This window comes from Heterodontus francisci, chromosome 17, assembly GCF_036365525.1.
Source record: "Heterodontus francisci isolate sHetFra1 chromosome 17, sHetFra1.hap1, whole genome shotgun sequence".
NCBI lineage: Eukaryota > Metazoa > Chordata > Chondrichthyes > Heterodontiformes > Heterodontidae > Heterodontus > Heterodontus francisci.
The window spans coordinates 67,642,482-67,709,968 of NC_090387.1; the positions used below are offsets into that span (position 1 = coordinate 67,642,482).

The window sequence follows — 67,487 nt, forward strand, 5'->3', positions numbered from 1 at the left end:
GCATGGTCCTCCTGCTCTGAAGAGCTGCCTCCAGAATGCACAATCATCATCGTTGGATTGGTTACCAGATTCAGTGACAAAATCTGTTATGTTCCAGCTGTCAGAACAGGACAGGCACACACAACCCCCTTCCTTCCACTCACTTCTGATTGAGAACAGATATGTCCCGAGCTGCAGTGAATCAGACTCACTTGGAGCCCTATACAAAGCTACAAATGTGTACAAATTATACAAAACACAAACTTTCACAGCTAAGCAACACCAAAAGCTTTACCTGCAACACCCACACTGATTGCCTGCCTTACGCCCTTTTAAAGCTGCCAGGTCCCCGACACGATCACTGACCCGATTTATGGCCACAAAATCAAACAGCCACATAAATTTCCAGACAATTGCTTTAAGTGCCTTTAAATTATTTGTGGTAATCGCAACGTCATCGTACGCCATTTTACCACCCGGACGCCTCCGAACTGACCTGATTCAGGTAGGTTAAATTCCAGCCCGGGTGGGGGTCAGGACCTGGAAATCATCCGGGCTTTGGGTTCCCAACCCCATTTGAAAATCTAGCCCTTTATTCCTGCTTTGCAGCACAAGTACCAGTAGCAGGGACCACGGTGCCCACTTGACGCTGGAAACAATATGATTTAATTTAAGTCTTTTGTATGATTCAGGTTTTTATTAATTGTGCCCCTTTAAAAAGAGCGTGCATTTTTAGGTTATTTTGGGAGACAGGGTTGATGATACTGGGGCAACCCAGCGTCACCTTACAATAAGAAATAGGACTGGGCTATACGTCCCCTGGAGTCTGCTCCTCTATTCAGTAGGATTGTGGCAAAACTTCTACATCAATGCCACATTCCTGCCCTATTCCTAAATCTTTTCATTCCCTAAGCGGCCAAAAATCTCTCTCACTCTTTAATATACTCCATGATTAAATATCCACAATTCTCTCCGGTGAGAGAATTCCAAAGATTCACAAACATCTGAGTGAAGAAATTCCTACACTTCTCAGTCCTAAATCAATCAGATTATGCCCCCGATGTTCTAGATTTCCCCAGCTAGGGGAAACAACCCCTCAATGTCTAGCATGTCAAGTCCTTTCAGAATCTTATAGGTTTCAATGAGATCACCTCTAATTCTTCTAAACTCCAGGGTATAGGCCCAATTTACTCAGCCTTGAATCATATGACAACCCTCATCCCAGGAACCATCTAGGTGAACCTTTGCTTTGCTGCTTCCAAGGCCAGGCAGTATATCCTTCCTTGGATATGGAGACCAAAATTGTGCACAGTACTCCCAAGTGTAGTAATTAATGGGATGCCCAAAAGATAGAGACAGGAAAATCATACCACCAAATGGGAACTGGAATAACTCACTTTGTGTGTGGTTCATTGGAATATATTGTTCTGAGTGGTGGGACGAGTGGTCTTTTCTAGTTCCACTTCTCCACAGGTCACAACATTTAAAAAAATGTTTACCCAGTTACCGATATGGTCAATTATACACTCTTCATCCCAGAATAAAATATGTCAACCAGGTTTCTTTAATAATCTGATAATTTTGTTTATTAAAACAAGATTTAACCAGTAATGAATCAAAGCATTAAACACAGATTGAAATATGAAAGTTCCCCTTTTACCTTAGCCCCTCACACACATGTTAACTGAAAAATAAAGATTCCCTTTAGAACTCTGTTACAAAAAAAGACAAAGAAATACTTTGTCCAAATGCTGGCTAATTCTTGAAAAAAAAAATGTGGAAAGATGTCAGTTGTCCCTTTATTCTGGCATCCCAAATATGCATAGATAGCTGTCACTGGGATCTTTCTAGAACAGTTCTTTTCAGACTACATTGAAGATCAGTTTGGCAAGCTTTCCAGGAGAAATGCAGCGACAAGGGTTTCTAGCAGGCCTTTCAGGAGGAATGCAGCATCAATTTCCCTATTTCATACATTCACTTGTAAGAGCTTCTCAAAAAGATGGAAAAGGCCGAGCTCAGGTTTTGTCCTTGGCAGGTGATTTTTAAAAAGAAAAACTCTTTTTAAAATTGTCCACACCCCAACTGTCTGTCCGAAGCAAAACCAAAAACAATATCTGAAGAGTCAAGCCTCTTGACCCGTCACTTCTCTGTATACATCTTTCCAAGGTCAAAAGTCCCCATTGGGTACTCATCTGAAGACAGGTGACTTCCAGTAAAGTTGTTTTCAAGCAACCTCTCAGTTACCTTGGGAAAAAAAAAATCCATGGAATCCTTTTCAGTTTTAAAACACAAATCCTCAAAATTTAACAAAAAATGGAAGCACTTTGGCAACAGTATTAATCTGGTATCCCTGTACACTCCAGTGAAAGTCAAGAAAGTGTAGATGAGACTTGTACATCGATAGCTTTCTCTTCGAGAGGTTTGTGTCTTTACCCATGAACCTTTTAAGAAAACTGGATTTGATAATCTGGCCACAACCAGAGATATCGGGACTATGCAGGGGGCAGATAAGCAAAGGTTTTCAGACAGAAAGCCCCCTTCCCCACCCCCCCCCCCCCCCCCGCAATTTGTGGATAAGATCACCTGAAAGTCCAAGAATGGCTTTTATCGGATGGAACATGTGGCATGATATTTGGATACTGATGTGAGTGTGCAGATGTGATTTGTTGTGTGTGAAATAACATGCAGGAATGCATGGTGAACCTGCACTGAAGAACGTGTCTCAAACATGCTCAGCTACTTGGACAACAGAATAATGAGATGGTTAATGTGGCCGGTAGAGCGAGACAACATTTTAAAACATCAAGGCATTGGCACATACTCAATAGAGAAACTGGCTTTAATATAATCAGGATAGAATGGTACCTGTCAGAGGGAGTAAAATTTTTGGGCACCTAATCTAAAGAAGAACGTATAAATTAGGAGCAGGAGTAGGCCACTCAGCCTCTCGAGCCTGCTCCGCCATTCAAGATCATGGCTGATCAGATTGTAATCTCAACTCCACATTCCCTCCAACCCCCATGCTTATCAAGAATCTATCTACCTCTGCTTTAAGATTCTGTTTCCACCACCTTTTGAGGAAGAGAGTTCCAAAGAATCACGATCCTCGGAGAAATAAATTCTCCTCAACTCGGTCTTAAATGGGCAACCACTTATTTTTAAACAGTGACTCCTAGTTCTAGATTTCCCCACAAGAGGAAACCATTTCCACATCCACCCTGTCAAGACCCCTCAGGGTCTTATATGTTTCAATCAAGCCACCTCTTACTCTTCTCAACCCCAGCAGATACAAGCCTAGCCTGTCCAACCTTTCCTCATAAGACAACCCGCCCATCCCAGGTATTAGTCCAGTGAATCTACTTAGGGCAGCACAGTGGCGCAGTGGTTAGCACCGCAGCCTCACAGCTCCAGCGACCCGGGTTCAATTCTGGGTACTGCCTGTGCGCAGTTTGCTAGTTCTCCCTGGGACTGCGTGGGTTTTCGCCGGGTGCTCCGGTTTCCTCCCACAGCCAAAGACTTGCAGGTTGATAGGTAAATTGACCAATTGTAAATTGCTCCTAGTGTAGGTAGGTGGTAGGGGAATTGTGGGTTATATGGGGTTAATATGGGAATATGGGGTTAATGTAGGATTAGTATAAATGGGTGGTTGTTGGTCAGCAGAGACTCGGTGGGCTGAAGGGCCTGTTTCAGTGCTGTATCTCTAAATAAGTAAAATAAATAAATAAACCTCTGAACTGTTTCCAATGCATTTACATCCTTCCTTAAATAAGGAGACCAATACTGTACACAGTACTCCAGATGTGGTCTCACCAATGCCTTGTACAACTGAAGCATAACCTCCTTATTTTTGTATTTAATTCCCCTCGCAATAAACGATAATATTCTATTAGCTTTCCTAATTACTTGATGTACCTACCTAATAACCTTTTGCGATTCCATGCACTTGGACATCCAGATCCCTCTGCAATCTCTTACCATTCAGATAATATACTTTTATTCTTCCTGCCAAAATGAACAATTTCACATTTTCCCACATTATACTCCATTTGATAGATCTTTGCCCACTCACTTTACCTATCTATATCCCTTTGTAACCTCCTTATGTCTTCTTCACAACTTACTTTCTTACCTATCTTTGTGTCAAAGATATGGAATCTGGATTAAGACAATTGAGGGTTAGGTCGAGTATTTAGTAAGAATTATCCACAAGATGGATACAGGTCAAAGGAGAGCTTGGAGAATCTTTTAAGTCCAAGCATGATCTTCTGTTTGAACCACAAGTATTTATGACATGCCAATCATTTAGAATTGACAGACGATCTACAGGTGGAGAGCGCCAATCTAAGTCAGTAGTGATCACATTTCACTGGAAAAGTTTTTATATTTATTCTTGGTGGCAGCTTAGAAATATCTAGGTTAGCTAAAAGTCAGTTTGAGAGAAGTCAAGGATATTTCCTTGTCGAGGGACCGGGGGGGGGGGGGAGATGGTGGAGGTGCAGGGGAACTATAAGAAATGGGACCTTTTAATAAAATGATACTTGAGTAATATAGAATTCTTATAGAAAAAACAGTAGGCATAGTATGAAACTGATACACACAAAAGATGTTTTCCTCACTCAAAAAGGGACAGAGAAGCAGTTCCTAATGTCAGGGTCATTACTGGTACAAACAAGATAGGGGAAGAGGAGTATGACATTCCCAAGGGGGGTCATATGGAAGCCACAAGACACCACATCCATTGCTAAGCTGATGGGACGGGATCATCTGGCACCTTGTGTCCCCTTTATCTGTGCACGTGCCTGGAAAAGGCTGACAAACGGCCTCCAGTATTAAGTAAACTGAAAGATGACCTTGAGCTAAAGTGATGAACAAGGGGGAGGTGACCACCCTGATTCTTCAGGTATCTGTGCTATAGTCATTGGTTAGAAGGGTTCGAACAGCTGATTGACACAAGGCAAACAACCAGCCCCCAAATACAAAAGGTAAAGCAATGGATGCTCAGAGGAGCAGAGAGAGCTGCAGCCTCCATCTGGCAGAAGATAGCTTCCCGACACTGATAACTGGAGGAGGCGAAAAGACGACTGCCCTTCCAGCAGCAGAGATTGGCTGCAAAAGACTGTCGCCTCCAGCTACATTTGTTCGCTAGTTCTCCAGGATCAGTAAACTATTCTCCTCGGTCACAGGTCGTATACTTCTGTCTATTTAACTTATTCTTTGGCCTCCTTGTCTCAAGAGCTTATTTATTTATTTAGCTTATGCATCATATCTAAACTGTTGCTTCTTAATAAACTACTTTAAAATTACTTGAGTTCTCGACCACCTTTTTGGTGTCATCCGTGATCCCAAATCTAAATCTTACAAGAGTATAGGCCCAATTTACTCAGCCAGTCATCATAGGACAACCCTCTCACCCCAGGAACAAATCTAGTGAACCTTTGATGTACCACCTCCAAGGCAAGACATTATATCCTTCCTTGGATATGGAGACCAAAACTGTGCACAGTACTCCAGGTGTTGTTTCATCAAAGCCTTGACAATTGTAGCAAGACTTAGTTATTCTTCTCCTTCAAACAGATTGAAAAGTTTTGGGCAAAAGATGCAGGGGAAATATGAGGAAGAACTTATTTACATAGCAAGTGGTAATGACTTGGAATTCACTGCCCACATGGGTGGTGGAGGCAGAGACAAAGATTTCAAAAGGAAATTGGATGGGCACTTGAAGGAAATAAACTTGCAGGACTACAGAGATCATGCGGGGGAGTAGGACTGACTGGATTGCTCCATGAAGAGCTGGCATGGACTTGATGAGCTGAATGGCCTCCTTCTATGCCATAAATGACTATGACCAGGATTTTACAAAGCTCCCGACGTCGGGCTCCATGACAGGGAGGGCAGGAAGATAGTTCTGGCAGTGGCCCGCCATAGGGCCTGACACCAGGAGTGCTGGGTCCGATCTTCCAGTCAGCAGCGAGGCTCCATGGCAGCCCCCCTGCCCTGGGCAACAAGACCCGGATTAAAATATTCAAATTAGCAGTAAATAAAATTGACTCCAATCTGAGTGGCAGCCAGCACTCACATGCCTTCACTTTCCAGGCTTGGGAAAGCAGGTGCAGCAGTGGTGGGGAAGGGGCGGGGGAAAAAAGAGAAAGAAAGAGTCAAATTTACATTAGTGTAAGGGATGGTGGGAAGGAGTGACCTGTGCACTTTGTTCAATTTGGTTGTGGTTGGGGTGGGGGGGTGGGGAGGTGGGGGTGGAAATGGTCAAGCGTAGAAGGTAAGTGCTTTGGGAGGATTGAGAGGACAAATAATGAATTTTGTTATTGGAGGGGTGGGAAAGGGGCGGCAGATTTTTAATCAGTACAGTTGGTGGGGCGTATACATTTAAATTCACCAGCAGTGCTTTAGAAATGGCGCCAGTGCCTGCACACAGGCAGCTGACACCATTGCCGGAGAGCTTGCCCCCTCCACGTGATTGGTGGGGTGGGGGGGGGGGGGGGTGGGAGAGAAAGAACCTGACTGGCATATTATTGTGGGCCACTGCGAGGAAGATCGTGGCAGTGCACGGGTGCATTAAATCCAACCCTATGACTCTAATCACTTGCAATAAAGGCCAATATACACCATTTGTGTTCCTAATTGCTTGCTGTACCTGAATGCTAACTTTGTGTTCCTTATACAGATACACCCAAGTTTCTCTGATCAACATTTGAAAGTTTCACGCCTTTTAAAAAAAAATTCTGCTTTTTTATTCTTACTACCAAAGTGAATAATCTTACATTTCCCCCACATTATACTCCATCTGCCATATTGTTCCCCACTCACCACTTGTCTAATATCTTTTTGCAGTCTCTTTACGTGCTCACAGCTAATATTCCCACCCAGCTTTGTATCGTCAGCAAACTTGGATACATTACACTCTGTTTCTTCGTCCAAGTCATTAATATAGATTGTAAATAGTTGAGGCCCTAGCACTGATCCTTGCGGCACTCCACTAGTTACAGTTTGCCAACTTAAAAATGCCTAGTTTATCACTACTCTCTGCTTCCCATCTGTTAACCAATCCTCCATCCATGCTAATTATGACCCTTTACTCCATGAGCCCTTATCTCACATATTAACCTTTTGTGTAGCACCTTATTGAATGCCTTTTGGAAACCTAAATATACTACATCTACTGGCTCCCCTTTATCTAGCCTACCAGTTACATCCTCAAAAAACTCTAATTTGTCGTACATGATTTCCCTTACGTAAAACTATCATATTCTGATTTTCTAAGTGTGTTGTAAAGACTTCCTTTGTCAGGCTAACTGGCTGGTAGATCCATTTTCTCTCTCCCTCCTTTCTTAAATAGCGGGGTTACATTTTTTAAACTTCCAAGCAGCTGGGACCAGTCTAGACTATAGCGAATTTTAGAAAAGCATGACCGATGCATCCACTTTTTCTGCAGCTACCTCTTTTAGAACCCTAGGATGTAGAGGACACCTCATTCTTCTAAACTCCAAAGAGTATAGACCCATTCTACTGAATCCCTCCTCATAGAATCTCCCCTCTCATCCCAGAAATCAATCCCGTGAGCCCTCATTGCACCCCTTTAAGAAAAAGTATATCCTTTCTTAGGTAGGAGTCCAAAGCTGTACAGTACTCTGGGTGTGGTCTCATCAAAGCCCTATATAATTGCAGCAAGACTTACTCTGATACTCCAAGCCCCCTAATACAAAGGTCAGCATACCATTTGCCTTCCTAATTGCTTGTTGTACCTGCATGTTAACTGTGTGTTTCATGTAAAAGAATACACAAATCCCTCTGAATACCAACATTAGTTAATTAGTCTCTCACCTTTTAAAAAATGTTCTGCTTTTCCATTCTTCTTGCCAAAGTGGATAATGCAACACTTCCCCACATCTTCCACCTTCTTGCCCAATCATTTTACTGGTCAATATCCCTTTGCAGTTTCTTTATGACCTACTCACAGCTTACTTTCCTAATTAGCTTTGTAATATATCCAAGTTGCTGCTGATACACTCAGTCCCATTGCCGAAGTCATTGATCCTCATGGCACTCCAATAGTGACATCCTGCCATCCTGAAAATGACCTATTATTCTGACTGTTTTCTGTCCATTGACTAATGCTTAATCTATGCTAACCCTTAATCCCTCATGAGCCCCAATATTGTTTCACAACCTCCCTGTGGCACCTTATTGAATGCCCCCTGAAAATCCAAATATACTGCACCCACTGGTTCCCCCTTATCTATTCTGCTAGTTATGCATTCAAAAAACTAATAGATTTGTCAAACATGATTTCCCTTTCATAAAACTGTGTTGACACTGCTTTATCATACTGATTTTCCAAGTGCCTTGTTCCACTTAATAATAGATTCTAGCATTTTCCCCACTACTGATGTTAGGCTAACTAGCCTATCGTTCCTCGTTTTCTCTCTCTCCCTCCTTTCTTGAAGAGCAGGGTTACATTTGCTACCTTGCAATCCACTGGGACAGTTCTAGAATCTAGGGAATTCTGGAAGATCAAAACCAATGCATTCACCATCTCTGCAGCCACCTCTTAAAAATCCTCATATGTCAACCATCAGATAAAAGATATTTGTCAGCTTTTAGTCCCATTAATCTCTCCAGCATTTTTTAAAAACTATTTTAAGTTCCTCAATCTCATTAGACCCTTCAATCCCCACAATTTCCGTTATATACTTTGTGTTTTCTACTGTAAAGCCAAACTCAATATTTGTTTAACATCTCTACCATTTCCTATTGTCCATTATAATTTCTCCTATCCCTGGGATCCACATTTACTTTCACTAATCTCTTCCTTTTTACATTCTTGTAAAAGCTCTTTTAAACTACCCATGTAAGAAGATTGTAAGAGGCAACAAGTATTAACATTTCCTTGCTACAAGACAGCCTTCCCTGTGTAAATATGCTGTTAAAGATTGCGGTTTATGATTCATCACTTGTTAAAGTTATTCCTATATTTTAAAAGGGAGATAGAAGTAGTTTGGGGAACTATAGTCTAATTAGCTTAACATTGGTGGTAGTAACTAAAGCCTGGTTCAGGTATAAAATTAAAACCTGACCCGGGCCAGAGTCCTTGAATTTTTTTTCACGCCCAACCAGACATGAATACTGTTCATCCATTCTGGCAGCAGGCTATTCCTGCAGATGGAGTTGTGGGGAATCATGAGTAAGCCTGATCCTGTGACTTCCCAGAAGCAGCACTGTCCAGCCCGACCAGAGACCAAACGCTGGACTCGGAATGCTGAACCCAACACATGTAGTCAGGTCTTGTTGGGTTCAGGTTGGGTAGCCAGGCTTTAGTAGGAACAATACACTTTTCAGACTGGCAAAAAGTGGTTAATGGTGTTCCACAGGGATCAGTGCTAGTGCCACTGTTGTTCACAATAACATTAATAATTTGGACTCTGGACTTCTAAATTTGCAGCAACACCAAATTGAGTGTAGTTAATACAAAGGAAGACTGCAAAAAAAAAAAAGCAAGAATACATTAATAAATATGCAGAATGGGCATTTAACTGGTGAATAAATTTCAATATAGATCACTGTGCTTTTTGGTAGGAAGAATAAGGAAGCCACATATTGCTTCGATAAGAACAACCTAAATTGGGTAGAGGAGCAAAGAGATCTAGGGGTTATAAATACACAAATCATGAAAAGTAGCAATGTAGATTAATAAGGCCATAAAAAAGCAAACAAAGCACTGAGGTTTATTTCTAGAGAGATAGATTTGAAAAGTAGGAAAGTTGTGTTAAACCTGTAAAGAACCTTGGTTAGACCACACTTGGAATACTCTGCATAGTTCTGGTCTCAATATTATAAAAAGGCATTGAAGAAGAAGTTGCAAAAAAGAAGATTTTCAAGAATGATACCAGAACTAAGAGATTATAACTATCAGGAAAGACTGAACAGGCTGGGGCTCTTTAGAAAAGAGAAGGCCGAGGTGACCCGATAAGAGGTCTAAAATGATGAGATTCAATAGGGTAAACAGAGAAGATGTTTCCACTTGCAGGGGATTCAAAAACTGGGACCGTAAATAAGATAGGTCATTAATAAATCCAATGGGGAATTCAGGAGAAACTTCTTAACCCAAAGAGTGGCAAGAATGTGTAATGTGCTATCACAAGGAACAGTTAAGGCATAGAGAGAGTGTAGATGCACTTTAGGGTAAGCTAGATAAACACATGAGAGATAAAGAATAGAAGGGTATGCTGTTTGGGTTACATGAGGGATGGAAGGAGGCTCATGTGGAGCATAAATGCTGGCATAGACCATTTGGGCCAAATGGCCTGTTTCTGTGCTGTAGACTTGATGCAAGGTGTCTGCTCCCAAGCTTTTCGCCATCTATTATTAAAGAAGACTTGTAACTATTTGAGTACCTTCCATATCCTTGGAAGTGCAAAATACTTCACAGTCGACATCAATTATTATTTTGAAGGGAGTGACATTTGTGCTGAGAAAGGTTGAACAAATGAGACAATCAATTTTGGTTTGGTGGTATTGGTTAAGGGATGAATATTAGCCAGGACACCAGGGGATCTCCCTGCTTTTCTTTGAATAGTATAACAGAATTACTTACATCCACCTGAGCAGGTAGGTTTAGCAGAACTCAATTTCATCTCTCATTTGAAGAAGAGCATTCCATTGATTTTGCACTCCTTTAGTACTGCATTGAATTATAAGCCTGAATTTTATTTTCAAGTTCTGGAGTGGAGTTTGATCCCACAACTGGTTCAGAAGCAGGAGTATGACCAAGTGAACTAAAGGAACACCTGTGCATTTTTGCTCAAGTTTTATTTGGTCTGCAGGCCAAATAACTTTCTAGTGGGTTTCTTCTTGTGTACAGCTAAATCAATTGTCCACAAGTCTAGAATGTGTGTGATCACTAGGTAAGGTATGTATCTCCTTTGTTATCTCTTGCCCCACCCCCACCTCACTTGCTTATAACCTGTGACTTTTCTAATATTTGTCAGTTCCGAAGAAGGGTCACTGACCTGAAACGTTAACTCTGCTTCTCTTTTCAGAGATGCTGCCAGACCTGCTGAGTGGTTCCAGCATTTCTTGTTTCTATTTCAGATTTCCAGCATCCGCAGTATTTTGCTTTTATATTAAGGTATGTCTAACCGTTTTCCTCTAGAGCTTTAGTAGATGCCCTGGTGTTCCTGGATTGCCTGCATGCCAGTTCTCAGTGATTGGTGGGGACAGCAGTTTGAATTGAAGCACTCAAGCTTGGAAAAACCAATGCTGAGCCAGTTGTGTTTTTCTCGTAGTTGGCAACATGACTGGTTTACAGTTAAAATCAGTGTAGCTACCTCATGACATATAGAGGCTCTCTCTCTCTAATTATTGTCACTGGATTGCTTCAGTTGAAAATTCTACATTTTGACTTTAGGCTTGTAAGTGATTTGCTATTGACATAATAATGACATCCACACTTACAGTAAAATATCCCAAGGTGCTTTACATGTGGTGTGTCAGAAATGGAGTTGAAAATCAGGAAGAGGGTCAGTGCAAGTGACTGGAGATGTGGTCAAAGAGGGAGATTCTGAGGAGGTTTCTGAAAGTAGGAAAAATGTAGCAAGGTAGAGGTGTTTAATAAGAGTTGCAGAATACAGGGTTGTGACAGCTGATCGTTCTGGCACCAATGGTGGAGTGGAGGGAGGTGTTGATTATGGGAGAGTTCATAGGCAATCCATCCAGAAACGGATGAATGTGTGAACTGAAACATGGGGCTGAAGGTTATGCAATATCAACTAATAGAGCATTTTCTTTATAGCCTGCTTCTTGATGATTCAATATGTATAGGAAGATAATACAACACTGTATTGCTAGCATCACTAACATGCTAAATTACTTGGCAAAATAGGGACCATGATGCAAGAAAATAAAATGTGTTGTGTCAGGGGGAAAAAAATGCCTCTCCATTTTTATATACATATTACTAGCTGATCTCCTTTGGTATTGCAGAGGGAGTCAAAACTAAGTGCAGTATTCAGCCCAAGCAGAACAAAGCAGTAGGCTGTAAACATTTTTATTTTTAAAAAGTGCCAGGCTAACCTGCAACTGATCTGAGCATTAATTTCAGGAATACTGATCAATTATACCTTGTAGCCTTAAAGGGTCACACTCCAGCACTGTTGAGTACATGGTATAATACTTCTGTCATTATTGGATTTTTAAAAGTTTATCCCTGTCATTTACCATGAGAGGTACCATTGGAGATTTGCTAATACATTGAAATTATAATTTAAAAAACTAAATTTATACATCGTAATAGAACTAATGAAAACAGGACAGCTGAAGTAGGATTATTTGCTGCTGAGCAACGCCTTCATGGTGTATTTTTCATGAATCCGTTGCTTTGTGTATCTTTCGTAAATAGATACAATAGAAATTTAGAATCTTACACAACAGAAAGGGGCCAAATGTCCCACCCAAAGTGCACCAGTGTTTCTCTACACATTAATCACTTAGTCAAATTCTCACTTCACACACCCGTTAATATCTAACTATCTAAATTTCCTTTTTTTTTTTAAAAAAAACTCATGGACTCTAATTCAACAACAGTTTGAGAAAGAATTCCATAGTCTAACCACCCTTTGTGTGAAATAATTCATTCCTGACCCCACTTTTAATTCCCCGTGTGATTATAAATGTGTGCCTCCTAGTTTCTATCTCATCGGCCAATGGAAACAATTTGTCACTATTTACCAGATCTCAACTCTTCACAATCTTGAAGACCTCAACAGGTTACCCCTTAATCATCATCTCTCATGAAAAAAGCCCAATTTCTCAAGTCTAAATAATGGTAACCCTTTATCCTTGGTAACATCTAAGTGAATTGAGGCTGTACCTTCCCCACGGTTTCATGTCCTTTGTGTAACAGTTGCTTAAAATTTTGACAATACTCCAACTGAGACTTAGAACTTTCCAATGATACAACACAGGAGGAAGCCTCTCAGCCCATCATGCCCGTCTCTTTGAAAGAGTTATCCAATTAGTCCCATTACCCTGTCCATTCCCCATATCCCAGCAAATCTTTCACATTCAAGTATTTATCCAATTTCATTTTGAAAGATATTACTGAATCTGCTTCCATCACCCTCTCAGGCAGTGCATTCCAGATCACAACAACTCACTGAGTAAAATCAAAATTCTCCTCATCTCACCTCTGGTTCTTTTGCCTATTACTTAACTAATGTCATGGACAAGTTCAACATTAGCACCTTGTTTTTGATTTTTTTCCCCAGATAGAGAACCAAGGATTCAATTTGCTTTTTAATACAATACAGACTAATAAAATTTTCCCTGAAGTTTTAAGAAATCAGCTATTACCTCTGCTAAATTGAAAGGATCTCTACACAAAATGCTGATTTTATAGTTATTTTGAATGTTATTTATACAAACAACCATTCTACTGTAATATACATATACTCTTAATTTGCTCACCATTTTGTTCAAAGACGGCAAAATACTTCAAGCACTGCCAGCAAAGAAGTCAGAATCAACACAACATTTACCCCTCTACACACCAATAAAAATTTGAGATACTTGTATAAAAGTATTGCACCAGGCATGTACTTTCTCCTCGTCATACCCACTTCCTGTTATCACAGGTGTAGTCATGATGAAATGGACTTGTGATTAGACTGAGCTGTGATTCCCCCCCAGTTAAATAGTCTGTCAATATTCATTATTCAATCTTACATATAAAAAATAGCCACTTGTGAGGTCAGGTTATCAACAGTTGAGGAACTACACTTCATCGTGAGTTAGCATCTTCAGGAGAAGGGGAACTATTAGAAAAAAGGTAAACAGAAACTTTCCTTTAATTCTCACATTTTACAGCACACTTGTGGTGAAGGAGAACACTTGGTATAAGCTGTAGCCTATCATAGTTGTGAATGATAACCTTCACAACTCACATGCCCAAGGAGATATTGGATATTTACAGCCATGGAAGAAGATCTGTATTCACTGGCTTGTCATTGACCAAAGTGGTCCACCCTCACGTTGATTTTTGTGTGCACTCCTGGGGATTATACCACAAGGAACACATCCTTGACTTGGAGGGACAAAAAGAAAAAGGCAGCTTAGAGCTCACCCAATTGAGATATTTAAGGGAATAGATAAACTAGTTTCCAAAGTGATGTTCAATATTAACCAAGGCTCTACGACAGGCTTACACAAGAAACAGTAAGTACAGAGTTGAGGTCATTTCTTCACACTGAGGAGTGAATGTGGAATAGTTGATTTGGGGAGGCAGTGAAACTGGAGGAATTTACAAATTTCAAGAGGGTGATATGAATATTTGGTAGTGTATTGAAGGGTAGGAGTAATAAAATGTTAGTAAATCTGTGACCTTTGAGATTGCCCCTATGGATAATGATCTTTCCTGTTCTCATACAATATAATATTCTTAGGATATTGGGCAAATTAGGAGGGAGTGGGATAGCTAATTGTGCCCAGTGATGTGTTACAGGAAATCAAGGTCTCTTGGGACTGTCCTGATTGGGAAATTCTACTCCATCTCCCGAAGTCAGAGTTTTTCTTACAATTGGCTATGGTGTGTTTTTACACTTTTCTGCATTTCCCAGGAGTTAGTATGGGGAGAATGGCACACAATTATATTGCCTGATGGATATGGATGGACATTTGGGCCTTAACTTTCCCTTTTTGTATTTGTTACAGCCACATGGTGAGGGGTGTGGGTGGTTCCCACTGTTTCAACTCCCACCTGACCACAGCAAGTGTTTTTGTTATTAGGGTTTTAACCTTGGTGTTTTGTCAAATAAACAGACAGCAACAGGTTTTCTTGTAGGTTTAAAACAGGAGATTAATTATTTATTGAGCAATATGCTTTATCTTGAAATTGTCACAACTACACCCACTCATACATTCACTTGCGCACACACGAGGATATAGAGGAAAAGGGGCAAGCGGTTTTAAGTGAGGTAGGGTTTCAGGGTTTACAGTAAACTTGTTGAATTCTCTCAGAGGTCAAGTTCTTTTCAGTTGCAGGCCTCAGGTGTTTGTAGATTTCTCTGTTGCTTGAAAGTTCAGTTTGAAGACAGAGGATCACTTCCAATTCACTGCTGCACGAGTTGATAATGTAGAATTCACAGCAGGGCACCTTCCTTCTTGGCTTGTTGTATTTTCTCCCAGCTGGGCAAGCTTTGGTAATGCTTCTTCCTGGGTGTCTCTCTTTCTCTCTCTCTTTTCAGGGAACTTTTTATGTGGCACCTTGTCAAATGCCTTCTGGAAATCCAGGTACAGTATGTCAACAGGCTCCCCTTTATCCACAGCGCATGTTACTCCTTCAAAGAACTCTAAAATTAGCTAAACATGATTTCCCTTTCACAAAACCACACTGACTATTCCCAATTACCTTGAGTTTTTCTAAGTGCCTCCTTAATGACCAATTCCAACACCTTCCCCATGACAGATGTCAAGCTAATTGGCTTATAGTTACCTCTTTTCTGCCTCCCCCCCCCTCCCTTTCTTGAATGGGTGGGGGTGGGGTCATATTTGCTACTTTCCAGTCTGATGGAACCTTTCCAGAATCTAGCAAATTTTCAATAATTAACACCAACCTATCTACTACCTCATTAGCCACCTTTAAGACTCTAGGATGAAACCCATCAGGACACGGGGACTTGTCAGCCTGCAGCTCCATCAGTACCGCTTCCCTGGTGATTGTAATTTCACCAAGTTCCTCTCTTCCTTCTACCTCCTGATTTATAGCTATTACTGGAATTTTTTTGTATCCTCTATTGTGAAGACAGAAGCAAAATATTTGTTAATTTCACCTGCCATTTCCTGATTATCTGTGTTTACCACAGATACGTGTTCAGAGGTAGTCAGCCAAGACCACAATTTCCCAGAGAGTGGTGAGAATGTGGAACTCGCTACCAGAAAGAGTAGTTGAGGTGAATAGCATAGATGCATTTAAAGGGAAGCCAGATAAGTGCATAAAAGGAAAAAAAAAGGGTATACTAATAGGATTAGATTAGAGGGTGGGAAGGAAATTCATGTGGAGCATAAATGCCGACATAAACCAGTGGGGCTGACTGGCCCATTTCTGTGGTGCAGACTCTGTAACAGCTATATTTTATTTCATGTGTCTTCTGAAAGCACGATTCAAAAATTTAACTTCAGTTCCCAAGTTAGATAGATGTAATTTTCCTTTGACTACTTTGTTTTGCTATTCAATAACAATCTGATAAATTAACAAGCAAAACAAAATATCCGCAAATTCTAGCCAAGGAAAATTATGACATTTAAAAAAAAAAAACAGGTGCATATCAGGCCATTGGATCACTATGAACTCAAGGAGCGCATACTTCAAGCTCCCTCCTTGCTGCATTACTGTCCCCCATCACCCTGGCCCAACCATTTCAAAGTTAAAATATTATGGCAACACAAACTTATTCTAAGGAAACTGCAAGATAGAACAGCAGGGGTTGCAACTAATAAAAAAAACACACACAACCTTAAGCTCTTGTAGTGGGTCATTTTCTTGGCCATAGTTTAATGTAAGCACCACATGGGACCCCAGGGACTGGTATCCTAAAATAGCATTGCCTTGGCAAATATATTTTTGGAAATATCATACCCCTTCCACTGTAAAAGTAAATGGCATAGAGTCACAATAAAGTAACATGACACAGACACAACTGAGGGTCACATTCAGTTCAACAGTATGGAATCTGTTAATGTGAAGCAATTGCATTTTTTATGCACCATCAATTCCAAATTAAAATTGAAGCACAGATCTATGCTAAAGCTAATTTATACCTGATGGTAAATGCATTAATCTGTATTATGTACTTACCTCTGAATACTTTGCATTTGCCTATTTTTTCCACTTTCCCTCTCTTGCTGTGGTACTCCTCCACTGATGCTAGACACCGGCTAGTGGTATCTCATCCAAGGGTTGGTTCTTCATGTGTTAATCGAATATCACAGCTAAGCCTGTTCTCATCCAGTACCTACAAATGTGCACTTTCTAACAGAGTTATAGGACTGGAATATACAGCAGGAACCCAGACCAATCTCTCCCCCTCATAATCCACAGGTCAATTGAACCATTTCCCCAGCTGAGATTTACTAGTTCAGCAGAGAACATGAAACAAATCTGAGGCCTTCTGATCAATATGGTTCAACACCACACCAGGCAGTGCTTTTAACCCACTAAGCCAATTGTTTAATTTATATTCCAGTTGCTCAGCTTTTTCTCCTCTTGAAGAACAAACATTTTTAATTTACTGATAGGCAAGGGGTGTTTGTGTCTAATAAGTTCTGTTGATGGATGTTATATACCTAGTTGTTGAAGGTAATAGGGTGAACAGGTGTTGGGTGTTGATTGGTTCATTGTACTCAGATGTATATATAAAGAGCCAGCCAGCAGTGGTTGGAGATTGTTAGGAGTAGTAAACTCTATAAGTATGTAATAAACAGTCTCCAGCAAAGCATCCGAGTCTTAAAGTATTCTTCACAAGTAGGTTTGGCAATTTCTCTGACATTGGTAGTAGAGGATGGTGACCCAAAAGTGAAGATAGGAGACTAAGATTTATTTTTGGATAGGAGGTTAGAATTGGAGTTAATGACTTATTTTGTTTGAAGACTGTAATTGGAATTTGTTTTGAAGAGAGATGACTGCAGGGTGCTGGGATATGATTTTCCACTGTTATTATATGAAGCTGAACCTGATGACCAATGGAAGAATGAAGTTGATCTATGGACATAGGTTATGTATTTGCCAAAGAGAAAGCAAGGAATAGCTGTTGCTTCCTGCCAGATGCAAAGTGTTCTTGGAGCTAGTGGCTCATCATTTGAACAATGAGGAAGATTTGGACAATCCCTTTAAATTTAAGGATAAAATTTATATGAAAGATGACTTATTGAATGCCTATGAGGTGTGGTTGGACTTTGATAAATTTAGAAAAATGGATGGTTCTTCTATAGAAGAATATATCATGGAGTTTAACTGAATATATGCAAAATTGCAGTAAATCTACTTGGAAATTTTTAACTCTATACTTGCCTTCAAATCTTGTTGGATTGTGCTAGGATATCAAACATAAGCTCTTAGTCTTGATTGGAGTTAAAATCAAAGAAAAATATGCTTTTTGATGTCAGAAGCCTTACATTTTGGGAAGACATTCATTTCTGGGCTTTCATAGCACAGATGGGCTCTTCAGCAGTGACTTTCAAAGATGGAAGATACAATGCTAGTGGCATTTCAAGGTTGTTCCAATGTGGGGCCTAGAACTCTATGAAAAGAATCTCAAACAAAAAGACTGAGGTTAGAGACTCTTAGCAGCTATAACAGATGGCAGGAATTGTGTGGTTATGGCAGAAGGATGAACCCCAGGAATAACCAAGAGGTGGTCAACAGGTGTTTCAGATGTGATTCAAAGTATCACTATGCATTGAATTATCCAAGAAGGAATAACAATGTTTTTGATGACGCATGATTTGGAAGGCAAGGATGATGCTACTGATCAATTAGGATTATACTCTTCACAAGAAGCTTCAGTCTAGTAATGACTGTCCTAGTTGCAGATTTGTTCAATTGCACAGTACTAGACTGGATGTATGCCCACTGTATGTGGAGTGGACTGGTTAATGTGTTACATGGATTCTTTTAAGGAAAATTGAATTAAGGTCAAAGAATATGACTGTTCTAACAGATCACTAAAAGTGGTCATTCCATGTAAAATAGCAGGGATAAACCACTTAGTGCCAATGAAATACCTTTGCTGTTAGGTAAGCAGTTTATGAAGGAGGCTCAGATGAAATTGGATATGGAACATAAGTCTGGTAGATTAGCAGTTTACATTGTTGGGACACTATTGTATTCCTCTTAAGTAGACCTAATATCTCTAAGCAGAGGTATTAGTGGTATCGGGGGGTAGGGAATTGGGAGAAAAGGCAGATTATTTCAAAACTACATTGATAGTTTGCACATCTTGTCATAGGTTGAAGGTTCTTTTAAAAGATGCAGGGGTAATAGACTATATGAAACTTATTGAGGATTTCAGTGAAAAATGTGATATCTGTAAAGTACAGGAGGACACCATCATGACCTGTAGTGAGTTGCCCCTTTAATGAAATTGTAATGATGGACTGTGGGATAAAACCATTTTTCTTCACTTTATAGACAGTGACTAAAGGCCTGTTACCCAACCCAGACCCAACGACTTGTGTTGGGGTTGGGTCTCACTTCTGGATTGGTCTAGATCAGACATGCTCTGTCTCCACCTCAGGTAAGTGACTCTAATGTTAATTTACTTTTTGGACTTTAAAGGTGTTTTTTTTTTAAGCTTGTGCCGATAAGGAACAAAGTGGAAAAATGGAAGGTATGTTAACTGGCCAGGTTGGGGTGGGGGAAAGAATGGAAGGGGTTGGGGTCAGAGTGGGGGTTCTGTCGGGCTTGGGTCGGACCTCATTTGCAGACCTGAGCAGGCCTTTAATAGTGACTAGATTCAGTCTATCAACAGTAAATTTATAGTAAAGACAAAGAAGTAATAGTGGACAAGATAATGGAAAGGTGGATAGGAATGGGACTGGGAGCACTGGCTAGACAATGGAGGAGAATTTGCCAATGATTTCAGGAGTATTTGTGAAAATATGATATTGTAACAATGCACAAGACAGCAGAAAGTCCTTTTTAGTATTGGGATTTGAGAAGTCACTCTGACATGTTCCCAAAAATGTTAGCCAACTAAATTGTATATTGACAACTGCTCTAGTGTCGGCAGTACATTTGAAAAACACTCTTAAACTGAGGGGCTACAGCCCCTAGCCATTTGATGGCAGGAACCCAAAAATACTTTCAGTAATGTGGGATCAGTCCCCAGCTTTAGAGGGGGCTACAATTAGTTCCATTTTTGCAGAACATTTGAATGCCATGCATGCAGGGAGAAGAGCATTTATTAAGTGGTGGTTTCAGAAAAAATTCACTTTGCGGCATCATATCCGGCCATCAGGAGAAAATATACCATGTCCCTGGTATAATTATAAAAGGGCAGAAAGAATGGAGCGGCCCGGAAAGGTTATAGGCACTAATGGCAAATGGGGATGATTTTCTGTGCAAAAACTAGGAAATCTGAAATCTTAAGACTTGTAGCCAACCATTCTTCACTTGATCCTGAAGATTCTGAAACCAGGTCAGAGTCAGAAATAGACAGGCTAATGTCAACAAAAATACAATTAGAACAGAGGAAACTAATTGGAATTCCAGAGAGCAGAGTTAGAAGGGGGAAAAAGAGAACTTTCCAGAAGGAGGAAAGGGCGACGGTGGCTTGAATTAACTAGGGAGTGACAAAATACCCCCAGTGAAAGCATGGCTAGTGAGGAAGCTACCCTGAGTTCTGGGCTGTGCTGAGCTCTTAAAGTTCTCCCAGTTGATTTCAAAGTTCAATGAGATGATGTAGAAGCATTTTTTCACTTGAAAAGTTTTCAAGACAGCTGAAATGGCTGGCTGAGAGCTGGACCCTGTTACAAAGCAAGCTGACAGGAAAAGCCTGTGAAGTTTATTCAATGTTGCCAGATGAAAGGTCATCAAATTATGAAATGACTAAAAATGCTATCCTTGGGGTGTATGAGTTAGTAGCATAAGCATACCGGCAGAAATTCAAAACCCTTGAAGTAGCCAGGCCAAACTTGCTTCCAGTTTGAAAGAGTTAAGCAGCTGGTTTTTAAACAAGTGGCTCAAGGCACTTGAGGTACAGCCCATATATGAAAACCTCCAGAGGTGATTTAATTTTTTTTAAAACTCACTTCCCCTTTCTATTAAAACCCACATAGAAGAACAAAAGGTTCAGAGCCAGGCAGGCCACAATTCTGGGTGATGAATTTACCTTCATACATAAGTCCTTACACCAAGGAAAACTCTTCCCTCATCACCCCTGAAAAGGATAAAAGGTGGGAGGCTGATAGGAGCCCGAGAAGCCCTAGGCAAGAAAGGAAAACTGGACACACTGGGTCCTCAAGCCAAAAAAGATGGTGCTGAAAGCAGGAGTGAGATCCAAAGACCTGTTTCCACTGTGACAAGGCAGATCACCTCTGAGCTGACTGTTGAAAATTATGGGGAAAACCTGTAGAGTTAATCAGGGCACACCAGACCTGTGCAACAGAAGGCACCCTGACGGAAAGCACAGCAGACCAGCCTGTAGCTTTAAGTGCAGCAGTAAGACCCAATAAACATACTGCTGTGGGTGTGGAAAAATGTAACAAAATCCCTGAAGGTTATCAGGATTTTACTTTCCAAGGGAAAGTAACCCCATATCCCTCGAGTGAGGCAAGCAAGCCCATCTTGCTGAGACAGGCCACCAGATCCCTTCTGGGAGAAGGCCTGACCTTCCCCCAGAGAATACAGTGATTCCTAAAGTATTAATGGTATTGGAGGATGGTGTATGCCCATACCTTTCATGCCGAGTGCGACCCAGTTTCGGGACAGGTGACCATGGGGATTGTCCCTAGTTTGCCTGTGGATGGGTTCAAACTGCTCCTGGGTAATCTAGTGGGGACAAAGGTGGTAGCTTCCCCATAGTGGTAGAGACCGAAGGAGGTCAGACAGGGCACTGGCAGAAGATGTTTCCCAGCATTTCCCCTGACTGTGTAGTGACTCAGTCCATGGCCAAATCAGCTCAATCAGAGGAGGCTGAACAGCAGACAGATGGCCCTACTGTTTGGTTGTCTGAATCTTTCTTTGGGAAGTTAGGTCAAAAGAATGGGTTAAACAGGTCTTCCCTAGTTACGGCTCAGCAAGCTGACCAGTATTAAGGTAGCTAGCACAGACTGCCTAAACTGAACTGAAGCAAAGGGACTCCCTGAGGGCTACTATTTAAAGAATGAGGTGGCGACTGCCTCACAGACCTGCAGACGAAGTGAAGTGGTTACTAGATAGTGGTGCTGCTGAGGTACCATAAAATATTAAGAATGACCCACAAGCTTCCAATAGCTGGACATTTCAGTGTATGAAAAACAAAAGCTCAAGACAGCATTTTGACTAGCCAAAACTTCACAGATTTTGTAGAGTTCTGTAAAACTTGCCACATGTGCCAGGTTGTGGGGAAGCTCCAAACTGCAGTAAAACCTGCACTGCTAATTCCCATCCCAGCTTTTGAGGAACCCTTCAGCACAGTGCTGGTGGATAGTGTAGGACCTCTACTGAAAACAAAAGGAGACAGACAAGCACAGGTCTGTCACAGTTGGGGAGGAAGGGGATGAAAAGGGCAGTGAGGACAAGTTAAAGGAGGGCTGGGAGGATTCCAAATGGAACCCCCTACTGTCCAGTTAGTTAACCCTGAAATGTTGGAAACATTGACTCTACCCTCTGGTATAAATGCAGGCCAAAGAAGCACCCTACCAAGACTGCAAGCAGCATTTACAAAAACCTGCAAGGACAAGAAGTTCCCAAAAAAGCAAACCAATGGTAAGGGGGATGCCTCACCCAGTTGAAGTGCCATAAGGGAGTGAAAGCTGGACAAGACTTGAGCAGAGTTGTCCCAGAGGACATTGGGGGGTGTGACTAGCAGAGACCCACCCCATGGTAAAGGGAAACAAAAATGGCCTAAAGTAAACAGCACTTGTGTGACCCATCAGAAAACTAAGTGAGGTCAGGGTGGATCTACCCACTGAAGTACCCAGTGATCAGGGCCCAAACCCAACAATTTCAATTCTAAATTCAGCAAGAACAAGGGCCTAGAGGAAATTTCAAACACCTCATTGGACTTAAAACCAATTTATTACCCATTACCTGCTGGAAGCTGAATGGTTAAAGCCACATGTTGCAAAAACAGTAGTTGAGAATGAATGTTTTTCTCTTTCTTTTCCACTTTAATGAAATGCTCCCATCATTGCATTAAAAACAAAGGGCAATGAGAACCATATAAATGCTGGCCTTGCCAGCAACATCCACATCCCATGAATGAATTTTTAAAAACAAATCAGATCCTCTGCCTCTGCAAGAAAATTATTTTATCCCTTAACAGCCCCATCATTCCTCTAACCTTAACTAACTTTTCATAAGTTTATAAAATATTTTTCTTTTGTTACCTGCTAATCTTTCCTCATAATCTCTTTACCATTTTTATTTTCTTAACTTCCCCTGCACTGGAAGCCTAGATTTTGTGCTCCAGTCTCTGGAGTCAGAACCACAGCCTTTTGATTGAGGCAAAAGTGCTTCCATTAAGCCATGGTTAACACTATTATATGGTGTTATAGTCTTTTTAAACTGCAGAAGCAACATTATGCATTCACCTCCAGACACTCTGGTGCCAAAAATCGGTCAGGGCAGATAGCTCTAAGTAATGCCTGCTTAAGACATCAGCTGTTAGCCTGACCATAGTTCACAGGGCAGGTGGATGTCCCTTCATTTAAAGATTGGTGAGCACCCACTCCACAAAGGGTGTATCCAAGGTACTTGTGTGCCAGAGGCTGAAAAGTCTTTTGGAAGAGTGGTCAAGCAGGGTGGAGGCTGTTGAGTTCCCCTCCCCTGTAATATCTGAGCAGCCTCAGCTTTTGTGAATAACTTGGGTTCTGTTAAGGATCCAGGCCACAGAAGTGGCAAAACAACCAGGTAGCAACCCTGCAGGAGGGTGGAGTGATCATCTGCTCCCAGGCTTCTGGCAGCATCAGTCTTCAATCATCCAGCAGCAGGTGTGTTACAAAAATCCAGAGCTGACTCACTTTTAGATCTTCCAGAGAATGTCCTTCCACTGAGCTCCTCTCCCTGTTACCATGGATGAGAATGGAAACTCATCCTGTGGGTCTGAGCTTTTCTCTGAAGCCACTCAACCACACAAGTTTACAGGTTTTTTTAGTTTAATGCTTTGTTAACACATGAAAGATTTGAAAGTGAAGAGTTTCAGGGTTCAAAGAAACCAGATACAGCCAGTGGTTGTGCCTTCACAGTTCATCTGCTCGCACCCAATTACAAAAGGTTAGATTTTGATGGTAGATATTCAGAATTTGATCGTTTCTGTATTTTTAAACTAATTGTCAGAATCAAACTCTTCAAATGTACTTGAAAAGTCAATTTGAAAACTTTTGTGTTGTAGTGAGGAAGCATTAATCTGGCCTGATCTACTGGATGGTTTGAATGGCATCAACTGGAACTTCGATTAAGTGCTTACCTCAATGACCCAAACAATCTGCTTTCACTCAACCTCTGAAGAGCAACCCAAAATACACCGGTGTAACATTTCTATTCCTCACACAGGGGACCCTTTGACCACCTGAGAAACTAACTTCTTGTTCACTAGTATTGAATTATGGGCTCTTTTGCCTGGTGAATGTGCCCACTAGGAACCAGGTTGAGATTGCCTAAACTCATTTAACTTCTGAACCTCAGCAATAAAATGAGATTTAGATCTCAACCATACAAACTGAATTACAATTCCAGAACTCGGTGAAAACACAATATACCCAATCACACTCAACCCCAAAATTAACAGAGCCACTGATGTATGTTGGTTGAGTAAGCCAAATCTTGTTTTTATTACAGGTGATTTTGGGGGGTGTCTCCAGCATTTTTTTCCCCATTACTGTCCATTTAGGAGCATGGCTTTACAGTGACTGAGTGAGTAAGTTGCATTCTGCTTTTATTGTTTTGGGATCAAATTCTGCAAATCTATCCCTTTTTTTCACAAACTGTAAGCCTGACTGTAAAACTTCAGATTGCCCATAATACAAATCCAGAACAGCATTTTGGGGGAAAAAAAATACTTTGTTTTCCATTGAACAGAATACACAGGTGAGCAGAACCACTACTGTACAAAATGTTTCAATTATTTTCACCAGGAAAAACCATCTACACAAGCTTTCAGCCAAAAAATACCCAATGAAAAAATACGTTCATATAATTCAACTAGAGATGTTTGAACTTCTACATCAATATCTAAAATATGAAAGCAGTTCTTTTTATTACCCTTTTTTTTAAAGAACACTAAGGATGAGGTGTCTAGCAAGTCTGTCTTAGAGTACCATAGCTTTGGCTTCATGGCAGCATTCTGACTCAGAAGGTACAGAGTTAGAACCCTACTCCACACAGACCCGGCTGTGGAGACAGGACAGTTCCGGCTCTGAGTTCGGGATGAACATCAAGCGGGATAATTTGGGTAGAGGAAGCGTGGCGCACTTCCCCACCAGCATATGGGTTGTGGGAGTCCATAAAACCCTCATGCCGTATAGGACTAACCACCCAATCAGTTGGTATAAAGAGCGTTCGTGTTGCAGCCTGTCAGACTGTTAATCTGCTTGCAAATCTTTACTCTCCGAGGGAAGAAATTGAAGATACGAAAACCTCATTTACACAGATGAGGACGCAGTGACGTGACATCAGATCAGCAACTGTTACCTTTTTTCAATAAAAACCGATTAGAATGTGGAAGCTGAATTTTTGCAGAAAATGTAGCAACTGCTGCATAACAAAACTAATTCAGTAGTAAACATGGCTGTGTAGCAGGAGCATGTTTAGACCTGACTCTTCCAGGATGTGTGCTTGCCTGAAAACTCTCCAATGGTCGTCTCTCCCCCACAGCCCACATTTTAAATAGCATTTCATGATTGTGCAAATATATTTCTAAATCTACCATTTAGTCATCAGAACACCACATGAAATTATTTGTTACATGGAAGAAAAGTTTTTTTTAAAAAATTACTTACGTCGATAAAATGGAAATAAAGTATCATGAAGGACGCAGCAGCGTACTCTGCTAACGCTAAGAGATGGATGTAACATGGATATTCTGAAACAACTGTTGGAAACAATCAAAGTCATCAAGACCTTGACACTTCGGTATTATGTACTCAGCACCAACATATCAGATAACAACGATAGTGGATTATTTCGAGATCTAAGATGTTTACTTTAGCGTGGCTTCTTGAAGACAACTAATTCAAAAAAGGGGGTGAAAACGTTGTTAACCACGGATGTAATTTACAAATAATTTGCTCCTTACATAGCCATTATTGGAATGGTTACTGCACCCATAGAATTTAAAGACTGCTGATTACTGTTCCAGTGTTTGTGAGAAAGTACTAGAAACCATAGTACAGGGAATATCATGTTAATTTCCTGGCATAGCTATGTGCTTGTGTACAAATCTCTGGCAAAAGGAGTTAATGACTGTATAAGTAAAAGTGCTGTAAATAGGATTTTTTTTTTTACACACAATTGATAGAAATATCACCATTAATCCAGGAGCAGGAGAAAACCCACAATGTTTTGTTGCTTAATTTTTCTCTTTGCTCTGAGTGAAATTTTTTTAAAGCTGTGATTTTTTGGGGGTGGGGGGGATGGGAAAAGCCTGCTATTCCTTGATTGGGCAGATTAATATAGACTTGCATTTGTTTGGCACTTTTCATGACATTCCAAATTCATCAATGATCTTTCCTCCATCAGAAACCAGAAATGGGGATGTTCATTGCACAGTCACAACCCCTCAGATAGTGAAACAAAAACAAGAAATGCTGGAATCACTCAGCAGGTCTGGCAGCATCTGTGGAAAGAGAAGCAAAGTTAACGTTTCGGGTCAGTGACCCTTCTTCGGGGTCACTGACCCGAAACGTTAACTTTGCTTCTCTTTTTGTTTCAGATTTCCAGCATCCGCAGTATTTTGCTTTTATTCCCTCAGATAGTGAAGCAGTCTGTGCCCACATGCAGCAAGACCGAGACAACATTCAGTCTTGGGCTGATAAGTGGCAAGCAACATTTGTGCCAGGCAATGACCAGCTCGAACATTCGACAGCATTACCATCACCAAATACGTCACCATCCTAGGGGGTTATGTTTGACCAGGAACTTAACTGGATTAACCACATAAATAGTGGTTACAACAGTGGGTCAGAGATTGGGTATTCTGTGGCAAGTAACTCGCTCCTTAAAGCCTTTCTATCACCTACAAGACAATAAGCTAGGTATGTGCTGGAATTCTGGATGAGTGTCACTCCAAAAATGATCAAGAAGCTCGACACTATCTAGGAAAAAGCAACCAGCTTCATCAGCACCCCCATCCACCACCTTAAACATTCACTCCCACCACCGATGCAGTGTGTATTTTATTTTTTATTTTGGGGATACAGCACTGAAACAGGCCCTTCGGCCCACCGAGTCTGTGCTGACCATCGACCACCCATTTATATTAATCCTACACTAATTCCATATTCCTACCACATCCCCACCTGTCCCTATATTTCCCTACCACCTACCTATACTAGGGGCAATTTATAATGGCCAATCTACCTATCAACCTGCAAGTCTTTGGTATGTGGGAAGAAACCGGAGCACCCGGAGGAAACCCACGCAGACACAGGGAGAACTTGCAAACTCCACACAGGCAGTACCCAGAATTGAACCCAGGTCACTGGAGCTGTGAGGCTGCGGTGCTAACCACTGCGCCACTGTGCCGATAGTGTACTCTCTATAAGATGCACTGCAACAACTCACCAACTTCTTCCAAACCTGTGACCTCTACCATGAGAAGAACCAGGGCAGCTGATGCAGGGAACACCACTACCTACAAGCTCCCCTCCACTATTCTGACTTGCAAACATATTGTTGTTCCTTCATTGTCACTGGGTCGAAATCCTAGCACTCCCTGCCTAACAGCACTGTGGGTGTACCTATACTATACGGACTGCACCAGTACAAGTAGGTGGCTCACCACTACGTTCTCAAGGGCTATTAGAGATGGGCAATAAATGCTGGCCTTGTCAGCAACTCTCCTATCCCATGAACAAATAAAGATAATTGCACACAGCAAGGTCCCACATAATGTTGCTGTTAGTGATGTTGAGATAAATATTGCCCAGAATATTATGAATAACCTAGTTCTTCTTTGAAATAATGCCATGGGATCTTTTAATATCACTTGAAAGGGGCCTAAGTTTAACACTTCACTGAAAGAGAATTCCTTTGACAATGCAGGGACAGTCATAGATAAGGTTTTTGATATCCGGGAGTTAGATGGCAAGGCAGGAGAACTGGGTACAGAATGCCAGAAGGCAGGAGTGTAGTGGCTGCGTGAGCAGTGACCAACAGTGGAGCAGAGGGAGCAAAAGTTGAGGAGGAATCCAGTCTTAGAAGAGCATATGGTAGGTGCAGGAATGTAAGGCAGGAGAACATCACTAAGGTAGGGTGAGCCAGGCTATGGAGAGGTAACAGTCTCAGACAGCATGGAGCTACTGAGATAAAGCTGGGTGTCATCAACTAATGTGGAAGCTAATCGCATGCTTTTGGATAATGTCACCAAATGGTGATTACAGTGAAAAGTGGTGTTGCCATTGCTTCAGCCATATGAGATAGGCATCTCTCACAGGATTCAAGCTGGGTTTAACAATAGAAATCACCAAATAGGTAGCTCAGCCATCTACTACACATTACTGGTTACAAAGTAACATGGAACCATGGTTGAACTTTATCTGGGTATACTTCTAGTGGTCCTTGATTTGCCTCTCTAGCTCAGGGTTTCTGAGGCCAACTGTAGTGCCCTTATTGCCACCCTGGCTGAGATCAACTAACTCAGCACACACTGGCAATTGTTGTTAATAGGGAGTTTTGCACCAAATGTCTGACTACCACAAATCCGCTGTAAATCCGTGCACAGGAAATGCATTCCCTGTTGAAAACTCTCAAACTTTTCTTAAGAGTTCTGTAAAATTATGAAAGATAGTCGATTAGGATATTACATAATGGGAGAAAAGCACACTGAGAATGGATTTTGATTGTTGATTATAACTTCAGGAGGGAATAGTGACCACTGTCATGATTTATATAGTTCATACAGATATCTGAGTGGTTGGTAAAACTGATTCAGATATATTTTTGGATCTGGCTTGGTGCCAGCTGCAACATTAAGAGCAGAGATGTTTGGCTCCTTTATGATACTGTGCTTAGCAACAACTGACACAACATTAAAGATCCCATGCTCTCAACATTTCTTTATGGTGTCTCTTACCTAAAAAAGAAAAATAAGTAAATTCTACTGATCGGGGACTCTGCTTTTCCTTTTAAAACTTTCAACTAGAATGCACCATCAATTATTTTGGCCCTGCAATAATCAAAGGGTCATCATTCACCAGTAAGCCACTGGTGTTTTATTTTTCATCTCCTGCTCCAGTTTTCTCCCCGTCCTCTCGTGCGAAGGGGTGGTTCTACAAATGCCATCAGCTTCCCAAAATAACATCCTGTCACACTCACAAGAAGTGCAGTGATGAAAATATAGAACCAAACTGAAGAAAATAAAAAAAATTGAATTTATATTTAAAAACTTAACAGTGTGCTGAAAAATAGCTACCGAAGGTCAGCTAACTTGGCTTGTGTATTCAAACTGTCTCATTGTCTGTTAAGGAAAAAAAGATGCATTCCAGGCTAAGATGTATCGATTACACCCATCCTGAAACCACCAAGAGACATTCCTGAATTGAATGGGTTCTTCTGAAACAAAGAAGGTATGAAGTAGCCACATCCTTGTCCATTATGTAGTCACAATGGGAAGGGGGCCTTGTGTAACAGAGACAAATGTGAAATATTTTTACCTTAAAAGGTAGCTCTTTAGAGGGGGAGAGATCACAAGAACATCAGAGAAAGGCAGTCCAGCCAAAGGCTGTGAAAAGAAGTCCAGCAGAAAAAAAGGAAGGTGCCCTGCTGTGAGCTCTACACTTCAACTTGGTGCAGTGGAGAACTGAAAGTGACCACTACCCCCAATCTGAAGTCTTAACCATCAGAAAACTCCAAACACCCAGGCCTGCAACTTTAAACAAAACTGTACTCCGACAAGATTCAACAGGTTTTCTGTGAACCCCAAACACTTACCTCACTTCAAACCATTTGCCCTTTTCCTCTATATCTATCTATTCTTGTGTGTGTTAGTGTGTGCGTGAATGCGTACATGGGTGCAGCTGTGACCACTTCAGGAATGAATATTGTTCAATAAATAGTTAATTTTCTGTTTTAAATCTACAAGAAAATCTCTCACTGTGTTTATTTGGGAACCAGAATACTCAGGGGCTAACTCATCACTTAAACAAAACATGACTGCGGTCATTTGGGAGGTGAACAGTGGGAACCACCCACACCCCTTACCACATGGCCGTAACAATCCACATGAATCTCCATGTGAACCAGTTTGAATAGTGACTGTTGGCAGGGTATTCAATTATATCGGAATTGGAGCCTGAAGTATCAATGTAGCTTAATGGTAATATGCTCACCTTTAAATTGGAAGGTTGCAGGTTCAAGTCCCACTCTGTAGACTTGAGTGTACAATATGGACTGATGCTTCAGTGCAGTGCAGAAGGAGTGCTGCATTATCAGAGGTGCTATCTTTTGGATGAGTTCCCTGATGTTCAGATGGACATTGAAAATGTCATGGTCTTATTTGGAAAATGAGCAAGGATATTCTCTGTGTCCCTTCTAACATGTGTCTCTCAATGACCTCCACTAAAACAGACAAATTGGCATCTAATGGCTGCTTATGGGACCTTGTGGTGTATAAACAGGCTGCTACATTTTCTTACCTTACGGCAAGAGAGCAGAGAGAGCGAGTGACCGACAGATAAAAGTAAGTCAACTGGCTGCAGAAGGTCTGTGAAAGGGGAAACGGTATCAGAGACCAACAGATAAAAGTGAAAGAACCGGTAGCAGAGAGTCATTGAGAGGGCGATGTGTGAACTTGAGGGGAAACAGTGTGCAAAACCAACAGTTAAAACTATGAGAACCGATGGCAGAGAGTCAGTGAGAATGGAGAAAGCAAACCAGAGAGTCAGCGCAGAGCACCGAGGAAGTCGGCGAGGAGTACTGAGGACAATTAGTGTGGAACATCGAGGGAATCAGCAAGCAGCACTGAGTAAATTTTTTTTTTTCCCCAAAATATACTTTATTCATAAAAATCTGTGAAAAATACATTCCCAAACAGTTTCAAGCAGCACCAAAAAATACAAACATTGCAAGGGAGATCAGTTTCCTTCTATACAATTATGAGTTGCCTCACAACCCTTCCATTTCACACTTGTCATGCCATATATATTTTTACATTTTACAGCACACAAAATTTTCCCTGTACAGTTCGAGGGGTTTCCCATGGATCTGAGTAAATCAACGTGGAGCACAGAAAAGTAAGCGCAGAATATTGAGGGAGTCAGCGCGGTAGCACTGAAGTATTTATCATGGAGCAAAGAGGGAGGAGTTGGTTAACACAACGACCAGAGGATTCTTGGAATTAGAGTTCAGGTAAAGTGACATCAGCAGTGACAACACAGTGTGCATGGAGGAGGAGCTTTAAGTAAATCGGGTGAATAAACAGTAAATAATTAGTTTTTTAACTAAAGCAGTCAACCTTATTTTAATTCAGGATATTGTTCTGACCTCAGTAGGGACCGTTAACTGTAAAACGAGAGCTCTGAACTCCCTAGACCAATTAAAGAAATACACAAGATTTCACATTTTAAGACTTTTAATACAACTAAACTAAAAACATCAACATTAACTAAACAGTACTTAGTAGGTAGCTAAACACTAAATTACAGAGAAAAGTATTTCCCATGAATTTATTAACACAATCGAAAACCCCACACCACATTTACACGTTACAGTTTTTCATCGAGAGGGATTCCTTGCGGTTAAAAGTCTCAAACTCCTCCCAGTTGCAATAGGTGAGATCTCCCAGTGTCCTTCTCAAAACCAATATCTTCTTCATTCACTTCTCCTGAGCACATGCGATTGGTCTTCTGTTAATAAAACAATCCCTGGTGACCCCATTCTCCTCCACAAACCTCAGCCTCCGAATCAGGTTCAAGTCATAGCAGTCTTGTGCTGTCTTGGTAATATGAGAGCAGCTGTTTTTCTCTCTCTGTCTCTCTAGACTGCACAGCTTTGCTTGCTGGTTTCTCTTTCAGCCTCCAGACTGAGGAAAGCCTGTTGAATTTTTCCAGATCAAAAAGTCAATAGTAGCTATGTGGCCTTGTCCAATCTGCACCTTCTCCTTTGTTATCTCTTGCCCCACCCCCACCTCATTTGCTTATAACCTGTGACATTTTTAATATTTGTCAGTTCCGAAGAAGGGTCACTGGCCCGAAACGTTAACTCTGCTTCTCTTTCCACAGATGCTGCCAGACCTGCTGAGTGGTTCCAGCATTTCTTGTTTTTATTTTAGATTTCCAGCATCTGCAGTATTTTGCTTTTATGTCAATAGTAGTTTGTCTTTTACAATTCTCAGCCTCCATAAGTCTGACCACAGCAAAACCATCTGCACCTTCCTTTGTTTCCAGGTGTTAATAATTGCAACTTGACTTTGTATTTGAGAGTTCCTGGCTCCCTGTTTACCATCTGTGACTGTGGGAGAGCGAAATCCATTGTCCTTTAGGTGTTACAACTTTGCACCCTGCCTTCAAAAGGGTCTTTTATCTGGGGTTCCTGGTTTCCATGGTTACCAAGAACCCTGGCTTGTCTCTGGGAAGAATGGATGGGGTCTCCTCCAAATATCCATTTTACACTGCATTAAAGATCACAGTTTTTAAAACAATCATGCTATAAAGTCCAGTGTACATAACACCATCAATAAACAAGTAAATAAAAAAGGCTAACAATGGAATGGCAAGCTATACGTCAGGACGGTAACATGTGGAAATTTTTGGACAGTGAAACTATCCTGGGTTCCATCATCTGCAGGAAATATTTCTGCCTTCAGTCACTGTGGTTCAGAGTCATTGAGCTGGAGTGCGAATTAGAGACACTCCAGCACATAATGAAGGGGATGAATTCTGGATATTTTTAACCAGAACACAGCCACACCCCAGAGGAAAGCACAGGTTTAGAGAGGGGAGCGTGTGACTGTTAGGGAGCAGCCTAGCCGGGATTTAGGAGGGGTTGAGAAGGAGGTCATGTGGACACTGGTCTTGTCCTATAGGTGTGATGTATTCACAACCTTTGAGGACAAGAAGAAAGACTGCGGGAGGATAGCCGCAATACAGACCAAGGTAAACGTGCCTCAGAAGGCTGTGCAAGGTGGGGAAGAGCAGAATAGAAATGTGGTAATTAGAGGGACAGATAGCTTCCTCTGCTGTCTCTAAGTGTATGTTGCCTACCCGTTGCCAGGGTAAGGGATATCTCAAAGCAACTGGAAAGGAATTTGGAAATGAAAGGGGAAATTCCAGTTGTCATGGTTCACGTCAGAACAAACAACATGGGTATAGTAGCATAGTGGTCATGTTACTAGAGTAGTAATCCTGAGGTCTGGACAAATGATCTGGAGATACCTGTTCAATTCCCACCACAGTTGCTGAGGACTTTAGAACCAAGAACAGTACAGCACAGGAACAGGCTATTCGGCCCTCCAAGCCTGTGCCGATCTTGATGCCTGCCTAAACTAAAACCTTCTGCACTTTCGGGGTCCGTATCCCTCTATTCCCATCCTATTCATGTATTTGTCAAGATGCCTCTTAAACCTCTCTATGGTACCTGCTTCCACCACCTCCTCTGGCAACAAGGTCCAGGCACTCACCACCCTCTGTGTAAAGAACTTGCCTCGCACATCCCCTCTAAACTTTGCCCCCCTCACCTTAAACCTATGTCCCCTAGTAACTGACTCTTCCACCCTGGGAAAAAGCTTCTGACTATCCACTTGGTCCATGCCGCTTATAACTTTGTAAACCTCTATAATGTCGCCCCTCCACTTCTGTCGTTCCAGTGAAAACAATCCAAGTTTATCCAACCTCTCCTCATAGCTAATGCCCTCCAGACCAGGCAACATCTTGGTAAACCTCTTCTGTACCCTCTCAAAGCCTCCACGTCCTTCTGGTAGTGTGGCGACCAGAATTGCACACAATATTCTAAGTGTGGCCTAACTAAAGTTCTGTACAGCTGCGGCATGACTTGCCAATTTTTATACTCTAAGCCCCGACCGATGAAGGCAAGCATGCCGTATGCCTTCTTGACTACCTTATCCACCTGCGTTGCCACTTTCAGTGACCTGTAGACCTGTACGCCCAGATCTCTCTGCCTGTCAATACTCCTAAGGGTTCTGCCATTTACTGTATACTTCCCACCTGCATTAGACCTTCCAAAATGCATTACCTCACATTTGTCCGGATTAAACTCCATCTGCCATTTCTCCGCCCACGCCTCCAACCGATCTATATCCTGCTGTATCCTCTGACAATCCTCATCACTGTCCGCAACTCCACCAACCTTTGTGTCATCCGCAAACTTACTAATCAGACCAGCTACATTTTCCTCCAAATCATTTATATATACTACAAACAGCAAAGGTCCCAGCACTGATCCCTGCGGAACACCACTAGTCACATCCCTCCATTCAGAAAAGCCTTCCACTGCTACCCTCTGTCTTCTATGACCAAGCCAGTTCTGTATCCATCTTGCCAGTTCCCCTCTGATCTCGTGTGACTTCACCTTTTGTCCCAGTCTGCCATGAGGGACCTTGTCAAAAGCTTTACTGAAGTCCATATAGATAACATCCACTGCCCTTCCTTCATCAATCATCTTCGTCACTTCCTCAAAAAACTCAATCAACTTAGTGAGACACGACCTCCCCTTCACAAAACCATGCTGCCTCTTGCTAATAAGTCCATTTGTTTCCGAATGGGAGTCAATCCTGTCCCGAAGAATCCTCTCTAATAATTTCCCTACCACTGACGTAAGGCTCACCGGCCTATAATTTCCTGGATTATCCTTGCTACCCTTCTTAAACAAAAGAACAACATTGGCTATTCTCCAGTCCTCTGGGACCTCACCTGTAGCCAATGAGGATGCAAAGATTTCTGTCAAGGCCCCAGCAATTTCTTCCCTTGCCTCCCTCAGTATTCTAGGGTAGATCCCATCAGGTCCTGGGGACTTATCTACCTTAATGCTTTGCAAGACACCCAACATCACCTCCTTTTTGATAATGAGATGACTGAGACTATCTACACTCCCTTCCCTAGGCTCATCATCCACCAAGTCCTTCTCCTTGGTGAATACTGATGCAAAGTACTCATTTAGTACTTCGCCCATTTCCTCTGGCTGCACACATAGATTCCCTTCTCTGTCCTTGAGTGGGCCAACCCTTTCCCTGGTTACCCTCTTGGTCTTTATATACGTATAAAAAACCTTGGGATTTTCCTTAATCCTGTTTGCCAATGACTTCTCATAACCCCTTTTAGCCCTCCTGATTCTTTGCTTAAGTTCCTTCCTACTGTCTTTATATTCCTCAAGGGATTCGTCTGTTCCTAGCCTTCCAGCCCTTACAAATGCTTCCTTTTTCTTTTTGACGAGGCTCACAATATCCCACGTTATCCAAGGTTCCCGAATTCAATTTAAATTCAACTAATTAAGTCAAACCTGGAATAAAAAGCTAGTATTAGCAATGGTGACCATATAACAACTGGATTGTTGTATAAACACAACTGGTTCACTTTAGTGAAGAAAATAAGCCATCCTTTCCCAATCTGGTTTATATGTGACTCCAAACTCACAGCAAAGTGATTGACTATTAATTGCCATCCTAAATGGTAGCAAGCCACTCACTTGTATTCAGATAGTGACTCACCGCCACCTTCTCAAGTGCAATTAAAGATGGGCAATAAATCCTGGCCCTGCCAGCGATGCTCACATCCTGTGAAGGAATTTTTTAAAAAGGGAGGAAGAAGAAGGAGGTCCTGCTGAGCGAGTATCAGGAGTTAGGAGCTAAATTGTAAAGCAGTGCATTGAGGGTACTAGTCTCTGGATTATTGCCTGAGCCATGTGCAAATTGGCATAGAGACAGATCTGGAAAATTAACATGGGCTGGTGCGGGGAAAAGGAGTTCCTTTTCAAATTGGGACAGGAAGGTACTGTCCACCTAATTAGGTGGGCTCCACCTAATCCAGAATAGGACCGATGTCCTAGTGAAAAGATAAATAGGGAGTTGGCAAAGGATTTAAACTAGCAAGATGTGGGGGGAGGGATCTACAAGAAATGAAAGAAGTCTAAATATAAACAAAACGAGAAAGGGGAGCTTGGGACAGTGTTACTACCGAGATTGGAGAAATGCACTGTTTTTGTCAAGTTCCACTACTCCACTGGTCACAACGTATGTTTAAATGTTTTACCCAGTTACCGATATGGCCAATTACATACTTTATCTATAGTAGTTTCAGAATAAAAAAATCCACCAACCAGGTTTCATTAATAAACAACAAAATTATTGATTTATTATAAAACAAGACTTATTCAATAAAGATGCAAAGCTTATTACAGTTTGAAATATGAAAGTATAAATATATGAAAATATAAATATATAATAACCTCACACACACACACACACACACACACACACACTGGTTAAAGGAAAAAAAAGAAAATGAAAACTGGCTCTGCAAAGATCAACTTTCAAAAAATACTTCGGCCAAGTTATTGTCAATTCTTGAAGAGAAAGGATAAGGTATGGAATGTTCCAGAAGGCCTTTGGTCTGGCATCTGGGTACACTTAGATAGCTGTCACTGGGGTCTTTCTGGAGCAGTTCTGTTCAGGAGACGTCGAGGAGTGGTTTGTTTTAGCACTTCATTGTCTCTTCCAGTAAGTTTTTTGAAAAAACTCCAAGGTGTCCTTCCAGTAACGCTTAAAAAAACAAAATCCAGGCATCTCCTCAGTCTTTCAAATGAACCATTTTTTTTTACAGTCTTTTCTGCACCCTCTCTAAAGCCTGCTCCTAAAGTGCAGTTCCCAGAATTGAACACAATGCTCCAGCTGAGGGCGAACCAGTGTTTTATAAAGGTTCATCATAATTTCCTTGCTCTTGTACTCTATGGCCAGAAATGTACAGGCATTGGTTGTCCAATTAAGGCCTGCTTCTCCGAACTGCTGGCCAAATCAGAGGTGGTATATATCAATGATTTGGACAGGAGAATTGTAGTTATGAGGAAAGATTAGATAGGCTAGGGTTTTTTTCTTTGTAACAGTGGAGGCTGAGGGGAGACCTAATTGAAGTGTATAAAATTATGAGGGGTCTAGATAGAGTAGAAAGGAAGACCTTATTCTCCTTGGTTGAGGGGTCCAACCAGGGGTATAGAATTAGCTTTACAGGTGGGAGGTTTAGAGGGAATTTGTTTTCACCCATAGGGTGGTGGGGATCTGGAACTCACTGCCTAAAAGGGTGGGAGAGGCAGAAACCCTCATAATGTTTAAAAAGTACTTGGATATGCACTTGAAGTACCATAACCTACAAGGCTACAGACCAGGACCTCGAAATTGGGATTAGACTAAATGGCTACTTCTAGGCTGGCACAGATACAGTGGGTCGAATGGCCTCCTTCTGTGCTCTAAATTTCTATCATTCTATGATAAACCTTACGATGCTATGATCACTGCCCTCTAAATGCTTCCCAATTGAGGGAAATGAGTAAAAGACATAGAATAATTATTATGGGAGATTTCAAATTGGTCAGCAATTGGTAGGTAAAGTGGGTAAGGGAATGGAGTTCATACAAGAGGTACAGGACTTTCTAACCCAATTTGTAAGAAGAACAACAAGGGAGGATTCACTAAAATAAAAGCAAAATACTGCGGATGCTGGAAATCATGTTTTTTTCAGGTTTGTACTTGCAGCTGTTCAATTTTCAGTCCGTTAAAACCCTATCTGTACTAATGCTTTGTCTTTCAACACACCATTAACATATTGTTTGCCTTTGCTCCATGACCTTCTGGTCAGCTATTCTGTGACCTTGTCCTATCTACACCTTCTCCTTTGTTATCTTTTGCCCCACCCCCTGCTTTACTTGCTTAAAACCTTTCACATTTCTAATATTTGCCAGTTCTGAAGAAGGGTCACTGACCTGAGACATTAACTCTGCTTCTCTCTCCACAGATGCTGCCAGACCTGCTGAGTATTTCCAGCATTTCTTGTTTTTATTTAAGGGAGGATTCACTACTGGATCTAGCAATGTGGAATGAACCAGAGCAGACAAGAGAAGTAAAAGTTGGGAAACATCATGGCAATAGTGACTATAAAATAATATGGTTTAAGATAATAATTGAGAAGGACATAAGCATAATATATTGGAGAACAGCTGATTTTGAGTAAAGATAGAGTCATTTATGGGGCTGAGGACTAAACCTTGTAAAATAAAATGTACAACAATATTTGCAAATATTTTCAAGGGAAGTAAGGGTGATGTAGAACAGCAATGGGAAACATTTAAAATGTTTTTCAACAGAATCTGGGAAAAATATATTCCACTAAAAAACAAAAACAAACAAACTAAACACTACTGAGACACAATGGGCTGAATTTTATAAACCTCCCGACATTGGGGGTTGTGGCAGGGGGGCCCGGAAAATACTTCCGGGAGAGGCCCGCCACAGGCCTTCACGTTGGGAAGGCTCTGCCACATTTTACCAGTGGAGGCGAGGCTTCAATGTGACCCCCACCCCCCCCCCCTGCCGTTCATCGGTGGAGCCTTCATTTAAATAAATTTAAATACATGCAAAAGCAGTTAGCTTGTCCGGAGGGCTGTCCCACGCCAATATTCCGGCTGGTGGCTGGAACACCCACACCTTCGGATCTCCATTCGGAGATCTGAGGCGTAACACTGGTGGGGAGGGGGCAGGAGTGAAGTTTTTAGGGTGGAGGGGATGTGGGGAAAACTTCTTATTGGTTGTGGGATGGTGGGAAGAGGTTGAGGTCAAAGGCAATTAAGTTCGGGGAGGAAAGTTCACAACTTGAAAAAACATATTTTTTCGGGGGAGAAGGCCATTTAGATATTTATTACTCATTGGGGGTGTGGGACAGGAAATTGAAAATGTGAATAAGGGTATATCTTCATTTTTAAGCATTCTGTCACTTTAAAACTATTAATGAGACTGAAGGGCTTGAGGCCCTTTAAAAATGGTGCCTGCGCAGTGGCACCGGACACTGTTGCTGGGGACGGAGCGGCCGCCCCCTCTATGTCATCGGGGGCAGTCGTTTCGCCTCCTCCATGTAAATGAGTCGCCACGCAAAATATCGCGGTGGCTCAGCGACGCACAAGTCGTGCGTGCGCTGCGCCTTTTTTGATGCTCATCGCTGAGATCGTTGGCGAGCTTTCCAAATTCATCCCAATGAATGAATAGAGACATAAGGGAACGAATGAGGTGTACATGGACAGCATGTGAAAGTAAGACAAGGGAGAATATGAAGAATTTAGGAGAGAAGCCAAAAAATCAATTAGGAAGGCAAAGATGGACTATGAAATTAAATTATCAAGGAACATAAAATCAAATTTTTAAATGTTCTCCAGGCACATGAATAAAAAAAGAACAGTCAGTATGGGATGGACAGGACAAAATCACAGGCAGCAATAGCAAAATGGCAGAAAGATTAAATAATTATTTTGCTTCAGTATTTACCAGGGAGATGGACTAGGTGGACATAACAGCAGAAGATGAAAATAGAAATGATATAACTACATTTAAAATAAAAGGAGGAGAAATATTAAATAATCTAATCAAACTCAAAGAGGGTAAAACCCCTGGTCTAGACGGATTGCATCGATACATTTTATAAGAATCTTGGCAAGGGATAGCAGTGGCACTATTACACATATTCAATAATTCGTTGGAAAAACCTGTCATACAAGGGGACTGGCGGATAGCTAACATTATACCTATATTTAGGAAGGGAGATAGAGCATGGTTTATAGTTCCCTGAACAGTCAGCTTAACATTGGTGGTAGGAAAGATAATGGAATCCCAACTAAATAAGAAAATAGAAAAACCAACTAGAAACCAAAAATATACTCATGAATCATCAGCATGGATTTCAAAAAGAAGAGTCTTATTTGACCAACCTCACTGAATTCTTTGAAGATGTAACAGAGAGAGTATACAAGGGTAATGTAGCAGATTTCGAAAAGGCCTTTTATATGGCATCGTATAATAGACTGATGAATGAGGTCTGAGTCAGGGATGAGTAGCAGAATGGAATCCTAACTGGCTGAAAGATAGAAAGCAGAGAGTAGGGTTAAAGAGTAGCTATTCAGAGTGGCAGAAAATGGGACATGGGGTCCCACAAAATTAGTATGGAGACCGCACTTTAATTCATAATTTGTATTAATAATTTGGACTTTGGAATGCAATACACAATTTCTAAATTTGCGGAAGACACCAAATTAAGGGGTTAGTCAATATTGAGAAGGACTGCGACAAATTACAAGAAGACATTAATAAACTTGGAGAATGGGTATATAGTTGGCAAATGAATGTCAACATAGATAAATGTGAGGTGTTACATTTCGGGGAGAAAAATAAAGAGGTCACATGTTACTTGAAAAATTTGTATCTATTTGGAGTAAAGGAGCAAAGGGAACTGGGAGTACCAATACACAAATCACTAAAAGTAGTGATGCAGGTTAATAAGACCGTAAAAAAAAAGCAAACCAAGCTCTAGGGTTTATTTCTGGAGGGATGGAATTGATAAGTAGAGGAGTTATGCTAAACCTGTATTGAATCTTGGTTCAACCACACTTGGAATATTGTGTAAAGTTATGGTTGCCATATTATAAAAAGGACATGGAGGCACTGAACAGGGTTCAAACAAGGTTTACAAGGATGAAACCAGAACTGTGAGATTATACCTATCAGGAGAGGATGAACAGACTGGGTCGTTATTCACTTGAAAAGAGAAGACTGAGGGGTGATCTAATAGAGGCCTTTAAAATTATGAAAGGTTTTGATAGAGTAGACAGAGAGAGAGAGAGAGTGGGCTGCATTTTACCAGCCCTTTGGGAACAAGGTGGGAGGCAGGAAGGCTGGCAAAATGGCCTGGGAAGGTTTCGGGTGGTGTGCCTGCCATCTTCCTTCCACCATGCCATTTTACCAGTGTTGGGAAAGCTGACAGATGGCCCACCTACCCGAAGCCCAATTGAGCCACTTAAGTGGCTAATTAAGGGCCACTTCCTGCCTCTGCTAGCATTTTATCAGTGGTTGGTGGTTCGCAAGCACATGGGGAGACCACCAGGTTAAACCTGGCATCCTCCAGTGAACTCTTGGGGGGGGGGGGGGGGGGATGGGGGAGGGTTTGCTGAGGGCAGGTGGTGTCTTTGCAACAGGGACAGCCACTGCCATCAGGGGGCCCTTCCATGTGTCAGAGTTCCCAAAAAGGAGGGCACCTTTTTGGGCACTCTTTGGCCCATGGAGGGGTCCCCTGGTGTCAATGACTGCCCTCAGCGAGCCCCTCCCCACTTTGCCAGGGCCTGCCTGACTGGCCCTGGCGCCCCCAGACCCCACTTACCTGCATTTGAGGATAACAGCCATCGATGTGTCCTCATTCTCCAGGTGCAGCCCAGCATTGGCCACTGATAGCGGTGGTGCTGTTGAGACTTCTGAACTGCCAGCTCTCTGATTGGGCTGGCCGCAATTGGGGGTGGGCCGCCATCCTTAATAGGGATGGCAGCTCTGGTGGCAGCCTTTAATTGGCGGTCCCCAGCAAAATGCGGCCCCGGGTCCTGCTGCCTACCAGAGCGGGGTCACCCCTCACTTTTGGTCCTGGCAGAGGGACTCCTGCCGCCTTTGCTAAATTCAGCCCAATGTTTCCTCTTCTGGGGATGAGCAAAACTAAAGGACCTCAATATAAGATAGTCACCAAGAAATTAAATAGGGAATTCAGAAGAAACTTCTTTACCCAGACAGTGGTGATAATGTGGAACTCATGACTACAGGGCAAAGCTCAGTCAAATGGTATACTGCATTTAAAGGGAAGCCAGGTAAGCATTTGAGGAAGAATGGAATCAAGGGTAACTCTGCAAGTGTCCATGAGGAAGAATGGGAGGAGGATCGAGTGGAGTATAAATCCCAGCATGGACTGGTTCAGCCGAAAATTCTATTCTGTGCTCTTCCTTTCCTTTTTGGCCTCCTTGTCTCGAAAGACAATGGGTAAGCACCTAGATGTGGTCAGTGATTTGTGAAGCAGCACCTGGAGTGGCTATAAAGGCCAATTCTAGAGTGACAGACTCTTCCACAGGTGGTGCAGGTGAAGTTGGTTGTCGGGGCTGTTACACTGTTGGCTCTTCCCTTACACTTCTGTCTCTTTTCCTGCCAACTGCTGAGTCTCTTCGACTCGCCTCTCTTCAGCCCCGCCTTTATAGCTGTCCGCCAGCTCCAGCGAACGCTGGCAACTGACTCCCACGTCAGCAGATGTGGGTTCTTCAGACTACCAGCAATGATCGGATGTCGTTTGTGCTCTATGTTCTATGTAATTCTGTGTAGTCAATGACTGCACTTCAAAAGTATTTCATTGGCTGTGAAACACATTATCTTGAGGACAATAAAAGACGCTACATAAATGCAATTCTGTTCTGGCCTTCATCTGACATGACAAGAGTGAGCTTTGGCTGATTTGTCTCCTTCTTATTTCAGGAGTGGAGAGGTTAATTTTTGTATCTGATCATTGTATGAAATTAATTCAGCTTAACTCAATGCACAATCTTGGATCTTGCTGGGTCTACATGGTTTTTTTGAGTCTATTGTGTTTGTTACGCTGCTATACACGGTCAGACAAATGGTTGAGGCTGGGTGAAGGGCAAGCATGCTGCTCAAACATTAAGATGAGAGGCACATATTCCATCATTTTGAAATGTACTCTTATCCTGACTTTCAAACCAAAGTAAATATTGATTTTTGAATCACTGGAGGTTCTGCAGTGAATGGAAAACTTAGAGGCTGACCTGGGAGCAGTACTATATGTGAGGAGAGATGAGGAATAAACTCAGCAAGGCAAATAAGCCTGTCTGAATGTGGCGAATTTGAAATAAATACATTTACCTGAATTCTTTAACGATTGACCAAAAGAGCACTCAAACAAAAGTTCACACAATTATATCACTATGCTGTTGTAGTCTTGACAAAATGTTTCCATTTTGTAAAACAAAGGATTTTCATAGATCCTTGACATGTTCATGTAAGGTGATTGACACCTAAAAGATGAATCCTTGCAATAAAATGAAACAGCTTGAGCGGTCAGACATGAAAATAGGTGAGAAAGGTAGTCTTGCTTTGTGAGGTTCATTATAAGAAAGATTGAAGGGTGAGTTTTCCTCTGCGATCCCTCCTGGGTATCTGACAGAGACAGCATACTAGAAGTGTGCTGGAATTGTCAGAAGGTAACTGCACACAAGCTTTCTGCCCATGGTCATTTCCCTGGCCTGGGTGCAATCCCAGCACAGTGCCGGCTCCTGCCTGAGCTTCATGCTGGAAGGCAGGGCAGGAAAGAGGAACACATGCCAAGGACCTATGATGATGATGTTGGCTAGTTCTTTGCAGACGAAGATCAGGAGGATTCGGCTTTATGGATGCTGGCACGCTTGCTGGTGGCTCAACAGTCCAATTCTAGATCTGCAGGCTCTTGGGCAATTAGGAATTCTTGACCTGGGGGAGCCCAAGCAGAAGCAACTTCCTTCTGTTTTTGAAGTTTCTCTCCTACAGCTGTACGCCTTAAAGTTTCAAACCTATGTGTTGCATTCCTGACTTTTGAGCACCAGTTGTTCTTGTCAGCAGCTTCCTGCTCCCACGTCCGTTGTTCGATGTCAGCCAAGGAGAGCTGTTTCTTCAGCTAGTCCTTGAAACGTTTTCACGGAGCACCTTGATTCCGCTTCCCGAGGCACAGTTTTCCATACAATCCTGCTTTTGGCAGTCTGGTGTCCTCCATGTGTGACACATGCCCTGCCTAGCACAGCTGTTGTTGTAGGACAGGGTTGTCCAATCTTGTTGCGTGGGAGGCCACATTACAATTTTTGTCTTACATGGGGGGCCGGTGAGACAGTTTTGGAAAGATAAAGGCATTAAAATGTTATCTTACTATTAATAAAAATAATAGCAAAAGTGCATTTTTGTGAAGAAGCTTTAAATGAGATTAATTTAAGGACTGACTTTCTGATCACTATGTTGGACACTGCTTTAGTGAGATACCTGGCATTTTTTTTCTTGTAGTCAATGTTTGCCCGCACACTTCTTGTAGGAATATGGAGTATTCAGATAGATGTCCATCTGTCAGGAGGGATCTTGATCGCTCTCTTTCCCTCCTCTCTCTCTCTGGCTTTCTCTCTCTCTGTGTTCCCCCCTTCTCTCTGTTGTTCCCCCTCCCACCCCGTGTTGTCCTCACTCTGTGTCTCCCCCCCCATCTCTCTCTCTCCCGGTTCTCCCCCCCCCCCCCCCCCCAATCTGTCTGCCCCTCTCCCTCTCTCTCTGTTCCTTCTCTCTCTCTGTTCCCCCTTCTCTCTCTCTTTCTTTCTCTGTTCACCCCCTCTGTTCCTCCCCTCTCTCTGTTTCTCCCCTCTTTCTCTGTTCCCCTTCCTCTCTCTGTTCCCCTTCCTCTCTCTGTCTCTCTCTCTCTCTCTTCCCCATCTCTCACTCTCTCTCTGTTCCCCACCTCTCACTCTCTCTCTGTTCCCCACCTCTCTCGCTGTTCCCTCCCCTCCCTCGCTGTTCCCTCCCCTCTCTCTCTGCTCCCCCTTTCTTTCTCCATTCCCTCCCCTCTTTCTTTCTCTGTTCCTCCTCTCTCTCTGTTCCCCCCTTCTCTATCTCTCTGTCCCCCCCGCCCCCTCACTTTCTTTCCCCCTTGCTCTCTGTCTCTGTTCCCCTCTCCCTCTCGTCCCTCTCTCTCAGTTCACACTCTGTCTTGTCCCCTTCTCTTTTTCTCTGTCCCCCCTCGCTCGCTCTTTCAGTCCCTCCCACACTCTCTCTGTCCTCACCTTCTCTTTACCTGTCCCCCCCCTTTCTCTCCCTCTGTCTCCCCCCTCTCTCTCTGACAGTCGCAGGGAGAATGAGCGCTCAGCACAGCAGCTTTGTGGTTGGTCAATTTTTAACAAAATTGCACTGTCAGTTTCACAGCTGACAGGTCGGTTTCCCAACATTGAATAGATTTGGAGTTTACCAGCGGACTTAAAATAAAAAGTCGGAACCCGCCAGAAGACCCTGAATCTTTCCGAAGTTGGGAAGCTGACCTGTCAGCTGTGAAACTGACAACGTGATGTTTTAAAAAGCCAGTCTGAAAGAAGAAGCAAATAGAAAATTTTTCATCTCTGAAATACATCTGCAGGCCGGATGGAAACCTTTGGGGGCCGGATCCTAGTCTGCGGGCCATATGTTGGACAACCCGGTTGTAGGAGAATGTTCTCAATGCTGGGTAAATTTACTCTTCCCAGGACTTCACTATTTGTAATGTATTCATTTGATATTCATGATGGAACGCAAGCAATGTTCATGGAAGCGTTCAAGTGGCTTAATTTGTTTACTATACAGGACCCAAGATTTTGAGCCATACAAGGGGATAGTGATAACAACAGCTTTGCGCACCTGGATTTTCATGGAAATGCGCAATGAGTGATTTTTCCAGCCCCGTTTAGAGAGGTGACCAAAAGAACTGTTGGCTTTGGACAAGCGATTGTCAATGTCTTTACTGATGGAGGCGTCATTTGAAATAATGCTGCCCAGATATGTGAATTGATCAACAGTGTTGAGACTTTCATCATCGATATTGATCTGTGGTGGGTTGTAATTTTCATTGGGTAGGGATTGGAACAGCACTTCTATTTTCTTCAAGCTGATGGTAAGGGTGAATGCCTTTGCTGCTTCTGAGAAATGGTTCATGATGAGCTGTAGTGCTTCCTGTGTATGGGCCACAAGGGCACAATCATCAGCAAAAAGGAAGTTCCAAGATGTGCAGTTCTGTGGTCTTTGCAAGGGTCAAGAGTCGTCGTAGATGGAAAAGACTGCCATCTGTTCAGAAGCGGATGTAAAATCTGTCAAATCTCTCTTGGCCTCCTGAAGTATCATGCTAAAGAAGATGGAAAAGAGGGTTGGTGCAAGGATACACCCTGTTTTACACCACTGGAGATAGGGAAGCTGTCAGAGAGAGCTCCATTCAGTTTCACCTGACCTTTCTATCCTTTATGCAGCTGTCGGAGTATCTCCAGGAACTTAGGTGGGCAACCCAGTCTAGACAGTATTTCCCACAATCCATCCCGGCTGATGGCATCGAAGGCCTTTGTGAGGTCCGTGAAGGACCTAAAATGTACGACCTTTAACTATGAAACAAGAAATAGGCTTGTTTACTAGCAGGTTACTCCTTTCATTTTCCTGTCCTTTTCATAATAGCTGAAAAACACTAGATAAAAATAATGCTCCTTTGAGACCCTCTCTCCTGGCTTTTGTTATATAACTTATATGTTATCTGTTGGTTTATGACCTTGAAAACATAGATCTGCCAGATCCTGCTGGAGCCAGCTGCTAGTTCTATGAGTTCTGAGTACTGTCTGAACTTCATGGAATCATTAAAAAGGTGACCATTTGGCCCATTGTGGCTTTGCTGTCTTTTCAAGTATTTATCGAATTTCCTTTTGAATGTTACTCTTGAATTTGCTTCCACCACCCTTTCAGGCAGTGTGTTCCAGATCATAACATCTCACTGTGTAAAAATTCCTCATCGCCTCCCAGGTTATTTTGCCAATTATCTTAAATGTGTGCCAACTGTTTACTAACCCTGCTGCCATTGGAAACAATTTCTCATATTCACACTATCAAAACCATTCATTATTTTGAACACCTATATAAAATCTCCTCTTAACCTTCTTTGCTCTAAGGAGAATAAACTCAGCTTGTCCAGTCCCTCCACATAACTGAAGTCCCTCATCCGTGGTACCATTCCAGTAAATCTCCTCTGCACCCTCTTCAAGGGCTTGACATGCTTAGCATTTAATGTTTCTGTTCTCCCAGAGCGCAGCAGGGTGTTCAAACACCATTTGAAGCTCACTTTTCCTGCGATCCTTCCCTCTTTGTAAGGCTAAAAACCTAGGGGGTCACCTTCATTTGTCATAAGTCTGAAACAAAAATATCATGAATAGCTACAAAGTAGTAATAAAATCAGATACAGAAAAAGTATGAATAATGCACCATTAACTCATACAAAACCCGTCCAACTTAACACTTAAAATCGGTCCCGTGCACAAGTCTATGCCTGGAACCCTTAATTTGACTAGTCCAATTACTTCTGAAAGACATGAGTGAAATCCCACAATGTTAAAGAACTATCAGATTAGCAGTTGTATAATAACTCAATGAATTTAACTGTGTGGACCAAGGTCCTTTTCAGAGAATGACATCTCTCTGAGACAGATTCCAGCCTGCCACTGGAGCTCAAGCTAAAGTTTGTTCCTTTAGTTGAACAGCTTGTGTTTCACTCCACATTATGGCTGTCAGCTTCTTGACTTGAGCACATAGTGATTGACCAGACCAATAGTCTATCTCCTAAACCAATGAGGATGAAGAAAGAAGCAGAGAAACGATGGACAAGAAATGAGTAAATTACGGTCAAATTAGGTCAAATTTCTTGAAATTCCTGGGGAGGTTGAGGGCAAGCTGCTATTTTTGTGAGACTAGTAGTGGAGCGGCATAAATCATTCCAGCAACTTGTGGCAATGCCCAAATCACAGGGTATCTCTTCCTCCTCACAAATTGCTGGGTTACTTCCACACATTAAACTCACTGTTACTTTGCCTGTAAATTCTGGCTCAATGTTGCAGTGCATTTGGAACCCACAAAGGAATACACACATTTAAACACCAGCAGCAACCCACAATAATGAAAGAGCATTGTATCAGGAGAAAAGTAATGTAAATATGCAGGACTTGTAGCTAACAACAGCAAGGAGAGACATATATTTTGAAGGAGATTCTAACTCAATTATAGTATGCAGCAAAACACAGCAAGAGGCAATTGAAAACATTAGAAAAAATGAAAATTTATCTAACAGAAAGTACCATCTCCATTTAAGAAACCATCTTGAGCAGGCCAGATCCTGGAACTTATTCTGCACACAAATTCTATGCTGTGCAAAGAGCTTGACCTGAAATGCAGCACGGGGCTTTGGCATAGCCACAATGTTTGTGCCCAGGTTGCCTTTTGGAAAAGAGGTGTCATGAAGACCCCACCTGCCAAGAATGAGGCATATTAATTTCATCATATGAAACATTAATTTTAAACTGTTGCTGGACTGAAGAGATGAATTGTTTAAAGAAATCAGCAGTGGCTGGAAAAATTTGCATACTAAGAGACAGTTGCCTGGAGAGACAATAGAACGGCTCCCTGATCCAGTTAACCCAAATGGATTTTGATCACCAGACACTGAATGTGGAACAAGCCAGCATTCCATTCCCCTGTCCCTCACTGTAGGTGTCTACTAAGATTAAGGGAATCCACAAAAACATGGGGGAGTTTGTTAAAAAACAACTAGTCACATGGCTAACCTGCTGGTCACAGAACAGTTTGGGTCAGACTGCAACTGAACTTGAAGAAAGAGCCTCTCTCCTTTCTGGTTCTCTTTCTCTCTCTCTCATGAATTTCTAGATCCACTGAAGACACTTAAACCTCACGAGAGCAGACTCCTACATCGGAAAAGTTTGAAAGCATCTACTGGGCCCCAACGAAACATAAAGATTTAACTGCAATCAAAGACTCTATAGCGAACTCAAAGGAGAGTAAATAAACCCCAGCTATTGCTTTAAACCTTTCCTCTTTATTCTTTCTAGTTTTCTGTCTCTATCTGCATTTGTGTTTATCGTGTATGCATGCTATTGTGGTCGCGTCACATATTCATAGTAGTTTTAACCGAATTAGAGTTCTAAGGCTAATAAAGTTACACCTTTCTTGTTTAAATCTAAGAAAACCTGACTGGTTGATTTCTTTGCCTTACAATTGGAGAGCAGAGAACAAGGATTCACTGAGGGGGGAGCTAAAATCACAGTGTTTTTAAAAATAAAACCCTGTTGCAGTCAAACCAGGCAAAGGCTGAGAGAGAACCCCTAGACCCCTTTCTCACCTGATCGTAACAATGGACACCTCACAAATTGTTCTTGAAAGGTTAGCTACCTGATTTTTTGGCCTAAGCCTTGTCCCAAGTAGACCCTGCATCACCAACATGGGACTCTGCTTCTTTGAAAAAAAATGAAAACAGTAGTCCTCACATTCACCATTGATTTTATAGACTAAACTTTTAATTCTCTTCAATGGGATCTGAAGCTCCTTGAAATTATTATTGAATATATTTTGATTCAGGAATCTGCGATACACACTGTAGTCTCTGTAGTTTAAAGTAAATATGAACATTTGCAGCTTCCTATGAAGTGAACAGAAAACAAAGCCTTGCAATTATGTTACTCCACAATAACAGCACCAGAACATTGTGTAAAGAATGTTCAAGGGAGGAGGAACAAACCTTTGCCCACATTGCAATCAAGATTATTATGTATATGAGTATTGCTAAAAATATAGACATGTTGTCAAAGCTTTTCATCTTGCACTCATCAGGACAATAGCAACAATAACCAATGCCAGTGTAAAACTAGGTATATAGGCTGTACGTCCCAAAGACTAGCGGATCGTATCAAACAACATGACCCTTCTGCTGTTCACAAAGGGCAAGGTACGGGCCATACCCATCTAGCCAGTACTAGCAAAACTCGAAACACAGTGCCCAACATTAGATGTGATTCTGCGATTGGACAACATTTGCTAAATAATCTACAGTGTGCTAAGAATTACGCTGACAACCAATTTAAGATTGTCAGTAGAGCTCGCAGTGTGGCGCATTTGCACATACTGGAAGTTACATATATTAATACACAGGGCCCTGTTCTTTGCAGACAGAAAGAATATATACAAACATTGTGCCTGTTTCAGCTGAACAAAATAAGTGACAACCATTCGCTGGTTCATTCCTCAGGGCAATGCCTTGACCAGTCAGAGTCAAGCTGCCTGTTTAAAATTTTAACAAAGCTTGGCAGTTATCTGTCAGTCACCATAAACTGGTACATTCTCCATGGCAATGCCTCTGCCAATCAGAGTTCACTTGCCAACCAATCAGCACTCACTTCTTTTTTTTTAGAATTAGAACATTACAGCGCAGTACAGGCCCTTCGGCCCTCGATGTTGCGCCGACCTGTGAAACCATCTGACCTACACTATTCCATTTTCATCCATATGTCTATCCAATGACCACTTAAATGCCCTTAAAGTTGGCGAGTCTACTACTGTTGCAGGCAGGGCGTTCCACGCCCCTACTACTCTCTGAGTAAAGAAACTACCTCTGACATCTGTCCTATATCTATCACCCCTCAACTTAAAGCTATGTCCCCTCGTGTTTGCCATCACCATCCGAGGAAAAAGACTCTCACTATCCACCCTATCTAACCCTCTGATTATCTTATATGTCTCTATTAAGTCACCTCTCCTCCTCCTTCTCTCCAACGAAAACAACCTCAAGTCCCTCAGCCTTTCCTCGTAAGACCTTCCCTCCATACCAGGCAACATCCTAGTAAATCTCCTATAATGCGGTGACCAGAACTGCACGCAATACTCCAGGTGCGGTCTCACCAGAGTTTTGTACAGCTGCAGCATGACCTCGTGGCTCCGAAACTCGATCCCCCTACTAATAAAAGCTAACACACCATATGCCTTCTTAACAGCCCTATTAACCTGGGTAGCAACCTTCAGGGATTTATGTACCTGGACACCAAGATCTCTCTGTTCATCTACACTACCAAGAATCTTCCCATTAGCCCAGTACTCTGCATTCCTGTTACTCCTTCCAAAGTGAATCACCTCACACTTTTCCGCATTAAACTCCATTTGCCATCTCTCAGTCCAGCTCTGCAGCCTATCTATGTCCCTCTGTACCCTACAACATCCTTCGGCACTATCCACAACTCCACCGACCTTAGTGTCATCCGCAAATTTACTAACCCACCCTTCTACACCCTCTTCCAGGTCATTTATAAAAATGACAAACAGCAGTGGCCCCAAAACAGATTCTTGCGGTACACCACTAGTAACTAAACTCCAGGATGAACATTTGCCATCAACCACCACCATCTGTCTTCTTTCAGCTAGCCAATTTCTGATCCAAAGCTCTAAATCACCTTCAACCCCATACTTCCATATTTTCTGCAATAGCCTACCGTGGGGAACCTTATCAAACGCCTTACTGAAATCCATATACACCACATCCACTGCTTTACCCTTATCCACCTGTTTGGTCACCTTCTCGAAAAACTCAATAAGGTTTGTGAGGCACGACCTACCCGTCACAAAACCGTGCTGACTATCGCTAATGAACTTATTCTTTTCATGATGATTATAAATCCTGTCTCTTATAACCTTTTCCAACATTTTACCCACAACCGAAGTAAGGCTCACAGGTCTATAATTACCAGGGCTGTCTCTACTCCCCTTCTTGAACAAGGGGACAACATTTGCTATCCTCCAGTCTTCTGGCACTATTCCTGTCGACAATGACGACATAAAGATCAAGGACAAAGGCTCTGCAATCTCCTCCCTAGCTTCCCAGAGAATCCGAGGATAAATCCCATCTGGCCCATGGGACTTATCTATTTTCACACTTTCCAAAATTGATAACACCTCCTCCTTGTGAACCTCAATCCCATCTAGCCTAGTAGCCTGAATCTCAGTATTCTCCTCGACAACATTTTCTTTCTCTACTGTAAATACTGACGCAAAATATTCATTTAACACTTCCCCTATCTCCTCTGATTCCACACACAACTTCCCACTACTATCCTTGATTGGCCCTAATCTAACTCTAGTCATTCTTTTATTCCTGATATACCTATAGAAAGCCTTAGGGTTTTCCCTGATCCTATCCGCCAATGACTTCTCGTGTCCTCTCCTTGCTCTTCTCAGCTCTCCCTTTAGATCCTTCCTGGCTAGCTTGTAACTCTCAAGCGCCCTAACTGAGCCTTCACGTCTCATCCTAACATAAGCCTTCTTCTTCCTCTTGACAAGCGCTTCAACTTCTTTAGTAAACCACGGCTCCCTCGCTCGACAACTTCCTCCCTGCCTGACAGGTACATACTCATCAAGGACACGCAGTAGCTGCTCCTTGAATAAGCTCCACATTTCGATTGTGCCCATCCCCTGCAGTTTCCTTCCCCATCCTATGCATCCTAAACCTTGCCTAATCGCATCATAATTTCCTTTCCCCCAGCTATAATTTTTGCCCTGCGGTATATACCTGTCCCTGCCCATCGCTAAGGTAAACCTAACCGAATTGTGATCACTATCACCAAAGTGCTCACCTACATCTAAATCTAACACCTGGCCGGGTTCATTACCCAGTACCAAATCCAATGTGGCATCGCCCCTGGTTGGCCTGTCTACATACTGTGTCAGAAAACCCTGCTGCACACACTGGACAAAAACTGACCCATCTAAAGTACTCGAACTATAGTATTTTCAGTCGATATTTGGAAAGTTAAAGTCCCCCATCACAACTACCCTGTTACTCTCGCCCCTGTCGAGAATCATCTTCGCTATCCTTTCCTCTACATCTCTGGAACTATTTGGAGGTCTATAAAAAACTCCCAACAGGGTGACCTCTCCTCTCCTGTTTCTAACCTCGGCCCATACTACCTCAGTAGACGAGTCCTCAAACGTCCTTTCTGTCTCTGTAATACTCTCCTTGATTAACAATGCCACACCCCCCCCCTCTTTTACCATCTTCTCTGTTCTTACTGAAACATCTAAATCCCGGAACCTGCAACATCCATTCCTGCCCCTGCTCTACCCATGTCTCCGAAATGGCCACTACATCGAGATCCCAGGTACCAACCCATGCTGCAAGCTCACCCACCTTATTCCGGATGCTCCTGGCGTTGAAGTAGACACACTTTAAACCAGGTTCTTGCTTGCCAGTGCCCTCTTGCGTCCTTGTAACCTTATCCCTGACCTCACTACTCTCAACATCCTGTACACTGGCACTACATTTTAGGTTCCCATTCCCCTGCTGAATTAGTTTAAACCCCCCCGAAGAGCACTAGCAAATCTCCCCCCCAGGATATTGGAACCCCTCTGGTTCAGGTGAAGACCATCCTGTTTGTAGAGGTCCCACCTACCCCAGAAAGAGTCCCAATTATCCAGGAAACCAAAACCCTCCCTCCTGCACCATCCCTGCAGCCACGTGTTCAACTCCTCTCTCTCCCTATTCCTCGCTTCGCTATCACGTGGCACGGGCAACAACCCAGAGATAACAACTCTGTTTGTTCTCGCTCTAAGCTTCCACCCTAGCTCCCTGAATTTCTGTCTTAAATCCCCATCTCTCTTCCTACCTATGTCGTTGGTGCCTATGTGGACCACGACTTGGGGCTGCTCCCCCTCCCCCTTAAGGATCCCAAAAACACAATCCGAGACATCACGAACCCTGGCACCTGGGAGGCAACATACCAACCGTGAGTCTCTCTCGTTCCCACAGAACCTCCTATCTGTTCCCCCTAACTATGGAGTCCCCAATGACTAATGCTCTGCTCCTCTTCCCCCTTCCCTTCTGAGCAACAGGGACAGACTCTGTGCCAGAGACCTGTACCCCATTGCTTACCCCTGGTAAGTCATCCCCCACAACAGTATCCAAAACGGTATACCTGTTGTTGAGGGAAACGGCCACAGGGGATCCCTGCACTGCCTGCTGGTTCCCTCTCCTTCCCCTGACGGTAACCCATCTACCTACTTCTTTTACCTGAGGTGTGACTACCTCCCCATAACTCCTCTCAATAACCCCCTCCGCCTCCCGAATGATCCGAAGTTCATCCATCTCCAGCTCCAGTTCCCTAACGCGGTTCTCGAGGAGCTGGAGTTGGGTGCACTTCCCGCAGATGCAGTCAGCAGGGACACTCTTGGCGATCCTTACCTCCCACATTCTGCAGGAGGAACATACAACTGCCTTAACTTCCATTCCCTCAATTCTAAATTCCCAACAAATCTACTGAAAAACCAAAAAAAAAGTCAAAACTTGTTAGGTTAGCAATCCAACGGACAGAACTTCTTAAATAAAAAGCTTACCTTATCAACACAACAGAGTCCTTTTTTTTTTGGTTAGAGGAGGAGGGTGGGTGGGAGACACTACACGTGTAGTGTCTCGGGTACAGCCACCACCCAAATATATAGTTTTTACTTACCCAGCAGTCCCCTGGTCCTCCGAAAACAAAAGGGAATTAACTTTTAAACTTCCACTGAAATTGACTTCCCAGCTGTAAGCTCGCTCTCGCACCTCCGCTACTGTCAAAGCTGCAGTCACCAAAACTAATGCAGTATAAGTTGTTGTTTTCCCTTACATTGGTTATTCTTGTGATTGTCCTGATGAGTGCAAGATGAAAAGCTTCAACAACATGTCTCTATTTTCAGCAATATCAAGCTCTGTACTACTAAATGACTATTATGTATTTGTTAAGCTGGTTTTAGTACATCTGATCTAGGTACACCCACAGTGCTGTTAGGAAGGGAGTTCCAGGTATTTGACTCAGTGACATTGAAGGAACAGCAATATAGTTCCAAGTCAGTATGGTGTGTGACTTGACAGGGAACTTGCAAGTGTTGGTGTTCCCATGCATCTGCTGCCCTTGTCCTTCTAGATGGTAAAGGTTGTGGATTTGGAAGCTGCTGTTGAAGAAGGCCTGGCGAATTGCTGCAGTGCATCTTGTAGATAGTATATACTGTGCATTGGTGGTGAAGGATGTGAATGTTGAAGGTTGTGCATGGTGTGCCAATCAAATGGGCTGTTTTATGGGGTCGAGCTTCTTGAGTGTTGCTAGTGCCGCACTCATCCAGGCAAGTGGAGAGTATTCCATCACACTCCTGACTTGTGCCTTGTAGATGGTGGACAGGCTTTGGGGAGTCAGAAGGTGAGTTACTCACCTCAGAATTCCCAGACTCTGACCTGATCTTGTAGCCACAGTATTTATCTGGCTGGCCCAGTTAAATTTCTGGTCAATGGTAACCCCCCAGGATGTTGATGGTGGGGGATTCAGTGATGATAATGCTGTTGAGCGTCAAGGGGAAGTGGTTTAGCTCTCTTTTGTTGGAGATGGCCATTGCCTGGCACTTGTGTGGCATGAATGTTATTTGCCATTTATCAGCCCAAGTCTGAATGTTTTTCAGGTCTTGCTGCATGTGGACTCTTTCAGTATCTGAGGAGTCACAAATGGTGCTGAACATTGTGCAATTATCACAGACATTCCTGCTTCTGAACTTATGATGGAGCGGAGCCCTTTGATAAAGCAGCTGAAGATTGTTGGGCCTAGGACACTACCCTGAGGAACTCCTGCAGTGATGTCCTGGGGCTGAGATGATTGACCTCCAACAACCACAACCATCTTCCTTTGTACTCGGTATAACTCCAACCAGTGGAGAGTTTTCCCCTGGATTCCCATTGAATTTAATTTGGCTAGGATTCCTTGAAGCCACACTCGATCCAATGTTGCCTTGATGTCAAGGGCAGTCTCATAATTGTTTTGTCCATAATTGGACCAAGGCTGTAATGAGATCTGGAGCTGAGTGGCTCTGGCGGAACCCAAACTGAGCATCGGTGAGCAGGTTATTGGTGAATTGGTGCCGCTTGATAGCACTGTTGATGACACCTTCCATCACTTTGCTGACGTTTGAAAGTAGACTGATAGGGCGGTAATTGGCTGGATTGGATTTGTCCTGCTTTTTGTGAACAGGACATACCTGGTACTGGGTGACTGCAGACAGACAAAAAAGAGCAGGCAGGTCGTTCAGGAGATCCTGCTCTCTAACCAGTATTTGGTTCTGAATACTGATGGGGGACAGGATTCCTCTAGGAGGTGCAGCCACAGCCAAGACTATAGCACCATGGGTGGCTCAGCTGTACAGGGAGGAAGGAGAAAGGTCAAGAAAGTGAGTTTATTTATTTTATTTAGATATACAGCACTGAAACAGGCCCTTCAGCCCACCGAGTTTGTGCCGACCAACAACCACCCATTTATACTAATCCTACATTAATTCCATATTCCCTACCATATGCCCACCATTCTCCTACCACCTACCTACACTAGGGGCAATTTACAATGGCCAATTTACCTATCAACCTGCAAGTCTTTGGCTGTTGGAGGAAACCGGAGCACCCGGCGGAAACCCACACAGTCACAGGGAGAACTTGCAAACAGTGCACAGGCAGTACCCAGAACTGAACCCGGGTCGCTGGAGCTGTGAGGCTGCGGTGCTCAAAACTTGCAAACTCGGCACAGGCAGTACCTAGGACCGAAGCCGGGTCGCTGGAGCTGTGAGGCTGCGGTGCCGTTATAGAGGATTCCATAGTTAGGGGAGCAGACAGGTGTTTCTGTGGTAGTAGACGAGATTTCAGGATGGTATGTTGCCTCCCTGGTGCTAGAGTCAAGGATATCACTGAGTGGCTGCAAAACATTCTGGAGCAGGAGGGTGAACAGCCAGAGGTCATGATCCATACCAATACCAATGACATAGACAGAAACAGGGTTGAGGTCCTACAGGCAGATTTTAAGAAGTTAGGAGAGATTAAGAAGCAAGATGTCAAAGGTAGTAATCTCAGGATTACTCCTGGTGCCACGCATTAGTGAGTACAGAAATAGGAGGATTGAGCAGATGAATGCACGGGTGAAGAGATGGAGCAGGAGGGAGGGCTTTAGATTCCTGGGGCATTGGGGCCAGTTCTGGGGAAGGTGGGATCTGTACAGGCTGCACCTCAAGATGGCTGGGACCAATATCCTCATTGGCAGGTTTTCTGGTGCTTTTAGGGAAGGTTTAAACTCGCTAGACAGGGGGATGGGAAGCTGAGTTTAGATTCAGGAGGGAGAAAAGCTGAGCTGGAAATGGAAGGCAGACAATTAGCAAGAGAAATTGGAAAGCAGCAAACAAGCATTGGAAAATAGACAAAGAAACAGAGTCTAGTGTGCTTAATGGTATATACTTAAATGCAAGGAGTATAGTGAATAAGGCAGATGAACTGAGGGCACAGATTGACACAAGGAAGTATGATTTCTTTTTAGCTATTACTGAAACATAGCTTAGAGAGGGACAGGAATGACTGCTCAAGATTCCTGGTTATAGTGTTTTTAGACAAGATAGAGAGGGAGATAAAAAAGGAGGTGGGTGGCATTGTTGATTAAAGAAACAATCACAGCATGAGAAGGGATGATATGTTAGAGGGATCATCAAATGATGCTCTATGGGTTGAACTAAAGAACAAAAAGGGGGAAAATCACACTGTTGGGAGTGTACCATAGACTTCCAAACATTCCAAGAGAGATAGAAGTGCAAATTTGTAGGCAAATTTCTGACAACTGCAAAAACAATAAGGCAGTAATAGTGGGGGATTTCAATTACTCTAATATTAACTGGGATACAGTCAGTGTAAAAGGTACAGAAGCCACAGAATTCCAAAATTGCATTCAGGAGAACTTTTTTAGTGGTTAATGGCAAGCCGAACAAGAGTTGGGGGCAATTCTAGATTTAGTTTTATGGAATGAAGCTGGACATGTGGAAGGGCACTTTTGTTGTTGTGATCATGAGGGCGGCACAGTGACGCAGTGGTTAGCACCGCAGCCTCGCAGCTCCAGCGACCCGGGGGCCCTTTGACCGCGTGGGTTTCCGCCGGGTGTTCCGGTTTCCTCCCACAGCCAAAGACTTGCAGGTTGATAGGTAAATTGGCCATTGTAAATTTCCCCTAGTGTAGGTAGGTGGTAGGAGAATTGATGGAAGGTGGGGATGTGGTAGGGAATATGGGATTAATGTAGGATTAGTATAAATGGGTGGTTGATGATCGGAACAGACATGGTGGGCTGAAGGGCCTGTTTCAGTGCTGTATCTCTCTATGACTATTATTCAGTTAGATTTAGCACAGTTATGGAAAAGAACAAAGATAAAATAGGAGCAAAGGTTCTAAATTGGGGGAAGGCCAATTTTACTAGGCTGAGAAGTGATTTAGCAAAAGTAGATTGGAAACAGCTACTTGAAGCTAAACTGGCATTAGAGCAATGGGATATAAAGCATAGCTATCTGACCCGAACCCGACTAGGCCCGACGACATGTGTCGAACAGGATCACACCATTTGGACAAGGTAGAGCGCAATAACCTGTTTGATATCATTAACTTTATGATTCGGGTTCGGGTTGGGCGCGGAAAAAAAAATTAAAGGACTCGGTTGGGTTGGATGTGGTCGGGTCAGGTCGGGTTTCAATTTCATACCTGAGCAGGCCTTTAATGGGAGGCATTCAAGAATGAGATTCAGGGAGTTCAGGGTAAACATATTCCCACAAAGAAAAAGGGTGGAACAGTCAAATCTAGAGCCCACGATGACAAGTTGCATCGAAGGTAAGATAAGGCAACACAGTGAAGCTTATGTCAGACATCAAAAGCTTTATACTGTAGAAAGCCTAGAAGAGTGCAGAAAGTGTAGGGGTGAACTTAAAAGGGAAATTAGGAAAACAAAGAGAAGGCATGTAAAAATACTGAGAAGTAAAATCAAGGAAAAGCCAAAGATGTTTTATAAGTACATAAAGATCAAGAGGATACTTAAGGAAAGAGCAGGGCCTATTAGGAACTAAGAAGGTAACCTATGTGTGGAGGTGGAGAATGTGGGTAAGGTTCTTAATGAATACTTTGCAGCTGTCTTCAAAAAAGAGGGTGCTGATGATGGCATCGTAGTTAAGGAGGAAGAGTGTGAAATATTGGATGGGATAAACATTATAAGAGAGGAAGTATTAAAGGGTTTGATGTCTTTGAAAGTAGATAAATTGCCAGGCCCGGATGAAATAAATCCCAGGTTGTTAAAAGAAGCAAGAGAAGAAATTGCAGAGGCTCTGAGCATCATATTTCAACCCTCCCTGGCTATAGGAGCAGTGCCAGAGGATTGGAGGACTGCCAACCTTGTTTAAAAAGGGAGGAAGTGGTAATCTGAGTAAGTATGGGTTGTGGGAAAATTTTTGAAATCAATTCTGAAGGACAGTATAAATCAGGGTTGTCCAACATACGGCCCGCGAGCCAGGATCCGACCCAACAAACGTTTCCATCCGGCCCCCGGGTGTAAACTGTTCCCGGGGCCGTTCCTCATCCTCACCGTGACTGGAGATGAGAAATTTCCCTTTGTCAGAACTGGCTTTTAAACTATTGAGCTGTTAGTTTCATAGGTGACAGCTGCTGACTCTCACACATCGCAGAGAGTGGAACGCTCTTTTAAAGTTCTTTTAAAAGTTAGTTATTTTAAAAAAGATTGTTGTCAGTTTCAGAGTCAACAACTGCTGAAATCAGGCACAGCCGTTTCCCAACAGACTCTGGGTTTTCTGGCGGGTTCTGACTTTTTTTTAGAAACTGGCTGGAAAACCCCGAGTCTGTTGGGAAACGGATGTTCCCAATGTCAGCAGCTGTCGGCTCTGAAACCGTGTTACGACCTTTTTTAAAAGAATGTTCTACTCTCTGCAATTGTGTGTGAGAGAGAGGGAGAAGGGGAGAGAGGGAGGGAGGGGGGAGAGACAGAGGAGAGGGAACAGAGAGAGGGGGAAACAGAGGGAGAGGGGTAATTGTGAGAGGGAGAGAGAAGGGGGACAGAGAGAGAGAGATGGGGGGACAGAGAGAGAGGGCGGCAGAGAGAGAAAGGGGGAGAGAAGGGAGTGAAACAGAGAGTGAAAAAGGGGGAGAGACAGAGAGAGGGGGGAAACGGGGGGCAGAGATGGGGGGGCAGAGAGAAGGGAGCAGAGAGACAGGGGAACAGAAAGATGGGGAACGGAGAGAGTGGGGAACACTGGAGACACGGGGGGTGGAGAGAGAGGGGAGAGAAATACAGAGAGAGGGGATAAAAGGAGACAGAGAGAGGGGGAAAGCAGACAGAGAGTGGAGGGGGGAGAGGGAGAAAGAAAGACAGACAGAGAGGGGGAGAGACAGTCAGTCATTTACTTACAGCATAGAAGGAGGCCTTCTGTCCATTGAGCCCATGCCGGCTCTCCACAGAGCTCTGCCATCAGTCCCACTCCCCGGCTCAATTCCCATAGCTGGCAAGTCTATTTGTCTCAGGTGGCCATCCAACTTCCTCTTGAAGTCATTGATATACCCCACTTCCACCACCCTTGTGGACAGTGAGTTCCAGGTCATTACCACCTGCTGCGTAAAAATGAGCTTCCTTATTCCCTCTGCATCTTTTGCACAAAACTTTCAATCTGTGTCTCCTAGTCCTAGAGGGGAGGGGGCAGGGAAGACAGAATGAGACATACACAGAGCGTTGGGAGAGGGAAAGAGAGATCAAGGTCTCTCCTGAAAGGCGGGCATCTATCCAGAATACTCTTTATCGCTACATCAAGTGCGTGTGCAGAGATTGACTACTTAATAAAGCAAAATAAATGCCAGGTTTGTCACTAAATCAGTTTTCAATATAGTGACGAGAAAGTAAGTCAATAAATTAGTCATGTTTTACTAACTTGATTACATTTTTTGAGGATGTGACAAGCAGGGTTGATGAGGGCAGGGTGCTGGATGTGGTCTACAGGGGTCACAGTCTCACGAAATGGGGTATGCCATTTAGAACTGAGATGAGGAGAAATTTCTTCATTCAGAAGGCAGTGGAGGCCAAGTCATTAAATATATTCAAGAAGGAGATAGATATATTTCTTAATGCCAAAGGGATCAAGGGATATGGAGAGAAAGCAGGAACAGGGTATGGAATTAGATGATCGGCCATGATCCTTTTTGAATGGCAGAGCAGGCCCGAATGGCCTACTTCTGCTCCTGTTTTCTATGTTTCTACATGGATTTTAGCGAGGCTTTTCACATGGCCGGCTGGTTTTAAAAGTAAAAGCCCGTAGGATCCAAGGGAGAGTGGCAAATTGGATCCAAAGTTGGCTTAGTGACCGGAAGCAAAGGGTTGACAGGTGTTTTTGTGAATGGAAGGCTGTTACCGGTGGGGTTCTGTGGGCTCATTACTTGGTCCCTTGCTTTTTGCAGTTTATATTAATGATTTGACTCAAATGTAGTGGGCGTGATCAAGAAGTTTGCAGATGATATAAAAATTGGGCATGTAGTTGACAGTGAGAAGGAAAGCTTTAGACTTCAGGAAGATATAGATGGTTGGTCAGTTGGAATTCAATCCTGAGAAGTGTGAGGTCATGAATTTTGGGAGGTGCAACATGGTGAGGGAATACACAATAAACGGGAGGATACTGAGTAGTGTGAAGGAACAGAGGACCTTGGAATGTATTCCACAGATCTTTAAAGGTAGCAGGACAGGCCGATAAGCTGGTTAAGAAGGCATATGGCATGCTTTCCTTTATTAGCTGAGGCACAGAATATAAGAGCAGGGAGGTTCTGCTAGAATTGTATACAATACTAGTTAGATGACAACTTCAATACTGCGTACAGTTCTGGTCACCACATTACAGGAAAGATGTAATTGCACTGGAGACGGTGCAGAGGAGATTTACGAGGATGTTGCCAGGACTGGAAAACTGCTGCTATGAGGAAAGATTGGATAGGCTGGGGTTTTCCTTGGAACAGAGGAGGCTGAGGGGTGAATTAATTGAGGTGTATAAAATTATGGCGGGGGGAGGGTCTAGATAGAGTAAATAGCAGAGAAGTCAAAAACTAGGGGGCATAGATTGAAAGTAATTGGTAGAAGGATTAGAGGGGAGATGAGGAAATATTTTTTTCACCTAGAGGATGGTAGGGACCTGGAACTTACTGCCTGAAAGGGTGGTAGAGGCAGAGGTTCTCACCACATTTATAAAGTATTTAGATGTCTACTTGAAGAGCTGTGACCTGTGGGGCTACAGTGCAGAAAGATGAGATTAGGTTGGGTAGCTCTTCACTGACTGGTATGGACATGATGAGCCAAATGGCCTCTACCTGCGTTGTAAAGTTTCTATGATTTCTATGAATTTTCCACATGGTCAGGTAGATGCTGTGTACAAACTGGCTGCCATTTTTCCTACATTATTACAGTGCCTACACTTCAAAAGTAGTTACTTGGCTGTGAAGCACTTTGGGGTAATGAATGGGGCTATATAAATGCAAGTTCTTTGTTTCTTTCATTCTTTCATGCCAGATGTGTGAATCCATGGTGAGGAGTAGTCTGCTAGGGGAGAAGCCAGTTGTTTTAAAATGTTTTGTGGAGGCATGGTTGAAATGCTGTACCACTGATTCCACAAGTTCCAGCCAAGTGACGTTAGGGCTGTCTCACTTCACCTGTATCATGAATCGTAACAACAATGCTGAAAATGGGCTGCGAGCTAAGAGCTATGATGACTTGTCTTGGATACTGTCCACACTGGGCTGTGTGGTGTCATCAGGAAAATGGATTTAACTGATGACACTGAAGTTGTACCATGAGAAACTTAAGCAGTAAAAGTTCCATCTGTAAGAAGATCCTGGAGCAGTAATTTGAGCCATTGATCCTACTGGTTGTCAGCCATGCTGATGAGAAACTAATGATGAAACATGCATGCAGTGGGATATGTGTTCCTTCGTACATGGTGCACTACAATGGGAAAGCAAGAGTAACATTTGAAAAGAATTTCTAGTGTCATCTTGCCCCTTTGTGTTTGTCCTGATTTTATTTATTAAAGGGATAGATGTTTATCTTTTCTAATGAACCTATAAGAGACACTCAATTGCCTCAGTGTCATTGAACAAAAACAAAAAGTGCCCCCTTTTGGGGGCAAATCTAATAAAGAATTTAAGCAAAAACAAGAGAAAGGAAACTTTTGAGTTTAAATAATATTATTTGCATTCTCCACCATGCCTACCAGTTCCTCCGGTGCCCACCAGTCATGGAAGGCCTCAAGTGTAAACACCGCTTGCTACCTCTCCAGGACAAGCAATAGACATGTATGTGAGCCTGATGATCTCTCAATTGGTTAAATGCAGGTATTTATGAGTAAATTTGAAAAGGCCTGATTTGAGTCACTTTGAATTTTCAATCTGGTTTGCACCAATTCGTATTTTGAAAGACCTGCACTGATGCAACGGCTGATTTTAACTCCTGGCAGGAGAGGAAGGCAATCCTGCGTGGGATTGTGTGTCAGAGGCCCAACAGATTCTAACTGGCAGGCCTCATTTGAATGCCACCAGTCAGCTTCTTGGCCATTCCTATGGGGAAAGCAACAGCTGGCAAGCAGGGAAAGGTGAAAACCGTGTGGCATCAGCAGAAGGTTGCTGGCAGCAAGGAAAGTCTGGGAGTGGGGATTGCTGCAAGGGTTTTCAGCTTGGGAAGAGTGGGAGCCCAGGACAGCAGAGACTCAGACTGGTTTCAGGAGCTGGATTTTTTTTTTCAAATTTACCCTAGCTGGTTTTTCCATCTTCCCAACAGATTAACACGTACGTCCTGAGACCCTGATTTTCAGTTATTATTGGGGCTCCCACCAGAGTGCAAAAACCCAACATTGTTAAAATCACAGATTGTCAGGAATGCATGGGGAAATGGAGTCACTCCATATTAAAAATTCCCCAGCTCTGTTCCTGCTGCTCAGGATGAGTTAAAAATTGCCCCTGTAGTGTTTTACTCAGAAATATCCCTAAGTGCATGACTTTTAATAAATTACTTTAAAGCTCAGTGGCTGTTGTGGGTAAATGTGGGAACAGCTTTGAACACAGCAAGATCCCACATAAACCACTTGGATGAATCTGTTTTTGGTGATGAAGAACTCCTTGGTGTTCTCTGAATGTCCACACAAAGCACAGGAAGAGACAAATGGAGCTTTGGTTTAACATCTCATCTAAAGGATGACATTTCATTTCCACAGTACAGCACTGGACGAGCAGCTTAGATATTATGCTCACGTCCAGGAGTGAGATAGTGTTTCCGTCTGTCTCAGAGCTATTTCCATGGTGATTTATTATCTTGGGAGTTCTGGCCTGCATTTCATAATTTTGCTGATAGAAAGCACACAAGATAGGTGGGAATTGGGTTTGTACATCATGGTCACTGTGATCTCCTGGAATTTGTTTTGGTTGTCTCAGTGGTTTGGAGAGGAATTTCCCAGATTTTTATGCACTGAGTTGGCCTAGGGTTTTTAACAATCTGTTTTTGTGCTTATCCCAGGAGATTCGATGACTAATAGAATCTGGGAGTCACTGGAGAAATTGCTTTATTATGTCATGACTGTTTAGAACAAGTTTGATGGCCCAGCCACTATTGCACAGCAAAGGGGATAAGAAACGCAGAAGGCAGGAAGGAGAGATACTAGATGTACAAGGAGTTTTAGCAGGTTCTTCCTGACACTAGCATCTCCTCTGATGCCTTGAGCTCATGAACTCCTCTGTGAACGATACTTTCGAGTGCATTGCGGGTGAGGCTGCCCACCTGTCCCATTGCAAAAATTGCTCTGCCATCAGCTCTTGGGAGGTATAAACCACTGTGCACCTTTTACTGCCCAGGGTGTTGGCCAAGCAGGTTGTATTGGAAGAGAAAAAGACAGTGATGAAGTACTCATCAGCTCTGAATAAAACTCCACAATTTATAAAAAACAGCACCAGTATATTCAGCACCTTTTGATTTTTGCATCTTTGCTGCACGGTGCCACAGAGTGGTAGGACAATAGAATTACATGCTTGGTTTCTCATTTAGAAGGGGAAATAGTCTACATTCATCAATGATATTTTACAATTACAAGTATAAAGAAGTCTTGTCATGTGCAATATGTCTGGATGAAAAAGAATTGCTTGCTGATTAGATTATTTTGTAACACTGGCAGAAATAGATATATGAATATCAAGCAAGTGAGGATGATACAGATTTCCTTAGATCAGATTGGAACAATGCAAAATTTAAACACATCTGTGACCTTTATATCAAATACTGCCAACTATATATTATCTCCTGTAATAATTTTTGAAAGACGGTACATTTTGAAAAGTTTCTTGCACATTCAATCCCATTGACCTCCATATTACCCACTCCCATGAGGGGTGGGAAAGGGTTGGAGGGGTGGGTTAGAAAGTGAAATGTGTGGAATGCGACCCTAACTCAGTGCATACATGCCCACCACTATTTTTATAATGGCGAATATTCAGTGTCCACGTGTCCTGCTTTGGAGAGGCGGGGTGCTTAATTAACATATCAGGCTCCCACAGTGAAACTGGGAACGCAATTTGAAGTTACCTGCTGCTGCATGGGTTCCCCGGGGGTTGGAGGCGGGAGTAGTCGGCTCCTTGTAGGCCAGGAGGAGCAGGCATGTTCACCCCAGGTCCCCAGATGGTGTTTCCAGTTGTACTGGTTGGAAGCCCTTGGTCTCCCCAGTCCAGATCGCAAGCCTCTTTCCCAACTCCCAGACCCCAATGATAGGTCTTCCCCTCCTTCCATCCCCGATTTCCAATCTCCCCCCAGCATTCTCGATCCAACCACTAGCCCCGATTACTGACCTGACCCCTCCTGATTCCTGGGGACCGTCCACAAGGTGGGCAGGGTGGGGGTGGGGGGGGGGGGGGGTGAGTTTAGAGGAAAACATTACATCATTAGCGAAATGTGGAGAGTGGCGAATAAAAAGTTTAGGATTTTTAACTTGAGCAGACGTGCCGTTCACCTCCAACTTTAGTACTGTGCACAATTCTGGAATTGTAACACAAGGGGCAACCGAGCCTTGGAGGAAATACAAAGAAGGGCAATGAAGCTAATAAAACCTTAAAGGGAATAGATAAGCCAGATCCCACAGCAGTGTTGAATATTAACAGAAGCTCTAGGACAAGGGGATATGAATTCAGGCTTAGACAAGAAAAGGTAAATGCACAGCTTGAGACATAACCTCTTTATGTAGAGAGCAGCCAATAGGCCAGTCAAGGGGGCAATGGAAGTGGGGAGTATCATAGGTTTCAAGAGGGCATTGGATACATTTTTGGCAGACAGTGTTATTGAAGAGTGTAAAGATATGAAGTTTGCAATTTTTGAGATTGGTCTGATGGATAGGGATGTTCTCTGCTATTCTTGTACAGTCCCATGTTCCTGAGGACAGATTGTGTGGGGGTGGGGAGAGTCTTTGAGTATGCCCTATGATGCATCGTGGGTAACATGGTTTCCTGGAGCTTGTTTGATTGCCTGAGGGAATTTGGGAAGAATTTCCCCATTCTTCCTGAGATTGGCCACACGTTTATTTTTACTTCCCCCAAGAGTTAGCATAGCCAGCAATTATGGTGTTGGGTTGCAATGATTACAATATCTAATGGACAGGGCCAGTACTGATGAATCAGATGTTTTTTTTCTCAGTCTTTTCATATGTTTGTATGTAATTAGAAAACTCTAGAAACACACCATCTTATTGCTGGTTTAAATAAACCCAAACCAGCAGTTTATCTACACATATATTTTAAATCTCACTTTTTAAAAAAAGATTAATTTTCTTTAACTTTGTGCTGTTAGTAGTAGAATTTGTAATTTTGTGATTTACTCATGATCTCCTGTTTAAAAAATTACTTTTTTTGAAATTGGGTGGTACTCCTGTGATCCTAAAGTTTGAGTGTGTGACAAGTTTGTGAGAGATTTCAGGTGCAAACCTCTCACTTCTAGTCTTGCCTTCTTTCCTTGGCAATGCCCGTCTTAGTGATAGCACCAACACTTGCATTCTTATAGTGTTCCTCATACACAAAAAGATATCTCAAAAGTGTCTTAAGCTCATTATTATGGCTGTCAGTCCATCATATGTAGAGGGAGGATATATCCGGTGTTCTTGACTAACTGTATAAAAATGAATCTTAAAAGAGATTAAAAGTGTCCAGCTGTGGCTCAGTTGAAAGCTCTCTTGCCTCTGAGACAGAAGATTTTGGATTCAAGTTCCATTCCAGGAGTTTAGCTGGTCTAGGCCGATAGTCCCTCAGTAGTGAGGGAATGCTGCACTGCCATCTTTCAGATGATAAAATGAGGCCCTGTCTCAGGTGAATGTAAAAGATTCCATGCCACTATATTGAAGAAGAGCAGGGGAGTTATCCCTGGTGTACCAGCCAACATTTATCCTTCAATCATCATCACAAAAAAAATTAGTCCTTATTACATTGCTGTTTGTGGTGCACAATTTGGCTGCTGCATTTCCTAATTACAACAGTGAACACACTTCAACGGTACTTAATTGACTGTAAAGCTTTGGGATGTCCTGTGGTTGTGAAAGCACTATATAAGTACAAGTCTTTCTTTCAAAAATAAAGTTTTCCAAAGAAATTAGGATAAAATTGCATATCTATGAGTTGCACATGGGAAGTTAAGAACAAGTATAATCTTCAGCTTAAGCACAGACATAATTCAGTCCCCATTTCAAAATCATAAATGCTTATGTAATATTTGATTTCATTATAGTTATGGGCGGCACAGTGGCACAGTGGTTAGCACCGCAGCCTCACAGCTCCAGCGACCCGGGTTCGATTCTGGGTACTGCCTGTGTGGAGTTTGCAAATTCTCCCTGTGTCTGCGTGGGTTTCCTCCGGGTGCTCCGGTTTCCTCCCACCTCCAAAAGACTTGCAGGTTGATAGGTAAATTGGCCATTGTAAATTGCCCCTAGTGTAGTTAGGTAGTAGGAGAATAGTGGGGATGTGGTAGAGAATATGGGGTTAGTGTAGGGTTAGTATAAATGGGTGGTTGTTGGTTGGCACAGACTCAGTGGGCCGAAGGGCCTGTTTCAGTGCTGTATCTCTAAATTAAAAAAAATATATAGTAGATTAAAAAT

General features: G+C 42.7%; 1 long non-coding RNA gene across 1 annotated transcript; it reads right to left on the reverse strand.

Annotated features, from left to right (window-relative positions):
* Positions 1-30,932: 30,932 nt before the first annotated feature.
* On the reverse strand, positions 30,933-38,567 carry LOC137379212 (uncharacterized). The gene is made up of 3 exons (XR_010976762.1): positions 38,474-38,567; positions 37,826-37,926; positions 30,933-32,510 (listed from the first exon to the last, which is right to left on the reverse strand). It is a non-coding gene; the product is annotated as an uncharacterized lncRNA (long non-coding RNA).
* Positions 38,568-67,487: the final 28,920 nt, after the last annotated feature.